Source organism: Bufo bufo, chromosome 8 (genome assembly GCF_905171765.1).
Source record: "Bufo bufo chromosome 8, aBufBuf1.1, whole genome shotgun sequence".
Lineage (NCBI taxonomy): Eukaryota > Metazoa > Chordata > Amphibia > Anura > Bufonidae > Bufo > Bufo bufo.
Window position 1 is genome coordinate 202999202 of NC_053396.1, and position 72089 is coordinate 203071290.

General features: G+C 42.9%; 1 long non-coding RNA gene across 1 annotated transcript; it reads right to left on the reverse strand.

Annotated features, from left to right (window-relative positions):
• Positions 1–24300: 24300 nt before the first annotated feature.
• On the reverse strand, positions 24301–28656 carry LOC120977575. Its single transcript, XR_005773924.1, has 4 exons — positions 28533–28656; positions 27125–27170; positions 26041–26123; positions 24301–24504 (listed from the first exon to the last, which is right to left on the reverse strand). It is a non-coding gene; the product is annotated as an uncharacterized LOC120977575 (long non-coding RNA).
• Positions 28657–72089: the final 43433 nt, after the last annotated feature.

Here is a 72089-nt window from a genome sequence, read left to right on the forward strand (position 1 = left end):
TCAATTAAAGTGGGTGTAGACAGAAATGCAGGCTCACTCACCAAACCCTGTAGAATCCTCTCCTCATCAGCCCTGGTGTATGTGAAGACGTCAGGGGTATCCATAGCGTAAAAAAGGTGAACAAATGAATAACGGTGCAAGCTGGAAAAGTCCAATATAGACAGAAACCAAAAACAAAGCTCAGCAGCACAAGACCAAAAACAGTGGGTGCAAGTCCTCTCAGCCGCAGGCTAAGACGGCTCTGAATAAGTATAGTTTCCAAAGATGAGGCAGCACTCCAATAGACGTAAAAAGTGGATCCTTTATTCCCCTCTGTGCAACGTTTCAACCGTCTCAATGCGGTCTTTCTCAAGCATAAGCGGTTCGGAGACAGCTATCTGGCAGCAACTATTCACTATCTTGTCAGGATTTTTTTGTCCAGCTATTGGATTTGATTTTGAGGAACAACTATTTCCTTTTCATGGATAGCTTCTATCTCCAGTTACGAGGGACCGCCATGGGGTCTAATGTGGCACCGACTTATGCCAATGTCTTCATGGCGGCCCTCGAGGAGGACCTTATCTATGTGTCCCACCACTTCAGCCATGTGCTGGGGTGGTGGCGATACATAGATGACGTCTTCCTCATCTGGTCTGGTGACTCTCTCTCTCTCGGGAGCTTTCATGATTTTTTGAACCGCATGGACCCAAATATCAGGTTTACCCTTGTACACTCGAGTTCACATGTCCAATTTCTAGACATGACAGTTACCATAGTGGGTGACCATTTATCCACTGACATCTTCACGAAGCCCACCGATTGTAATACATTGCTGCATTATGGCAGCTGTCACCCAAGATCTATCATTAATTCTGTACCCTACAGTCAACTACTCAGGGTTAAGAGGGTGGTGCAGGATCCAGATTTACTCCCGACTCGTTTCTCTCAGATGATGCACAAGTTTAGGGAACGTGGTTACCCTACTCGGGTGATCAACAAACACCTTAATAAAGTGAAAAATCCACAGATATCTCTAGGTGCTACACAAAATAAAGTTGAGAGGATACCTTTTATATCAACCTATTCGGAACAAAGTGTTCAGATTGCTCAGATTGTCCGTAAGCACTGGGCAATACTTAAGAGCAATTTTTCTAATGTTATGCCTTTGACAGTGCCACCTCTGCTTTCCTACAGACGTCCTGCCAACTTCCGGGACAAGTTGGTCCGAGCGGACATTCCTGCCAAGACTTTAGTACAGTCTCATATTGGCCCTCGTAGGGTAGGTTCCTATCCCTGCCTTGGCTGCGTCAATTGCGCTTATATGACCAAGGGGGAGAAGTTTACTCATCCTATTACGGGGACCCAGTATGGGATTGGACATTTCTTGACATGCAATAGTTCATATGTGATCTACGTGCTCTCCTGTCCTTGTGGCCTCCTCTATGTTGGGGAGACCACTTGTGACATGAAGGCACGTTTGAACAATCATCGTTTTTCCATCAGACAAAAAAGAAAAGATCTGCCCGTGCCTAACCACTTTGTCGAGGCCAATCACAGGGAGAAGGATTTGAAATTTATGTTAGTGGACCATATTACTCTGTCTAGAAGGGGAGGAGACAGGACATTGGCTCTCAAACAACGTGAGCTTAGATGGATCCATCGTCTCAACACACTGAGACCTCATGGTCTCAATGTTGATTTTAAGTGGAGTGTAGTATAGGATGGGGCCTTTTGCTATTCCCTGTTGTCCCTCTTTATGTCATGTCCTGGTGTATGTGAATTCTATATTGGTGTCATTTTATATATTACCAATTTGTTACATACAGATGTATAGTTCTCTGTCTTATTGCTTATATTCTACTCTTTTTCTTTCTTTAGATCATTGGTGCTCCGCTGGTGGTTTTTGCGGACGGTATGTGCCTTCTTCTGCTTCTCCATGTTGGGATTATGATGATGGGAGAGATCCCTGGACGCATCTATATTGGCTTTGCTATGTAATGTGTGGGTTTACTATAATCATGTTGTCTACCTGGAGTGGTGGTCTGTTTATCTTATCTTGGACTGAAGGGTCGGTGTTTGGGTTTGGGACCTGTGGCATGGACGTGTCTCTGATCCCTTGCCCTCCATGGACCGGGGTTTCTGCCGTGACAACGGCGGGACCTTTTGGTCCCCGGCCTGTTGTCCTATTATGGAAGTATGGCACAGGTTATTCTTTCCAGTGCTGATATACTTTATGCAAGCCACGTTCACTTTGGTTTATATATATATATACAAATTACAGTGACCTTTTTTGGTCCTTCTACCCACATAGCTCATTGTTGCGATGCCAGTGTCCCTTTTCTCTCCTCTCGTCTGTTATTTCCCCCTCTTCTGCCGTTTTTGTGCCCGGGTGCCTGTACCTGTCATGTGACCTGTGGGTGGACCGCGATGCACATTGCGTGACTGCTGGTGCCAGGGGAGCAGTGGTTCACTGTTGCCTGGCGACGCGGGTCCGGCCTTGTGGGCGTGGTTCTACCCGGCGCGCCCTCCTGAGGAGTCACGAGTCTATCGCTCTGGTCATGTGTTTACACGTTTCCATGGTGATGACGCCTGGCTCCTCGGCTTGGGGCGTCTTTCTGGTGACGCGGCAGGGATTTTGGACATGCGCACTTTGACGGTGAGGACGCGGAAGTTTGGCGCGCCGACCCATACGATCCGGTGTGAGTTTGTTTTTAAACTATATGCACTTATTTATATGCACAGGTGATGTTACACTTTTTTGATGAATTGGATATTGGTCAATTAACTTATCTGATTGTTATCAGAATGATCAAATGTGTTTGTACACTATATTGTACTATGATAAATATTATGCAATATAGATCACTTGGCTACACAACATGTGGGGTTTTTTACACTATGTAATGTACTGTTTATGCTATATTGTCTTAAGATTGTATAATTGTCACATTTATTATTTGCAATGTATTGTGGGTATATATACCCCCTGATGACACCATTTTGTTATGCTTGAGAAAGACCGCATTGAGACGGTTGAAACGTTGCACAGAGGGGAATAAAGGATCCACTTTTTACGTCTATTGGAGTGCTGCCTCATCTTTGGAAACTATACTTATTCAGAGCCGTCTTAGCCTGCGGCTGAGAGGACTTGCACCCACAGTTTTTGGTCTTGTGCTGCTGAGCTTTGTTTTTGGTTTCTGTCTATATTGGACTTTTCCAGCTTGCACCGTTATTCATTTGTTCACCTTTTTTACGCTATGGATACCCCTGACGTCTTCACATACACCAGGGCTGATGAGGAGAGGATTCTACAGGGTTTGGTGAGTGAGCCTGCATTTCTGTCTACACCCACTTTAATTGACCTGAAAAGAAACTTCGAGGCAGATGCCAAGAAAATAGCGTCCACTGACCTTCATATGATGACCCTCGGTCAATATTTCAAGGAGCACAGAATTCCTAGGGGGATTCGGTCACAGCTTAAACCAAATCTCTTTCCTAGTGACTCTTCATATGCACAGAAATTTACTCAAATATCAAATAAATATGCATATGATATTATTCTTTTGAATTTGGAGTATTTGCAACAGGAACTGGCTGACAGCAGAACACGGCAGGACCAGACTAAGATCGCTTTGGAAGCGATGTTGGGACCAGATGAATTTCTTAAATATAATGATAACTGCATGGAACACTTGTCCAAATTCATCAAGGATCAGGAGTCAACTAAAAGGAAGAAATGGCAGCGGGACGCCGATGATTATGCTAAAGGCAAAATCTATACATGGCAAAATGATACACCTCAGAGACAGTTTCCTCCACACCGTCCGAATAACAAAAAACACCTCCAGTCGGGACAGCCTGGGCCAGTGGCCACCAACAATCCGGTATCTACTAAGTCTTTTTTAGGGATAGGCCCTGTGACAGTCAGAGAACCAGACGGGGTGGCAGAAGACACCACAGATGGCGGAAATCCCAGGTCTCCAAAAGTGACCAAACCTATGGCACTGCGCAGAAAGGGGAATCAGGCCCTATGATGAATAGTAATGTTTCTACTGTGGTAAATATTTCTTCTGTACCTTTATCTGATGTGCAAATTAATGTACTGTCCAAGGGCCTTTCATTTTGTCCATCTACCAAGGTTGACTGGTTCCACCTGGAGGTCGACCTGCAGCGCCTATACAGGAACATCGAACTTAAGGTATGGTTTGCAGGTCGCCCTCCAGTGGAGCAGTCGACTGTAGGATCTATTGACACTGAATTGAGACTTAAAGCTTTTGGGCTTTTTAATAGGAGTGATTTTTCACCTCATAATAATTCATCTGCATTGGACACATTTAGGAAGGCTGTCTCCATTGATATAGCCGCCCTACGTGATAAGGTTACCAATGTGCCCCTTAGACATCCTAACATGACTACTTCTGAGATGGTTACTTTGGAGGGTTTGTGCCATGACAGCAGCCTCACCATCAAACCGGCGGATAAGGGTGGTGCGGTTGTTGTCATGGACACCCCCAAATACATTCAGGAGATTAGAAGACAATTGGGCGATTCGAGTGTATACAGGGTATTAACTGGGGATCCTAGGTTTGATATAGTTAGACGCATCAAGGGTGTCCTTGACACAGCTTTGAGTCGGGACATTATTGATGGTGAGCTCTATTCCTTCCTAACTGTATCTCAGCCACGCACACCAGTCATATATGTTCTTCCCAAAATTCACAAGTCATTGCTGGACCCACCAGGTCGCCCCATTGTTGCGGGCACCAGATCCATTTTCTCTAACATCTCAATTTTCTTAGATCGAGTACTTCGACACTATGCGATAAGCGCCAGGTCCTACATTAGGGACACTGGCGACTTTTTGGACAGGATCTCTGACATTGTGCTGCCAGATGGTTGTCTCCTGGCATCCTTTGATGTCACTAGCCTATATACCTCCATTGACCATGACAGGGGGTTGGCTGCGGTTCGGAGACAGCTATCTGGCAGCAACTATTCACTATCTTGTCAGGATTTTTTTGTCCAGCTATTGGATTTGATTTTGAGGAACAACTATTTCCTTTTCATGGATAGCTTCTATCTCCAGTTACGAGGGACCGCCATGGGGTCTAATGTGGCACCGACTTATGCCAATGTCTTCATGGCGGCCCTCGAGGAGGACCTTATCTATGTGTCCCACCACTTCAGCCATGTGCTGGGGTGGTGGCGATACATAGATGACGTCTTCCTCATCTGGTCTGGTGACTCTCTCTCTCTCGGGAGCTTTCATGATTTTTTGAACCGCATGGACCCAAATATCAGGTTTACCCTTGTACACTCGAGTTCACATGTCCGATTTCTAGACATGACAGTTACCATAGTGGGTGACCATTTATCCACTGACATCTTCACGAAGCCCACCGATTGTAATACATTGCTGCATTATGGCAGCTGTCACCCAAGATCTATCATTAATTCTGTACCCTACAGTCAACTACTCAGGGTTAAGAGGGTGGTGCAGGATCCAGATTTACTCCCGACTCGTTTCTCTCAGATGATGCACAAGTTTAGGGAACGTGGTTACCCTACTCGGGTGATCAACAAACACCTTAATAAAGTGAAAAATCCACAGATATCTCTAGGTGCTACACAAAATAAAGTTGAGAGGATACCTTTTATATCAACCTATTCGGAACAAAGTGTTCAGATTGCTCAGATTGTCCGTAAGCACTGGGCAATACTTAAGAGCAATTTATCTAATGTTATGCCTTTGACAGTGCCACCTCTGCTTTCCTACAGACGTCCTGCCAACTTCCGGGACAAGTTGGTCCGAGCGAACATTCCTGCCAAGACTTTAGTACAGTCTCATATTGGCCCTCGTAGGGTAGGTTCCTATCCCTGCCTTAGCTGCGTCAATTGCGCTTATATGACCAAGGGGGAGAAGTTTACTCATCCTATTACGGGGACCTAGTATGGGATTGGACATTTCTTGACATGCAATAGTTCATATGTGATCTACGTGCTCTCCTGTCCTTGTGGCCTCCTCTATGTTGGGGAGACCACTTGTGACATGAAGGCACGTTTGAACAATCATCGTTTTTCCATCAGACAAAAAAGAAAAGATCTGCCCGTGCCTAAACACTTTGTCGAGGCCAATCACAGGGAGAAGGATTTGAAATTTATGTTAGTGGACCATATTACTCTGTCTAGAAGGGGAGGAGACAGGACATTGGCTCTCAAACAACGTGAGCTTAGATGGATCCATCGTCTCAACACACTGAGACCTCATGGTCTCAATGTTGATTTTAAGTGGAGTGTAGTATAGGATGGGGCCTTTTGCTATTCCCTGTTATCCCTCTTTATGTCATGTCCTGGTGTATGTGAATTCTATATTGGTGTCATTTAATATATAACCAATTTGTTACATACAGATGTATAGTTCTCTGTCTTATTGCTTATATTCTACTCTTTTTCTTTCTTTAGATCATTGGTGCTCCGCTGGTGGTTTTTGCGGACGGTATGCGCCTTCTTCTGCTTCTCCATGTTGGGATTATGATGATGGGAGAGATCCCTGGACGCATCTATATTGGCTTTGCTATGTAATGTGTGGGTTTACTATAATCATGTTGTCTACCTGGAGTGGTGGTCTGTTTATCTTATCTTGGACTGAAGGGTCGGTGTTTGGGTTTGGGACCTGTGGCATGGACGTGTCTCTGATCCCTTGCCCTCCATGGACCGGGGTTTCTGCCGTGACAACGGCGGGACCTTTTGGTCCCCGGCCTGTTGTCCTATTATGGAAGTATGGCACAGGTTATTCTTTCCAGTGCTGATATACTTTATGCAAGCCACGTTCACTTTGGTTTATATATATATATACAAATTACAGTGACCTTTTTTGGTCCTTCTACCCACATAGCTCATTGTTGCGATGCCAGTGTCCCTTTTCTCTCCTCTCATCTGTTATTTCCCCCTCTTCTGCCGTTTTTGTGCCCGGGTGCCTGTACCTGTCATGTGACCTGTGGGTGGACCGCGATGCACATTGCGTGACTGCTGGTGCCAGGGGAGCAGTGGTTCACTGTTGCCTGGCGACGCGGGTCCGGCCTTGTGGGCGTGGTTCTACCCGGCGCGCCCTCCTGAGGAGTCACGAGTCTATCGCTCTGGTCATGTGTTTACACGTTTCCATGGTGATGACGCCTGGCTCCTCGGCTTGGGGCGTCTTTCTGGTGACGCGGCAGGGATTTTGGACATGCGCACTTTGACGGTGAGGACGCGGAAGTTTGGCGCGCCGACCCATACGATCCGGTGTGAGTTTGTTTTTAAACTATATGCACTTATTTATATGCACAGGTGATGTTACACTTTTTTGATGAATTGGATATTGGTCAATTAACTTATCTGATTGTTATCAGAATGATCAAATGTGTTTGTACACTATATTGTACTATGATAAATATTATGCAATATAGATCACTTGGCTACACAACATGTGGGGTTTTTTACACTATGTAATGTACTGTTTATGCTATATTGTCTTAAGATTGTATAATTGTCACATTTATTATTTGCAATGTATTGTGGGTATATATACCCCCTGATGACACCATTTTGTTATGCTTGAGAAAGACCGCATTGAGACGGTTGAAACGTTGCACAGAGGGGAATAAAGGATCCACTTTTTACGTCTATTGGAGTGCTGCCTCATCTTTGGAAACTATATATATATATATATATATTTCAGGAAATACTGCAGCACTTCTCCAAAACAGCAGAATTGCTGTTTTGGAGAAGTGCTGCCCTATTTTCTGAAGTATCTATTCTCCACTGATTGAAGGCTCCGCACTCCAATTCTCAACATGCAAGGTACTGATTTTCAACATATGGACAATGCTGCACATGTCTTCTCGAATACAGGGAGTGCAGAATTATTAGGCAAGTTGTATTTTTGAGGATTAATTTTATTATTGAACAACAACCATGTTCTCAATGAACCCAAAAAACTCATTAATATCAAAGTTGAATATTTTTGGAAGTAGTTTTTAGTTTGTTTTTAGTTTTAGCTATTTTAGGGGGATATCTGTGTGTGCAGGCGACTATTACTGTGCATAATTATTAGGCAACTTAAAAAAAAACCAAAATATACCCATTTCAATTATTTATTTTTACCAGTGAAACCAATATAACATCTCAACATTTACAAATATACATTTCTGACATTCAAAAACAAAACAAAAACAAATCAGTGACCAATATAGCCACCTTTCTTTGCAAGGACACTCAAAAGCCTGCCATCCATGATTCTGTCAGTGTTTTGATCTGTTCACCATCAACATTGCGTGCAGCAGCAACCACAGCCTCCCAGACACTGTTCAGAGAGGTGTACTGTTTTCCCTCCTTGTAAATCTCACATTTGATGATGGACCACAGGTTCTCAATGGGGTTCAGATCAGGTGAACAAGGAGGCCATGTCATTAGATTTTCTTCTTTTATACCCTTTCTTGCCAGCCACGCTGTGGAGTACTTGGACGCGTGTGATGGAGCATTGTCCTGCATGAAAATCATGTTTTTCTTGAAGGATGCAGACTTCTTCCTGTACCACTGCTTGAAGAAGGTGTCTTCCAGAAACTGGCAGTAGGACTGGGAGTTGAGCTTGACTCCATCCTCAACCCGAAAAGGCCCCACAAGCTCATCTTTGATGATACCAGCCAGCCCAAACCAGTACTCCACCTCCACCTTGCTGGCGTCTGAGTCGGACTGGAGCTCTCTGCCCTTTACCAATCCAGCCACGGGCCCATCCATCTTGCCCATCAAGACTCACTCTCATTTCATCAGTCCATAAAACCTTAAAAAAATCAGTCTTGAGATATTTCTTGGCCCAGTCTTGACGTTTCAGCTTGTGTGTCTTGTTCAGTGGTGGTCGTCTTTCAGCCTTTCTTACCTTGGCCATGTCTCTGAGTATTGCACACCTTGTGCTTTTGGGCACTCCAGTGATGTTGCAGCTCTGAAATATGGCCAAACTGGTGGCAAGTGGCATCTTGGCAGCTGTACGCTTGACTTTTCTCAGTTCATGGGCAGTTATTTTGCGCCTTGGTTTTTCCACACGCTTCTTGCAACCCTGTTGACTATTTTGAATGAAACGCTTGATTGTTCGATGATCACGCTTCAGAAGCTTTGCAATTTTAAGAGTGCTGCATCCCTCTGCAAGATATCTCACTATTTTTGACTTTTCTGAGCCTGTCAAGTCCTTCTTTTGACCCATTTTGCCAAAGGAAAGGAAGTTGCCTAATAATTATGCACACCTAATATAGGGTGTTGATGTCATTAGACCACACCCCTTCTCATTACAGAGATGCACATCACCTAATATGCTTAATTGGTGGTAGGCTTTCGAGCCTATACAGCTTGGAGTAAGACAACATGCAAGAAGAGGATGATGTGGTCAAAATACTCATTTGCCTAATAATTCTGCATGCAGTGTAATAACACAGATGTGGAGAGGATAATGGGTAATTTAGATGGGGATGCAACTTTCCTCAGTATACCCTTTGTTATCAACCTTAAAAAGGACTATTAAAAAACATCACCAAAAAGATTTTGTCATTGGAATTGCATTTATTAACATTGGCTCAATACCACAAGTGCAATCGCATACCAAGAGGTATGAGTTCACGTTTGAAACCAAACATGTTCACACAAGATGGTGAATTCAGAGCACGGTTTGAAGCAATATCTAATAAATATGCCTTGGACATTATTTAATTAAATATTGAATTTTTGCAGAGAGAACTGGCCAGCCTTAAATGTAAACGGTTGGAAATAGAGACTCTGGTAAAGTCTATTATGTCCAAAAATGATGTGGATTCTTTTTTTGGAAAGGCAACAGGCATTCTTGGAGAACACATGGGACTCTACACGTACAACTGAGAAAGCACAAATGAAAAACACCCCAAGGAAATTAAAAGATATAAATAGAAAAATGAATCTAAAGGTAAATGGTGAGACAGCATCAACTTCAAGCTCTTTTTTAGAGAATCAGAATCCATCCATACAAGACGACATACAAGAAAAGGAGGCCGTCGGTATAGAAGATTTAGGAAAAACCAGATCACAGAAGACCCTGAGATATTACAATTCCAAAGCACAGAACATCAACAAGAAAAAATAGACTCTAATATGGTGGTAAATATTTCTTCACATGTATTGGATGAACATGAATTGAAAGTGTTAAATAAGGGTTTATCCTTTTGTCCACAGGTGGGGATGGATTGGTTCCAGTTGGAGTTGGACTTGAACCGCCTCTTCAGAAATCTTAAACTTAGGGTGTGGTTCGACTCCAACTCCACTGGTTCTGAGGGTGGAGTGATTTTCCAATCACAGTATTCTGCTCTGACATTGAAACTGTTTGATCTGCATTTGATAAGTGATTTTGTCCCTATGGTGAATTCACATCCTATAGAGGCATTTATTGATGCAGTAAAATTTAATATATTTGCAATGCGTCAGTTGGATCAAGGTAGTAAAATACAGAGACTTAATATTACTACTAGAGAGTTGACTGCTTTGGATGGTTTATCTAATAAACCCGATCTCACCATTAAGCCCGCTGATAATGGTGGTGGAATCGGGGTGATGGATACCCCCAATTATATTGGAGACATCTATAGACAATTGAATGACGGAGAGACTTACGAACGTCTAGATAATGACCCTAGATTTGCTATAGGCAGAAATTTGGATAGGTTGCTAACTAAAGCTGAGGAGCAAAGGATTATAGATAAACAGCTGAAGGAGTTTTGATAATTGGATCCCCAGTGACTCCATTGATATATACAGTCAGGTCCATAAATATTAGGACATCGACACAATTGTAACATTTTTGTCTCTATGCACCACCACAATGGATTTGAAATGAAACGAACAAGATGTTATTTAACTGCAGACTGTCAGCTTTAATTTGAGGGGATTTACATCCAAATCAGGTGAACGGTGCAGGAATTACAACAGTTTGCATATGTGCCTCCCACTTGTTAAGGAACCAAAAGTAATGGGACAGAATAATAATCATAAATCAAACTTTCACTTTTTAATACTTGGTTGCAAATCATTTGCAGTCAATTACACTGAAGTCTGGAACGCATAAACATCACCAGACGCTGGGTTTCATCCCTGGTGATGATCTGCCAGGCCTCTACTGCAACTGTCTTCAGTTCCTGCTTGTTCTTGGGGCATTTTACCTTCAGTTTTGTCTTCAGCAAGTCAAATGCATGCTCAATCGGATTCAGGTGAGGGGATTAACTTGGCCATTGCAGACCATTCCACTTCTTTCCCTTAAAAAACTCTTTGGTTGCTTTTGCAGTATGCTTTGGGTCATTGTCCATCTGCACTGTGAAGCGCCGTCCAAGTTCTGAAGCATTTGGCTGAATATGAGCAGATAATATTGCCTGAAACACTTCAGAATTCATCCTGCTGCTTTTGTCAGCAGTCACATCATCAATAAATACAAGAGAACCAGTTCCATTGGCAGCCATACATGCCCACGCCATGACACTACCACCACCATGCTTCACTGATGAGGTGGTATGCTTAGGATCATGAGCAGTTCCTTTCCTTCTCCATACTCTTCTCTTCCCATCACTCTGGTACGAGTTGATCTTGGTCTCATCTGTCCATAGGATGTTGTTCCAGAACTGTGAAGGATTTTTTAGATGTCGTTTGGCAAACTCTAATCTGGCCTTCCTGTTTTTGAGGCTAACCAATGGTTTACATCTTGTGGTGAACCCTCTGTATTCACTCTGGTGAAGTCTTTTCTTGATTGTTGACTTTGACACACATGCACCTACCTCCTGAAGAGTGTTCTTGATCTGGCCAACTGTTGTGAAGGGTGTTTTCTTCACCAGGGAAATAATTCTTCGGTCATCCACCACAGTTGTTTTCCGTGGTTTTCCGGGTCTTTGTTTTTGCTATCTCTCTGATGGGTTTGTTTTTTCAGCCTAATGATGGCTTGCTTCACTGATAGTGACAGCTCTTTGGATCTCATCTTGAGAGTTGACAGCAACAGATTCCAAAAGCAAATAGCATACTTGAAATGAACTCTGGACCTTTTATCTGCTCATTGTAATTGGGATAATGAGGAAATAACACACACCTGGCCATGGAACAGCTGAGAAGTCAATTGTCCCATTACTTTTGGTCCCTTAACAAGTGGGAGGCACATATGCAAACTGTTGTAATTCCTACACCGTTCACCTGATTTGGATGTAAATACCCTCAAATTAAAGCTGATAGTCTGCAGTTAAAGCACATCTTGTTTGTTTCATTTCAAATCCATTGTGGTGGTGTATAGAGTCAAAAATGTTACAATTGTGGCGATGTCCCAATATTTATGAACCTGGCTGTATATTGCCCAAAATTCACAAAAGGCTGGATGACACTCCGGGGCATCCAATAATATCGGGCAGGAATTCTATCCTGTCTAATGTTGCTATTTTTTTGGATAAGGTGCTACGGCAATATGCTACAGGGGTGATCAGAGACACTGGTGATTTTCTGACAAAAATAAAGGATATTAAATTACCACCGGGGGCTATTTTAGCCTCTTTTTATATTGTGTCGCTATATACATCCATCAACCACAGTAAGGTCTTGCAAGCTGTAGAAAGGGTCCTAGAACAATCTACATATACAAGGGATACTAAAGGATTTATAGTGGATCTTCTCGAGTTGACATTAACTTGTAACTATCTTTCTTTTCAAGGAAAAAATTTTTGGCAGAGGGTGGTCGCGGCAATGGGTTCTAATGTCACGCCCACTTATGCAAATATCTATGTGCGTTCACTTGAGGAGCGCTTCATCTGTGTGCCTCCCCGATTCAGACATGTTTTGACAAGGTGGAGATACATAGACGATGTTTTCCTCATCTGGACTGATACTTTTGGAGACATTAAATTAATTTCACGAGCACTTGAACTCCATTGATGACCAAATCAAATTTACTTTTACGTCCTCAATGGAGAGAGTCCAATTTTTGAATACACAAGTATATATAGACTACTGATTTTAATTTTAATAAAACTGACAAAAATACATTGTTACATTTTACTAATTGTCAACCGAGGAGAATGGTAAATTCATTGTCATTCAACCAGATATTAAGAGTCAGGAGAATTGTTGATGTGAAGGATCATGCAGACAATGCTTTGAAGGAGATGGAAGATTCTTTTGTATCAAGAGGATACCCTAGGAATTTAGTACACAGACAGATGAATAGAGCCAAACAGATCCCAAGGAATAACTTACTAACATCTGGGAATAGAAAGAAAAGTAATAGATTACCATTTGTGACAACATATAACGAGTCGAGTCCATCAATTGAACAAATATTGAGAAAACATTGGGTTACATTGAAGAACAGCTATCCTAAAATAGCTTGCCTTCAAAAATCCCCCATGATGTCATATAGAAGATCGAGAAATATCAAAGATAGGATTGTTAAATCAAATGTACCTAGCGGGGGAGGTATGGTACAAACATTTCTCAAACCCAAACGCGCGGGTTTGAGAAATTTTAGGGTAACAGTTAGTATGATGAGTTAATGTACCCTATACTTAGACCCCAAACATTTCTCCAGCACTGTGTTATTAGAGCTAGTGAATTCTAGTCGATTATTATATGACATTATCTTAAAAAGAAATCATCATGTACGGAATGTACCATATAATATTTTTCTTTATTTGTATTTTTTGTCGCATTGAAGAGTCATATCGTGGAGGAAGGATATCATGGCCTACGTCATCAAAATGATACTTAGCTATACCGTAGATGCAAAAATGTATTATTGGAATGAAAGCCTGAAGGGGTTAAATAATAGAAATGCCAGACAGATTGGTCGATCTCGTTTTGTGATCCTCGATATCTGCATGTGTTTACATGGGGGATCGTGGCACAAACAGGATGGATATGGCTGTCAGGCGGTATAATTTGCCTAGTTATATTCATTAAGGATATATGCGACATATACTGTACATATTTAGTAAACGGATATATGTGGTTGCCCATTCATTTGCCCATAAACAATATGGCGACCGCGAGCGATGAAGGGATGTGGCAATAAGAACTGGAGCATGCACGGTGAATTAGGCTACTTTCACACTGGCGTTCGGTGCGGATCCGTTTGCATTATTCATTTAAAAAAAAGTCTAAGTCCAAACGGATCCGTCTTGACTTACATTGAAAGTTAATAAGGGGCGGATCCGTTTTGTGTCAGTGAAAACTGATCCGTCCCCATTGACTTACGTTGTAAGTCAGGACGGATCCGTTTGGCTCCGCATCGTCAGGCGGACGCCAAAACGCAGCAAGCTGTGTTTTAGTGACCGCCTCAAAAGCGCAACGGAGACCAAACACAGCCAAATTGATGCATTCTGAACGGATGCTTATCCATTCAGAATGCATTGGGGCTGAAGTTGAACTGATCCGTTTTGGACCGGTTGTAAGAGCCCTGAAACGGATCTCACAGGCGGACCCAGAAACGCCAGTGTGAAAGTAGCCTTAAGGACGACTCTGAGGCCTGAGCGCTGCGTCCATGTGCCTGCTCCAGGCGGATAAGGTGATGAATTATTACATAAGACCATGACCTCCTTCCTACTACGATGTACTGTTGTGGCTACGTTTTTTCATTATGATGTATTGATACAGCCAATCGCTTTTTTTTTTACTTTTAAACAGGCACATTATGCACTTTATGGATTTATGAATTGAGCTTTATGTGTAAGGGTAATATAATGAGATGCACATATATTGTAATTTGAGGAACAAATATATGCCCTCTAATTATTGAATTATGTTTATGAGCACTGGAAGTATTCTAATTACGTAAGATTTGTTTTATGGAATTATGCATGTATTTATTGGTCACTAATTGATTAATTGAGAGGGATATAAGTATATGCACTGACACTTTGTGATTCACTTGGCTTGAGAGAGGTTCCTTGAGGGGACCGAAACGTCGCTGCTGCGACATGTGTAAAGACACGTTTTTTTCACTCTCTACAGAGGTGTGCCGTCGATTTTTATAGATATATATACAGTACAGACCAAAAGTTTGGACACACCTTCTCATTCAAAGAGTTTTCTTTATTTTCATGACTATGAAGGCGTCAAAACTATGAATTAACACATGTGGAATTATATACATAACAAACAAGTGTGAAACAACTGAAAATATGTCATATTCTAGGTTCTTCAAAGTAGCCACCTTTTGCTTTGATTACTGCTTTGCACACTCTTGGCATTCTCTTGATGAGCTTCAAGAGGTAGTCCCCTGAAATGGTCTTCCAACAGTCTTGAATGAGTTCCCAGAGATGCTTAGCACTTGTTGGCCCTTTTGCTCTCACTCTGCGGTCCAGCTCACCCCAAACCATCTCGATTGGGTTCAGGTGTGGTGACTGTGGAGGCCAGGTCATCTGGCGCAGCACCCCATCACTCTCCTTCATGTCAAATAGCCCTTACATTTAAAGTTTTCCCAATTTTTCGGCTGACTGACCTTCATTTCTTAAAGTAATCATGGCCACTCGTTTTTCTTTACATAGCTGCATTTTTCTTGCATAATACAAATTCTAACAGTCTATTCAGTAGGACTATCAGCTGTGTATCCACCTGACTTCTCCTCAACGCAACTGATGGTCCCAACCCCATTTATAAGGCAAGACATTCCACTTATTAAACCTGACAGGGCACACCTGTGAAGTGAAAACCATTTCAGGGGACTACCTCTTGAAGCTCATCAAGAGAATGCCAAGAGTGTGCAAAGCAGTAATCAAAGCAAAAGGTGGCTACTTTGAAGAACCTAGAATATGACATATTTTCAGTTGTTTCACACTTGTTTGTTATGTATATAATTCCACATGTGTTAATTCATAGTTTTGATGCCTTCAGTGTGAATCTACAATTTTCATAGTCATAAAAATAAAGAAAACTCTTTGAATGAGAAGGTGTGTCCAAACTTTTGGTCTGTACTGTATATATATATACAGTATTTCCTGCAAGACTCATTTTTTGTGAGTGAAATGGCATTTCATCTTATGAAGTGAATACTAATTAATACTTCCATTATGGAATAGGCCCGAGAAGCGGTGAATATAGTAAGCCTTCTGCTAGCTGTACTCACCAATCTCTGGTGTTCTTTTGCCGGTGCCACACACTGCGCCCCGACATCGCACAATGTTAGCGCGCACGATGACCTGACACAGAAGCAGGCCAGGGAGAGGTGAGTGTGGCAAGAGCATGCTGGATCTGCAAATGGTGTGCTGCCCGGAGCAGGAGAGGTGAGTTCATCTATTTATTTTATGCCTTATCTGAGATCTGATGGAGTAGGTGTGATCTGTGGTCTGATCTGATGCCTGATGGGGGTCTGATCTGATTAGCAATGAGGGTCTGATTTGGGGGATCTGATGGGGGTCCATCTGAGGTCTGATACTTACAGTACCTCCATGTGGCTGTTAGCAATGTGGTGCAGACCTCTTCTGGCCTGTATCCCAAGCTGTATGCTGCCTGGCTCAGGCAGCACAATGATGATGATGTCATCATACTGCCTGCTCCAGCCCCTGATAGGCTACAGGCACTAGGCCTGAGGCCTATCAGAGGGAACAGCTGGCAGGGAGACATTGCTCCCATGCCCCGCTACAGCATTCACCTGCATCACCATCCTGAGAACAGCGATACTGTTAAATGTACAGAAATTAGCACTTCCACAATGGAAGAACTCTTTTCCCATGGCCCTGCTGCCTCCTCCACTTAACTCTGGGTCGCAATTGCCTCACGTCACCTAATTGGTGGTGCGCCCCTGGTCAGAAGGACGTCAAAATTTACACAAGACAATGTTAATTTGACAAACAATAATTTTAGGTGCCCCATGAAAGATGATGTCACCTGGTAAACTGGCTTTTGCTGTTGGATGATCGACAATAGCCTTTCTGCTTCCTAAGGCAAAAAATGAAATGGTGCCCCCCTGCCCCCAATGCCAAATTCTCAACCTAACCTCTTTCCTCTTAAAATTACATACAGCACTACAAAACATACAGGGTAATACAGCGCCACATACCTCATACATCCAGTGACATCTCAACTGATGTAGATGTTCTCTTTCCTCATCTCCATTCAGACCACCATGATGATTTTTTTCGGCCATCTCTTGTCTCTGCAGATTTTGACAAACAGACATCTTACTTTCCTACTTTTCCATCATCCTCCCACCTTCTGAACACTCCATCCTGCTCCCCCCAATACTGTGCCCGCCGTGCTCCCCAATACTATACTGCAGAAACAGTCCACCTGAAAATACAAGTTTCATGCAGATATTGCCTCTCAATAATTATTGGCACGCAGTGCCCTAAAAAAATAACTGTAAATCGGGTCCCTGACACTAATAGTATTGTAAACATAATGTCCCCCGAAAATAATTGTGCTAAGCTGATACTGTGCCAAGCTGCCGACCATAGTAATAGTATTCCTAAAAGTCCCACCAATAGTAATAATTCTCTGCCAGAGTGCACTTAGTAGTAATAGTGCCCCTACAGTGTCCCCAACAGTACTAATGTTCACACAGTGCCCCAGAAGCAATAATGCTCTCATAGTGCCCATACTAGTAATCATGTTCCGCATAGTCCCCCAGTAGTACTAAAGCTCACCATATTGCCCCCCAGTAGTAATCATTTTTATTACCCTCTAATATGCCCTCTAATATGTGCCAGTACAAAAAAGTAATATGCCCTCTAATATGTGCCAGTACAAAAAATGCCTCCTTATAATGTGAACCAGTACAAAAAATACCCAATTTTAATGTGTGCCAGTAAAAAAAAAAATGCTACCTTATAATTTATGCCTGTACAAAAAATGCCCTGTTCTGTGTGCCAGTTTCAAAAAATACCCCCTATTAGTGCCCCAGTAGAGCCAATGTCCCCATAGTGCCCCCATAATGTGTGCAAATGCTCCTTTTTGTGTGTCAGTACAAAAAATACCCCCTCATGCTTCCAGTTGAGCTAATGTCCCCATAGTGCCCCCATAATGTGTTCCAGTATAAAATGCCCTATACAGTGCTCCCAGTAAATGCCCCATAGCGCTCCTCTCCCCTTCCCAACAGTGGCCCCAACTGTTCTCATATTGAATGGCCTTGCCACCAATCGCCTCACCTCAGCTAATTGGGGGTGCACCCCTGATCAGCAGCACCTTTGCATGAGCCAATCATCAGAAAGAGCGTTCATAATAATGTTTGTCTCCAGTGTTCCCCCAGTGTGAAATAGACCTTGCTCTCTAGGCTTGTTCTACTGTTTTTTTCCCACCATCATGCTGTCTGCAGGCAAAAAGTTGCAAATAAATTTGAGATAGTAAAGGCCCCCATACACATTTATGCATTGTCAGATGAACCGTCAGGAGGTATGCCTCCATCAGAAGTGTCTGAAAGCAGCTTTCTCTCCCCATTGACACCACATACCGTAAACACTTATATGTATTGGGATAGTGGGGAGGGATTCGGGGGGGATAGACGTCAGTCAAATGACCATTCAGCCAACAGCTATAAAGTGTGTATGACCACCTTAGGATTGTTTATTATACCATGAAGTATGTTACTTTCCCATATCTTGGGCTTAGATATACAGTATATCTACAGTTGGGTAGATTTGTGTCCCTTCTTCTTTTTTTGAAAGGGTTTGTTGTATTCTTAAATGGCATTTTGGTTTAGAATTTTTGGAGCTGGCTGGCACAGTGTTATGTGGTACGTACTTGGAACTGGCATCCTGTTCAGAGTCATGTTACATGTGCCTAATATATATTTCTGTGCAGGGCCGGTGCAAGGATTTTTGCACACACAAGCGAAGCTACATTTTGCGCCCTACTTCCCACAACTCGGTGGGGGTGATGTAAAAAGGAGGGCGTGATGTGACATGGAGGGCGATGAGAAATGTGACATGGAGGGGAGAGAAATGTGACATGGAGAGGGTTGAAATGTGACATGGAGGGGGATAAGAAATGTGACATGGAGGGGGATGAGAAATGTGACATGGAGGGGGTTGAAATGTGACATGGAGAGGGTTAAAAGGTGACATGGAGGGGGGAGAAATGTGACATGGAGTGGGGAGAAATGTGACATGGAAGGGGGAGAAATGTGACATAGGGGGTGATGTGACATGGAGGGGGAGAAATGTGACATGTCACATTTCTCCTCCCCCCCATGTCACATCACCCCCTGCTTTTTACATCACCCCCTTTGTGTCACATTTCTCCCCCACATCACATTTCTCCCCCTCCATGTCACATTTCAACCCCCTCCATGTCACATTTCTCCCCCTCCGTGGCACATTTCCCCCCCCCATAGCACATTTCCCCCCTCTATTAATGTTGTGTAAAAATAAACATTATGCTCCTCACCTGGGCCTGTTCCCGTCTGCAGCAGCTCCCCTTCTCTTCTGTGTGGTCCCGGTATCTTCTCTCTGTGCTCCCGACAAGACTTTGAGGACCTTTCCCACTCAGCTAATCAGTGGCTACAGCTGTGTCATGTGTCAGACAAGTGATTGGCTCAGCAGGAAATCACTGCCCTGACACGTGACACAGCTGCGGCCACCGATTGGAAAAGGTCCTCAAACAACTTGTCAGGACCCGGAGCCCAGAGGAGAAGATATGAGGACAACCACACAGAGGAGAACAGCCGCAGGAGGCCGGCGGCATGCAAGTGATTAATGAAAAAAAAAAAAAGTTTCATTTTCCCCCCCCCCCCCCCCCCCCCCCTTCTCAGCGTCCTAGGGCAGCCTCTTGGTCTGCCTTATTATAGCACCGGGCCTGTCTCTGTGTTTCTAGTACGGTTTTGAGGGAGGTTGAAAACCTGGTTTTTGATTTCCAATTTCAACCTTTCAGATAATGTATTACTGTGTAATGTACGTGCTAATTGTCACTCAACAGAACATAAATAACTAATAAGATATCAAAGGTTGTCACCTCCTAGAAAGGGCTATTATGCCTCCCTGGAGCCGACTCCATATCCACCCGTGTTATTAATCAAATTTTCTACAAACAGAAAACCTTGGCGTTGTCATGAAGGCAGGTGGAGCACATTCTAAAGACATGACCAGAATGAAGCCCAAAACCTCAGTAATTAAATCAGAAGCGATGAGTAATGTCCACTCCTACTATCAGTCCAGATAATATGTAGGTGACATATATGAGTCTTTTATGGAGACCTAGAGAGAGAGGATACTGCTTTTCTGAGGTCTCTATTGTTATCTGTAGTAATGGAGGTGACTTTGATGTTCCATTTTGCAAAACACGGTCCAGTTCTTCAGATAGAGCATGTCCTGGAAGTGGGACCTGAACCTGTTAGAAATTTATGGAATATTCTACGAGATAGGCCACAAATGTCTAGATGGCAAAAAGTGCTTCTTTTTCTTCCCAGGGTACGGTAATTTGTGTGACTGAAGGTTTTGGAGCCCAGCCTTCTGAGACCTGTACTCAGCTACAGTACTGCTTTTTACTGAGCTGCTCCACTTGTTTTGTTTGTTTTGCATATTTTACACATACTTTTCTTTGAATTTCATTAAAGTAAGGAAACCTTTTCAGAAAGAGAGAAGAACAAGCCCTCAATTTGAATACTATGATACCCAAAACTTATTTCCAGAGGTTCATATTGACAGGATTGGAGATCGCCCAGTAAAGTTTCTTACTGGCACAAAAAAGTTAAGGCTAAATATTCCTTTATCACCTTAACCTTACTGTAGGATGGCAATGAAGCTTTCCCATTATCAAAAGTTTTTCATTTTTGCCTCTTTCTGCAGTGATGAGTAATACTTTAATACTAGACTTAATGTGACATAGCCTTACAGCATAGTACAATGAAAAAAACATCATTATACAAAACCTATATTATGCTGGCATCTTTCTGTGAAAGTTAAATTTACACAGTGATTATAGATAGATAGATAGATAGATAGATAGATAGATAGATAGATAGATACAGTTGTGTTCAAAATTATTCAACCCCCAATGCTGTAAATGGTTTTAGGGAATTTAGTGTACGTTTGTAATTGTGTTCAGAATGAAATCTTACAAGGACTTTTTAAAGAACCAAATGCAACAAAAATGACATCAATTGTTTTTGTAATACAGTATTAAATGTTTTTTTGTGATTTCTTCATTGACACAATTATTCAACCCCTTAAAGACTACCACTCTTAAGAACAGAGGTTCATTCAAGTGTTTTCGATCAGGTTTTAAAAACACCTGTGGATGTCAAGGAGCAGCAATCAAGCATAATAAGCACTAATTAGGCAGATTTGAAAGGACTGTGATACTCAGCTCCTTCTAGACATTTACTGGTGTGTTTACAAACATGGTGAAGTCAAGAGAATGGTCCAGGAAGACAAGAGAAGAGGTGATTTCTCTTCACAGGAAGGGCAATGGCTATAAGAAGATTGCAAAGATGTTAAACATACCAAGAGACACCATAGGAAGCATCATTCGCAAATTCAAGGCAAAGGGCACTGTTGAAACGCTACCTGGTCGTGGCAGAAAGAAGATAATGACTTTGACTGCTGAAACGCTACCTGGTCATGGCAGAAAGAAGATGCTGACTTCGACTGCTGTTCGCTACCTGAAGCGCAAAGTGGAGAAAAGTCCCCATGTGACTGCTGGGGAACTGAAAAAAGATTTGTCAGATGTGGGTACTGAAGTTTCAGCTCAGACAATAAGGCGCACACTGCGTAATGAAGGCCTCCATGCCAGAACTCCCAGACGCACCCCCTTGCTGTCTCCAAAGAATAAGAAGAGTTGACTGCAGTATGCCAAAAGTCATGTGGACAAACCACAAAAGTGTTCTGTGGACTGATGAAACAAAATTAGAACTGTTTGGGCCCATGGATCAACGCTATGTTTGGAGGAGGAAGAACAAGGCCTATGAAGAAAAGAACACCTTGCCTACTGTGAAGCATGGTGGGGGGTCAATCATGCTTTGGGGCTGTTTTGCTTCTACAGGTACAGGGAAGCTTCAGCGTGTGCAAGGTACCATGAATTCTCTTCAGTACCAGGAGATATTGGATGAAAATGTGATGCAGTCCGTCACAAACCTGAGGCTTGGGAGACGTTGGACCTTTCAACAGGACAATTATCCCAAGCATACCTCCAAGTCCACTAGAGCATGGTTGCAGATTAAAGGCTGGAACATTTTGAAGTGGCCATCACAGTCACCAGACTTAAATCCGATTGAGAACCTCTGGTGGACTTAAAGAAAGCAGTTGCAGCTCGCAAGCCTAAGAATGTGACTGAACTGGAGGCTTTTGCCCATGAAGAATGGGCGAAGATACCCATAGATCGCTGCAAGACACTTGTGTCAAGCTATGCTTCATGTTTAAAAGCTGTTATAACTGGAAAAGGATGTTGTACTAAGTACTAAGATTGAATGTCACTTGGGGGTTGAATAAAACTGATAATGATGTGAGCACAGAAAAGACATTTGTGGTTATTTCATTATAAATGTTATGTTATATTTGTCTGATTTATAAGTGTCTCTTTGATTTAATTGTAAACAAGATGACTGAAATGATCAAAACCAATGTCAAACTGGCCAAACACTCAATTTCAGTGGGGGTTGAATAATTTTGAACACAACTGTAGATAGATAGATAATATAATAATTGATAGATAGATAATTAAACAGTGAAAGATAGCAGATTGATAGATAGATAGATAGATAGATAGATAGATATACAGATAGATAGATAGATAGATAGATAGATATGAGATAGATAGATAGATAGATAGATAGATAGATAGATAGTAGATTAATTAATAGATAGTGAAATAAAGACAGTGATAGATAGATAGATAGATAGATAGATAGATAGATAGATATACAGCGAGCCTCTGAGGAGCCAGTGCAGAGATGGGAGTGCTAGTGGCCCTTATGATCATGTGTCAGGCCGTGGGGTACGGTGCAGTAATAAAAAGTGGTGTGAAAGGACCAGACAGATCTAGAAAAACAACAAACGTTTTTCTTTACTGAGTGCAAAGAATGAATTACAGTTCATCCACCTGTCGTCTGTATAAGGTGCAAAGTCTCTATCCTCAGATGACGAGGTATAGTGGCAGGCAAGATGTCAGATAATAGCACTATTGAGTAGTCCTTCCCTCTCTCTTGAGTTCCTTTTGCTAACAGCAATAAGCTGACAATTGTGGCTATAACTGTCCACTTGGGATGGGTGTCTTAACTTGTAATCCCCTCACCTGCAGCAGAGTCTATATACCTGTGACTACTGACTTTGTACACTGCAGCTTACAGTTCTTCGGGTGGTCTTGAACCCTGCAGTTTCCCTGGAGTAGTGGTCCTCACAGATGAGCCTTTTTTTGTAGTCCAGGGCCCGTGGAATAGGAGCAGATGTTTGTGTCCCTCACTCCAGGCATGCAAAGCAAACTTTCTGGAGAAATCTCTAGATATTCCCCTCCTGACAGGAAGTAAAACCAGTTCACTACCACCAAGAGGACAGGGAAGGAAAGTTCCATTCCTAATGACAACTATACCTTATCATTCCTGAAGCATACAGCAGATACATAACATAAGGCATTACAATATATAATAAACATTTGAAGATACCCTATCTGGGGTACTGCAGATAGGTAGATCGATAGAAGACCAAGGGCAATATCTACATGAAGTTTGCATGTTCTCCTTAAGTTTGTGTTTGGTTTTCTACCACACTACGCTATATATGTGTATATATATTATATATATATATATAATATATAGTAGACTGTCTCTGTACAGCGCTTCAGAATATGCAAGCACTATGCACTATATAAACAATCAAATAAATAAATGTGAAATCTTACAACTCTTCCTGTCAATCATGTCTGACCCTCATACACAAAATAAACATAACTACTTTAATAATCCAGTGATAATTAAACGTTGAGTCCATGCTGTAAGTATTTATTTTGTTCACTTCTAAATTGTCTTGCTGTCAAAAACTCAGCCTTATCCTCAGGCCACCCCACCCTTGATAAATGATGGCTCTGATGCAGCAGATGTTGGGGACACTGCCTAGGAACAGAAATATAAAGAGAAGCTGCAGACACAATAAAAAAAAGTTGAGTGAGGCCAATGTAAACGGGGGGTACCTGGCCTTCATAGCAAAAAGTGCAGATGTGTAGCTTGGGTCCAATGCCCAAATTAACAAGGCCCCCAATGATTACAAGTTATTCATAGTACTGGTGCTCCTAAATGGTTCGTAAGACCATAAGATCCAGAAGCAGATGAAAAGAGAGGAATTGACACTGAATTTACAATTTTTTTATTTTTTTATAATTATGTATGTAAAGGCTTCCCATAATTTAAATATAATAATTTATTAGATCAAAGAGCACAGCTACGAGATCCAGAAGATATTGCAGAGCCAGGGTTATCGATGTGGTGTTATGTCTCCTGGTGATGTGGATCCAAAGGTCTCAAGGTTACTTTCCAAATGAGATTCCGCCCTGGCAGCCATCGTCTCGTTGGCACATACCACTGCACAGGGGCTAAAAGCAATAATAACAGAAAATAAATATTAGAATTTAGTGAAAGGGTGACCACTACAAAATAGAATGGTGTTAGATTTGCCCTTTATTCCCTTTCATTACCAGTGAAACTTTTGCCCCATATTCCTGCTTTGCATGTCAGCACTGTCCTTCCTTTGGCCTATTACTGGATCCTGGGTGGATGGATGTAGACATCCAGAACTTCCTGATTCCCTCAGCTTACTGTTGTGTTTTCTAACCAATTCCAGTATGTTTTGCACTGTAATAATTCACACGGCTTGCTCCACCTAGCTAGCATGGAGAGGGGATGACCATTGCAGAGGGAGCTTTGTGGGAGGTGGAACAAGCCGTGTGAAGCATTACAGAACAAAACATGCTGGGTTTGGTTATAAAGTCCATCAGGAAGCTGATGAAAACAGGAAGTTGTGCATGTAAACATTCTGCTAGTATGCAGTAATGCTGGAAGAAGGGGAGGAAAAGTCCTGACTAAACAGGTATATGTGGTAAATATATTCCATGTTTAGGGTACTCTGGGAAGATAAAAATGTAATTATGAAACTAGAGAGCCCATTTAAGAATGCAATTTCGGAGAAGGGCGTCCGATATAGCTTCTTGCCAACTGGTAGCAAAGAGGAACATACTAACCAGGAGTGGGTCCCCTCTGCCCAAGGGCCATGTATCATCCATATACTTTGTTCCTATGGCTATATGCACTCTTGGCATGCTTGGAGATCTAATTTTGCAATAACTGGAAAGCCAAGGGTTGGAGACTACATGGTCACTTGGATAACAGTGCATGTGTCTCTTCCTATACGTTGGCCACTTTCATGTTCATAGGCTGCATTTATATACAGATGTAGCAGGGTTAGCACTTCAGCTCTTAACTCAAATTTCTTAACTCATCGTGTTATCTTGAAACAAAAGCCATTGAAAATCTATTGAAGGTGTTTGCTTAACGGATTTAGGTTAGATAACACATCTCATAAAGCATGAGTGTTAACTTTACTACATCTGTATTTGCAAAATGATGTGATAATTGTAGTTCTAGTACCTATTGACTTTTATATATCAAGTGGAGGTTTCTTGCTTAAAGGGTTTGTCTTGAACTTTAACAGGAATGACACATCGGTGGCACATGAACTGATCAACAATTTAAATGGGATGCTACAATTGGGTGAACGCTGCACCATCTTCATTATATGTCACAGTGACACACATCCCATACTGGCTGTGCATGGTACTACATGTAGTTCTGTTTCATTATTGAAGGGGAAAGAGTTGCAGTTCCATGGTAGCCAATATAGAATGTATGGCACTGCGGCTGGTAAACAATGAAGAGACTTCAGCACTCGCCTGAGTGCCATGACCCTTTTAAATAGATGATCATGGCTGCTAGGATTTGGACCCCCAACTGATCTGATAATGTTGGCTTATCTTAAGAATAATCAATGCTAAAGAGTCAGATTAACTTCAAGTCAATAGATAGATAATTTTAAGGTTCAATTCAAGCCTACAATTTTTATATCGAATACTTACCACAAGGCAGCAACTTAAAAGTAGTCCGGCTAGAAGGATGGCCAACATAACAATTACAGCGATAGCCCAATCAGGTGTACCTCCTGAGGGAATAAGGAGAATAACTAGGGGGATCCAAAACTTCTTGCAAGAATACAGTCATAACTAATCACAGTTTAGGAGGTAATATTGCCCTAGGTACACATACTAGCACGACAGAGTCTAACTCTGTAGGACCTCTACATATTTCTAAATACTAAAAATTAACCACCAGTCCACCACCTCATTCAGATAGACATTAGGCAATTGCTGTTTAGCATCAGTATGATGACCACAAGACTGGGACTTCCTGCTGTTTAAGTGAACCAATCTTAAATAACCGTAGAACTCTGGACTGAAGAATATTTTATATATGAGGAAGCAGGCAGGAGAATATTTCATGTATATAGAACTAGGCTGGAGAATATTTTATGTATGGAATACCAGGCTATAGAAAATGTTATGCATGGAGGAGCCAGGCTGGAGAGTTCTTCATGGATGGAGTACCAGGCTGAAGAATATTTCATGTATGGACGAGGCAGGCTTAAGACTACATAATGTATTGAGTATCAGGCTGGAGAATGTCATATATGGAGGAGACAAGCTGAATACCATATGATGTATGGAGAACAAGACTGGAGAATATTTAATGTATGGAGTACTAGTCCAGAGAACATTTCATGTAGGGAGTACCAGCCTGGAGCACATGTCATGTATGGAGTATCAGGCTGGAGAACATTTTAAGTATGGAGCACCAGGCTGGAAAATATTTAAAATATGGCATACCAGGCTGGAGAGTATTCAATATATGGAGTGCAAGGATGGAGAACATTTCGTGTATGGAATCCCAGCTTGGAGAATATTTCTTATATGGAAAACTAGGCTGGAGTACATCGTGAACCTCCATTTTATAAACCTCTTAATTTTATTTCATTATGAACCTTGTTTCACAGTGTAAATGTAATCTTGTAAAAAGTAAGATTCCATTCATTAAGGCCCCTTTATACTACCCAATGTTAGTGATCTAAAGAAATAATCAAAGCTATATAGTTTATCTAATACATACCATGATAATTATTATCATTATAAGTTACAATTACCGGTATTCGCCCCTGGAAGAGAATAATAAGCAGATATTACAAACATGTTTGGAGAATAGACATAGCAAAGAAATGTTATAGCTACATTAAAAATACAAAAGCCCCTTTCAGTTTGCCCTAAAAAGACATATGAATTGGGGACTCACAACTCTTCTGTTAGTCAAAGAGAAGCTCATGTTTTGGTGAACATGACTGATCCTTGTATTATATGGCCACCATACATTTCCCTATTACTATATTTCCCTGAATTGAGGAAATATATAGCAGTCACAACTGATATCTGCTGTGTAGTAGCCTGACTTCATTTGAAACTATAAAATTACCCCTTCATTATCTAGATTTTAGAAGATCTTGTAGATGTACTTCATTGGGAACCATTCAGTATTTTCAACAGAAGGTGGAATAATATCTGATCTTTGTGATCAAGCTTGCTGTAGGTCAGTAGTGTTACTTTTGAACCTTCCTAGTAACTGAGTAGTAACTCACGATAGTCTGTAACGTTACTTATGTCTTTGAAATCAGAAAATAGAATCCAAGGCAGTTGTTGAGCTGAGATCACTTTCTAGAACCATTCAACCATGAAAAACTATCAAATTCGCTTTTTCTTCACTGAGGATTGCCCTATGTAGACTGGCATTACGTCAACTGAAAATCACAACTGCCATGGCTAGTATTCATAGGTGTCTCAGCTCAAGGACTTCCAAAGAGGATAGCCTCTTCCATGTATCAAACATACGTCAGAAGTAAAGTTGAACATGGACTTTCAAATGCCCAAATGATGGCATGTAAGGAAAACAAAAAGAGTCATTGCTAACAAGATGTTTTTCATATAAATCAGTTTCAAAGACATGAGCATTTTGTGATGAAAATAAAGCAATTATCATCCTTGTCTCAATGGTGAAGCTCTTGTTGCATTTGTTTCGACATATCTCAATATGATGTGTCAAGACTACTGTAACTGAGAAATTCTGGTGGACGTCTTACCATACATTTTGGTTAATACTTCTGCTTCAAATAAAGTATCAGAGGCAAATATTGCCTCTATAGCGGGAAAAATGTTTACATCAAGTAAAGTAATCAAGTAACTAATAAAATATGTCATTAAGTAGGTGAATGGTTCCTCTAAGTCAGGATGCTCAACCTGAGGTCCTCCGGCTGTTGCAAAACTACAACTCCCACCATGTCCTGCTGTAGGCTGATAGCTGTAGGCCGTCCGGGCATGCTAGGATTTGCAGGTTGGGCATCCCTGCTCTAAATGAACTTTGATATCTTTCACAAAGTCTTCCGGTGACAAGGAGAACCTTGGCTTATATCACCCTATGAGTAGCTGGGTCCGATAAAAGCTGACTAACCAAGAAAATACAAATGTCTTACCTGCCCCCTGTAGACTTAGTAAGGCACACAGGGCCAGAGTCAAGAGTCCAGACTTTCCCATAAAACGTTCAGCTGCCATGTTCCTCCTTAGGTCCTTTTAGAGACAAGTAGTATCTTCAAGATAATTCCCAAATCTTTGATGGCCTTTCTCTAGTAGCATCCACTTTTTATAGTCTGAACCCAGCTGTGACGCATGGCTCACTGTGTGTACCCAACACATTCCCAAATACATGAGTGTAGAGTTTATAATGGAATAATTGTAGCGCACGGTAGGCTGGCAATTATTTTAAAGTTTATTGCTCAGAGTCTGCCATTCCTGGTGGAGCAATCATTTTATAACAGAGGTCAAGACAATTGTCTCACATTAGATGTTTATGAGTTATGAGTTAATTTACTGCTAACAGGTTACCAGTATTCAGCCCCAAAATACCATAGCAATCTCTGGAGAATCTTTACTTGTCCCCATCAAGTGTTTCCCACCTAATTTGAGTCTGCATCCATGTTTTGAATTAATAGTATTTTATAGCTCTCGTAAATTAGGACATTCCTTTACATGTATGATACTACGAATAAAAATTCCTGTATTGCCAGTCACTGGACCAGTTCCATGAGATCTTTACTCTGACTGATAATTCTCAGTCAGGTCAAGATGAAATAACCATAATAAGCGATGTTTTTCAAATCTATAAGAGCAAGGGCACAATTAAAGGGGTTGTCACAATAAAGTAATCTGTGGGGGTCTAACCTTTAGGTTATCTGAAGAAGGTAGAGGAGACAAGCATGCACATTGCCACCCACTGATGCTCTGTGGGACCGAGTACACCACTTGGCTATCTCTGGCAGTCCTGTAAAAAATCAATGGAGTAACTGCATGAATGCTTGACTGCCCCTCTATTCATCTAGGGTACTCAAGACCCCACTTCTCAAGAACATTGGGGACCTCAGAGGTTGGACCCCCCACTGATCAGTTATCCCTTACCCTGTCATCCCAAGTTTATACCTTGAGATAACCCCTTTAAAGGAGAAGTTCTAAAAGTTATCCCCACATGATAGAAGATAACAGTCTTGGTCTGGCCACTAAGAACACCACGGTCACAATAATAGGCCTTCAGTTCCACAAATGAATAGAACAAAAGGTTGTTATGGGGCTGCTAGTCTCTATGGAATAGATAGATAGATAGATAGATAGATAGATAGATAGATAGATAGATAGATAGATAGATAGATAGATAGATAGATAGATAGATAGATAGATAGATAGATATGATATAGATTGATTGATAGATAGATAGATAGATAGATAGATAGATAGATAGATAGATAGATAGATAGATAATAGATAGATAGATAGATAGACATGATATAGATAGATAGAGAGTAGATACAGTGCCTTGCAATAGTATTCACCCCCCTTGATTTTTTTGTATTTTGGTGCCTCACAACCTGGAATTAACATGGATTATTTGAGGATTTGCATAATTTATTTACAGAACATGTCCACAACTTTGAAGATGTTTGTTTGTTTTTTTATTGTGAAGCAATCATCAAATAGGACAAAATAACAAAAAAGGTCAATGTGCATAACTATTCACCCCCCTAAAGTCAATGCTTTGTAGAGCCACCTTTTGCGGCAATCACAGCTCCAAGTCGCTTTGGATAAGTCTCTATGAGCTTGCCACATCTTACCACTGGGATTTTTGCCCATTCCTGTATGGGTGTATTTAGCACCATCCATCTTTCCCTCTGACCAGTTTCCCAGTCCCATCCCCCCAGTATGATGCTGCCACCACCATGTCTCACTGTGGCGATGGTGTTCTTTGAGTGATGAGATGTGTTGGGTTTGCACCAGACATAGCGTTTTCTTTGATGGCCAAAAAGTTCCATTATAGTCTCCTCAGACCAGAGCACCTTCCTCCATACATTTTGGGAGTCTCCCACATACCTTTTCGCAAACTCACAATGCGTCTTTTTGTTTTTAGCTGAAAAGTAATGGCTTTCTTCTAGACACTCTGCAATAAAGCCCAACTCTATGGAGCGTACGGCTTATTGTCGTCCTATGTACAGATCCTCCAGTCTCTGCTGTGGAACTCTGCAGCTCCTCCAGGGTTACCTTAGGTCTCTGTGCTGCCTCTCTGATTAATGCCCTCCTTGCCCGGTCCGTGAGTTTTGGTGGGCGGCCGTCTCTTGGCAGGTTTGGCTATTGTGCCATGTTCCTTCCATTTGGTTATGATAGATTTGATGGTGCTCCTGGGGATCATCAAAGATTTGGATATTTTTTAGTAACCTAACCCTGACTTCTCAACGACATTGTCCCTTACTTGTTTGGAGAGTTCCTGGTCTTCATGGCAGTGTTTGGTTAGTGATGCCTCTTGCTTAGGTGTTGCAGCTCTAGGGCCTTTCAAAAAGGGTGTGTATATGTATGACAGATCATGTGACACTTAGATTGCACACAGGTGGACATCATTTCACTATTATGTGACTTCTAAAGGTAATTGGTTGCACCAGAGCTTTTTATGGGCTTCCTAACAAAGGGGGTGAATACATACGCACATGGCAATTTTTTGTTTTCTATTTCTAAACAATGGTTTTATTTATATATTTTTCTCATTTCACTTCACCAACTTAGGGTACTTTCACACTAGCGGCAGGACGGATCCAACAGGCTGTTCACCCTGTCGGATCCGTCCTGCCGCTAAACCGCTGCTCCATCCCCCATTGACTATAATAGGGACGGGGGTGGAGCTCTGGCGCAGCACGGCAGTTCGCAGTGAGAGGACGCCGACTAAAAAGTCGGACATGTAGTACTTTAGTCGTGCGGCCTTTCGCCGTGCACTGCCGTGCTGCACCGGAGCTCTGCCTGTCCCCATTATAGTCAATGGGGACAGAGCGGCGGTCCGGCGGCACGGCGAAATAGCGGCAGGGACAGATCCGACAGGGTGAACAGCCTGTTGGATACGTCCTGCCGCTAGTGTCAAAATAGCCTTAGACTATTGTGTTCTGATCCATCACATAAAATTCAGATTAACAAAACATTGAACTTAGGGCTGTAATATAACAAAATACGAAAAAGTCAAGGGGGGTAAATACTTTTGCAAGGCACTGTAGATATGAGCTAGATGTACTCATTGTCCCAACCACCTACATCATTACCAGCAGCTCAAAGCGGACAATTGGTTTTGTGGTTTTGCAAAAACTTTTGAGCATAGCATTGATAGTTTTAGTCCATACAGTACAATGTGCCGTCCATATTTTGTAGCCGCCTGAACAGCTCTTTTAGTGGCGGGACATTGTACAATACAACAGCATGTGCACCGCGGGCCATGTGTCATATTTTTTTTATTTCTTTTTTTATAGGAAATCTTTAAGCTCCGTATTACTTTTATAAGACTGTTACACATTCCTTCATATGTTTGGTAGGAGATTTTCTGCTCTGTCATTAGGCATTTTTCTGCTCAGTGCTGTGACTCACTTTACTACCACGTAGCAGGCAGAAGATTCTTGTACCTTCATGGAATTTCATAAATCAGTGGTTATTGTAATGGTGGACCTACATCATGCACCACCAGTGCTGTAGATAGATAGATAGATAGATAGATTAATATGCTGCTGTGCAGAGCCCATCTGCACAGGGCGGTCTTTAACAAGGGGCAAAAGGGGGCAGCTTCCCCTAGCCCAGTTGCTCCTGGGGGGCCCAAGACAGCTGCCTCTTGAGCCCTGCTAGCCACTGCCCCGGGTGTCAAGCTGTCAGCTACACAGTGGGTGCTGCCATGCCATGCCTGCCGGCACTCCAGGCAGCGTACTGTGAAAGCTGTGATTCTCTAGGACCTTAGATGACATCATCACCATGTGACCAGTAACCTAGCAATATTACTGGTCACATGGAATGAGGTCATCAAGGTCCTTTCTACTAGGAGGTGTTGCTGTAGAAGTTTGCCTTAACTGTGGAGCTTTTTTTGTGAAGATTACATCTGAAAAAGGTGACAGGGGCTGTTATGCTAATATACCTGGTCACTGCTTGAGAAAGATCCCAGGAAGTGGATTGAAACGTTGCGGGTCTGGTGAATAAAGTTTTCTACTATTTTACGCCTTGGAGGTGCCGTGGAATTTTTTCGCTTATTATTTGGAGGGGGATCGCCTTCACAGCCGCTGGCACTCCGCCTGTACCTGACATACTGCTATGCTGCCCAACTCTTTTATTTCTGATAGATAGATAGATAGATAGATAGATAGATAGATAGATAGATAGATAGATAATAGATAGATAGATGATAGATAGATAGATAGATAGATAGATAGATAGATAGATAATAGATAGATAGATAGATAGATAGATAGATAGATAGATAGATAGATAGATAGATAGATATGAGACCAGATTATAAATAGATAGATATGAGATAGATAGTACATGCAACATTTTGTGATGTTTTATTAGTATTTCAGGAGGTCTACAAGTGATCTTATTGTGTCATGTCATCTCAAAGTTTACAAAAGAATTGTTAAATGACAGATCCAGTTCTGCTTCTTAGTTGTTCCGGATGCTTAGGTTTTTGGAATTATCCTGCGATGGCAATTGGTAAATCTGTGAGGTGACTCATCAGCAGAGGTAAGTACATGATGGTTTTTACAAGCGTTTATCTTCTTGTCATTGTTTTGGTGTGAAGTTGACTTATTTCGCTCGTTGCTGTGTAATTAGAAGCTCGTTCCACTGTTCTGACTAACGCTGTAAGTTGGATTTCACTAATATCTGTCACATTTTCCATTGTAGGTGGCAATTCTCTTCAATATGTGGGTGGTCACTGCACGTCAGGGTGTTCTGTAGAGAATACGTCTGAAGTAAACCTTTATTATCACTAGATAAAAGTCATGTTATTTACCATTATGCTTATTATATCGTTTCCGACAAAGTACTGGAGTAAAATGGTTACCATACAGCAGAAGGATCCGGCTCTCCTGGTGGACAGGTCACATCTTCAACACTTCATTTTCTGAATACAAACATGCATAAAACACGTCACTCATGCGTTTTGACCAAACATGGTCTTAAAGTAAATGTGTCACCAAAAATGTTATCTGCCAGTTAAAGCCTGACAGTGACACATCTGTTTTTTTCTAACCTATTTTTATTTTCTGATTACAGAATTTTTTTATTCTATTTACTGAACATGATTATGGGGGCGGACATGTTGCCTGAGCTGTTCTTAACCACCTCCTGTCCGCCCATAGGATATAAACGTCCGGGAGGTGGTTCTCTATTTCTGAATGGACGTTTCAGAATGTCCGTTCAGAAACTGCAGCTGCACGCTAATCGTGCAGCTGCTGATCGGGTTGCCAGTTGTCAGTGACAGCAGGGCAACCCTTAGAGAAGGCAGGGACAGTGCCCAGGTGTCCCTGACTTCTGGATCGCTGCCTACACAGCGCTCGCCGAGCGCTGTGTATACAGAGCAGGAAGCGCTATGAGCTTCCTGTTCCGGCCCGGCGGTCATGTGATCGCCGGGAACGGAGAGTGCAGGAGCTGTGTGAGGTCTTTCACAGACTTCGATCAGCCCTGTATTGCGCTGTACAGACTCTCTGGGGGGGGGTGTATTTCTCCTGTAACTGGGGCTACTATATCAGCCCCAGTTACAGGAGAAATCAACAGTGAAAAAAAAATGAAAAAGTGAAGTAAATGTCCCCCAGAGGTCTTGTATGACCTTATGGGGGACGAAAAGTGTAAAATAAAAAATAAAAAAATAAAGTGTTAAAAAAATAAAATAAAAAAAAAGGTTTCACATGTAAAAAAAAAAAATTCCCCAAGTTAGGAATAAAAAATAAAAATTTTAAAATAGAAAAAATAAAATAAAATAGAAATGGTATTGCCGCGTCCGTGACGGTTGGCTCTATAAATATATCACATAATCGACCCAGTCCAATAAACGCCATTTTTGTCACCTTACATCACAAAAAGTGCAACACCAAGTGATCAAAAAGGCGTATGTCCCACAAAATGGTACCAATAAAACCGTCACCTCATCCCGCAAAAAATGAGCCCCTACATAACAAAATATCTCAAAAAATAAAAAAAAACTATAGCTCTTAGAACATGGAGACACTAAAACATCATTTTATTGGTTTCAAAAATGCTATTATTGTGTTAAAGTGAAATAAATAAAAAAAGTATACATATTAGGTATTTCCGCGTCCGTAAAAACCAGCTCTATAAAAATATCACATAACCTAAACCCTCGGATGAACACCGTAAAAAAAAAAAAAAAAAACTTTGTAAAAACAAGCAATTTTTTTTCACCTTACATCACAAAAAGTGATCAAAAACACCAAGTGATCAAAAATGCGTATGTCCCACAAAATGGTACCAATAAAACCATCACCTCATCCCGCAAAAAATTAGCCCCTACATAAGAAAATCTCTCAAAAAAGTCTCAAAAAATAAAAAAAAATATAGCTCTCAGAACATGGACACATTAAAACATAGTTTTTTTGTTTCAAAAGTGCTATTATTGTGTAAAACTTTAATAAATAAAAAAAGTATACATATTAGGTATCGCCACGTCCATAACAATCTGCTCTATAAAATTGTCACTTGACTGAACCCCTCAGATTAACGCTGTAAAAATAAATAAATAAAAACTGTGCTAAAACAACCAATTTTTGGGTCACCTTGCCCCATAAAGTGTTATAATGAATGATCAAAAAATCATATGTACCCAAAAATAGTACCAATAAAACTGGCACCTTATCCCCTAGTTTCCAAAATGGGATCACTTCTTGGGAGTTTCTGTAAGGGTGCATCAGGGGGGCTTCAAATGGGACATGGCATCTAAAAACCATGTGGAGTTCCTTTTCTTCTGTGCCCTGCCGTGTGCCCATACAGCAGTTTATGACCACATGTGGGATGTTTCTGTAAACCGCAGAATCTGGGTAATAAATTTTGAGGTTTTTTTGGCTGTTAACCATCAATGTGTTAAAGAAAAAATTGGATTAAAAAGGAAAATCTGCCAAAAAAGTTAAATTTTAAAATTTGATCTCCATTTTCCTTTAATTCTTGTGGAACGCCTAAAGGGTTAACAAAGTTTGTAAAATCGGTTTTAAGTAACTTAAGGGGTGTAGTTTCTACAATGGGGTCATTTATGGGGGTATCCACTATGTAGGCCCCACAAAGTGACTTCAGACCTGAGTTTTGGCAATTTTCTTAAAATTTGAAGAATTGCTTCTAAACTTCTAAGCCTTCTAACATCCTAAAAAAAAAAAAATACATTTCCAAAATGATGCCAACATAAAGTAGACATATGGGGAATGTTAAGTAATAAATATTTTATGAGGTATCACTTTCTGTTTTAAAAGCAGAGAAATTGAAATTTAGAAAAAATTGGGGATTTTTTCATAAATAAAGGTGAGATATATTTACTCAAATTTATGACTATCATGAAGTACAATGTGTCACGAGAAAACAATCTCTGAATGACTTGGATAAGTAAAGGCGTTCCAAAGTTATTACCACATAAAGTGAGATATGTCAGTTTTGCAAAATTAGGCCTGGTCAGGAAGGGGGCAAATGGCCCAGATGGCAAATGGTTAAAGGGGTTGTCTCATCACAGACAATGGGAGCATATGGCTAGGATATGCCCCCCATTGTCTTATAGGTATGGGTCCCACTGCGGGGACCCCACCTAAATCGAAAACGGAGCCCCGCAAAGTGGTGGCTGGAGGACTCCATTCCGGCCACACCAAGCGCTCTCCCCACAGATGGGAATAATAGCGCACCACGCATGACTGTCCACCTCTCCCATTCACTTCTATGAACTCGATGGAAATAGCCGAGCCACCCCTCGGCTATTTTCGGGGTTCCAGCAAAAATCAATGGAGGGCCGCTGCGAATGCGCAGTGCGCCCTCCACCACTATCGGGCTCTATTCTCGATTTAGGTGCGGGTCCCAGCGGTGGGGCCTGCACCTATCAGAGAATGGGGGCATATTCTAGCGATATGACCCCATTGTCTAAAATGAGACAACCCCTTTGACAGCATTTACAAGGCATTAAGAAAATTGCTTTACGGCAGCCCCATGGGCCATAGACACAATGGTCTGAAGGGGACCCTATTGACTTCTATGGGAGAGTTTTCTAGGCATGCTATGTGACCTGTGCAGAGGTCATTGTACAAGAAAAGAATAGATAAGACTTGACAATTACCAATTGTGAATGGTGGATCCTGTGTTATCTATACACTGAGGTGATATCATTACAGGCAGGATTAGAATGACAGATAGGCAGATAACTGCAGTAAAGTGATCTGTACAGATCAAGAAGTGACGCCTGTTATTAGGCTTAGTAGCCAGTGGGAAAACTGCAGGATTTTATGGCTTTTGTTTACACATAGATATTGATGTCAAAAATTGCAAACATCATCAAAAATTCTTTAAAAATATGTTAAACAATCAGTCATTTTTTGATGACACATTCCTTTTAACCTTAGCTTTTTAGAAACTGAATACAAATGCATATAATACATCCATTTTCTGCCTGTGGTGGGTTGGCTATAAACCCTACAGGGAAATTTCCCAGTAGGCCAATGTCTATTGGGACACCCAAACCCTTATTTCTGCTGTTGGCCATCTAGAGGATGATCTGATGGCTCCCTACCCTGCTGTTTACCCTCATACGCCATAGGCCAGTATATTGGGCAGTGTAATAGAAGAGGCCTGTGACTTGCATTGGAGATGGTGGCTTGGGATGGGATTCAGGTATTTTATTTTTCTTCTTTTCTTGACAATTTGGGGAGCATACTACTGGGGGCACCGTAGGGGTCATTATTATGGAAAGGAAGTCCAGGCAGCATGTGAAGGTAGGGCAGGCTTGGTGCTATGGCTCACATCCCACCTCCTAAGACCCCTGCTCCATATCCTAAAGACTGTGGCAGCTATTGATGGCCACCACAGAGGGTCAGCTTCTGGGGAGGCATTTTATGCTGCACATTGGTTTTTGGCTCTGCTGGGATGATATTTTGAGCCAAAACGTGGTATTTCTGACCTCCCCTACTTGTATTGACCCCATCTACTTGTGTCAGTTTGGACCCATCTACAACATGGGCCACTTTTAGTTTTTTTAGGGCCCTTTAAGTTCCCAGTGCGCCCCTGTTTTCTACTGGCCAGTCATTGATATAGACAAGTGCATGTGCACTACATAGTTACACAGTTACATAGTTGATACGGTTGAAAAAATACAAAAGTCCATCAAGTTCAACCAAGGGATAGGTGGGGACGCGAATACCAGAAGGAAGTGAGACTCAGATTTCTACAGATTTTTATAAGCATTAATGTTGTTTACTTTTAAGCATTCATCTAAACCCTTTTAAAACTGTCCACTGTTCCTGCTGTGACCACGTCCTGAGGAAGTCTATTCCACAGATTCACAGAACCTACGGTAAAGAAGCTTTGACTCTTCTGGAGACTGAACTTTTCTTCTCCAGTCGGAGGCAGCGCCCCTTGTCTTTTGAGGGAATTTTACATGGAACAGTTTTTCATTGCATTTTTTGTATGGGTCAATTATATATTTGTACTAGCAGAAGGACCCGGCTTCGCACGGGTATATTTCATCTGTTTAATTTAATGTTTCTGTGTGTCGTTAAAAGATATCGACAGTATCCCCTTAACAGTGACTTCCACGGTTCCCGCCCCTTTAAGTGACCTCCACAGTGCCCTCCCCTTTAAGTGACCTCCACAGTGCCTGCCCCTTTAACAGTGACCTACACGGTGCCTGCCCCTATAACAGTGACCTCAACAGTGCCTTCCTCTTTAACAGTAACCTCCACAGTGCCCGCCCCTTAACACTGACTTCCACAATGCCCGCCACTTTAAGAGTGACCTCCACAGTGCCCACCCATTTAACAGTGACCTCCACGGTGCCTGCCCCTTTAACAGTGACCTCCACTGTGCCTGCCCCTTTAAGTGACCTTCACAGTGCCCGCCCCTTTAAGTGACCTCCACAGTGCCTGCCCATTCAAGTGATCTCCATGGTGCCCGCCCCTTTAACAGTGACCTCTGCAGTGCCCGCCTCTTTAACAGTGACCTCCACAGTGCCCGCCACTTTAAGTGACCTCCACAGTTCCCGCCACTATAAGTGACCTCTACAGTTCCCACCCCTTTAACAGTGACCTCCACAGTGCCCACCTGTTTAACAGTGACCTTCATAGTGCCCGCCCATTTAACAGTGACCTACACGGTGCCCGCCCCTTTAACAGTGAGCTCCACAGTGCCCGGCCCTTTAAGTAACCTCCACAGTGCCCACCCCTTTAACAGTGACCTCCGCAGTGCCCGTCTCTTTAACAGTGACCTCCACAGTGCACACCCATTTAACAGTGACCTCCACAGTGCCTGCCCCTTTAACAGTGACCTTCACGGTGCCTGCCCCTTTATCAGTGACCTCCACAGTGCCTGCCCCTTTAAGTGACCTTCACAGTGCCCGCCCCTTTAAGTGACCTCCATGGTGCCTGCCCCTTTAACAGTGACCTCCGCAGTGCCCGCCTCTTTAACAGTGACCTCCACAGTGCCCGCCCCTTTAAGTGACCTCCACAGTTCCCGCCACTATAAGTGACCTCCACAGTTCCCACCCCTTTAACAGTGACCTCCACAGTGCCCACCCGTTTAACAGTGACCTTCACAGTGCCCGCCTATTTAACAGTGACCTACACGGTGCCCGCCACTTTTACAGTGACCTCCACAGAGCCCGCCCCTTTAAGTGACCTCCACAGTGCCCGCCCCTTTAACAGTGACCTCTGCAGTGCCCGTCTCTTTAACAGTGACCTCCACAGTGCCCGCCTCTTTAACAGTGACCTACACGGTGCCCACCCCTTTAACAGTGACCTCCACAGTTCCCACCCCTTTAGGTGACCTCCACAGTGTCCAACCCTTTAACAGTGACCTCCACAGTGCATTCCCCTTTTAACAGTGATCTGTACAGTGCCTTCCCTTTTAACAGTGACCTCCACAGCAGCTGCCCCTTTAACAGTGGCTCCTTCCCCCTTAAAAGTGACCTCCACAGGGCCCTGCCCCTTTAAGATAGGACTACATTGTCACACCAATGTTGCTCAACAATTTTTATAATGATAGGCTATGGTGTCACACTGCGACATGCTGCGACTGCGACACGACAGTCGCAAAAATTCCATCCAAGATGGATGCAGGCACATGCAAAGCTTCGGCCTTAATGAGCAGCTAGCGTTTGAGTAGACACAGAAGTGGGATGGTGGCGCTGATAATAGCGTTATCGCTGCTCACCATCTATGTTGATTCCTCAAAGTTTCTTAAAACCTCACAGCGGTCAGACATCGATGCCCACTCCTTGCTTGTAAAGAGTGGAAGATGACTGGAAAGGTGACGACCATATTGCAGCTGGTATTCCACTATTGCCCTCTACTGCTCACAAAGCCTGGCCAACATGTGGAACGTCGAGTTCCAGCGCATGCTCACGTGGCACAACAGTCGGTGAGCTGGCATATGTAAGCGCTGCTGCAGCGTTGACAGACCGGCGGAAGCTGTCAATGACTTGTGGAAATGGGCACACACGCGGCACACCTTCACCAGTAGCTCAGGCAAATTGTGGTAGGTTTTGAGAAACCACTGAACCACTAAGTTAAAGACGTGGGCTAGGCATGGGATGTGTGAGAGCTTGCCGAGCTCCAAAGCCTGTTTTTTGTACTCAGCGATCTACAGCAAAAGTGTTTTGTGGGTGCAGTGCACAATTTTTTTAAGCCTGCCCTGAGCCAACTACTGCTGAAAACTAACTTTTTTTTCTTCAGTTCGTCAATATCAATACATGATCGGCAGCCATTTAATGCAACGATAGTGCACCAGCACAGGCTATCTGCATGTCTGCAAGTCCAGAAATATATCTTTTTGCTTACTGGGGTGAAAAAACCCTCTGATATACTGCACATCTGGGATTAGACAAGCATAAGTGACTGTCACATTTAGGACAGAAATAAAGCTTTTTGGTTAGGGTGAAAAAACCCTCTAATATACTGCACATCTGGGATTACACGTGCATAAGTGACTGTCACATTTAGGACAGAAATACAGCTTTGTGGTTAGGGTGAAAAAACCCTCTAATATACTGCACATCTGGGATTAGACAAGCATAAGTGACTGTCACATTTAGGCCAAAAATACGGCTTTTTGGTTACTGGGGTGAAAAAAACCTCTAATATACTGCACATCTGGGATTAGACAAGCATAAGTGACTGTCACATTTAGGACAGAAATACAGCTTTTTGGTTAGGGTGTAAAAACCCTCTAATATACTGCACATCTGGGATTACACATGCATACGTGACTCTCACATTTAGGCCACAAATAAGGCTTATAGGATACTGTGGTGAAAAATCCCTCTGATATACTGCACATCTGGGATTACACTTGCATAGGTGACTGTCACATTTAGGCCACAAATACGGCTATTAGGTTACTGTTGTTAAAAAAAAACCTTTTTTTCATATACTGCACATCTGTGATTACACGTGCATAGGTGACTGTCACATTTAGGCCACAAATAAGGCTTTTAGGATACTGTGGTGAAAAATCCCTCTGATATACTGCACATCTGGGATTACACTTGCATAGGTGACTGTCACATTTAGGCTACATTCACACGTCCGTGGTGTGTTGCGGACCCGCAAATTGCGGGTCCGCAACACACCAGCCCGTCACCCCCATAGAAATGCCTATTCTTGTCCGCAAGCTGCGGACAAGAATAGGACATGCTCTATCTTTTTGCGGAGCTGCGGACCCAAAATCTGGGCCGCGCTCCGCAATTGCGGCTGCAGACAGCACACTGTGTGCTGTCCGCATCCATTCCGTCCCCATAGAGAATAAATGGGTCCGCACCCTTTCCGCAAAATTACCACCTCAGCACGTCTCTGATGATGACGAAACACAGGTGCCAACTGCTGCGTCTTTCTGCAGTGTGCAGACCAAAAAGGAGGTCAGGGAGGAAGACTGGGTGGAAGACGATGCAGGGGACGATGAGGTCCTAGACCCCACATGAAATGAAGGTCGTGCCACTGACTTTCAGAGTTCGGAGGAAGAGGCAGTGGTGAGACCGAACCAACAGCGTAGCAAAAGCGCGAGCAGGGTGCAAAAGCAGAGCAGCCGTTGCCAAAACTGTTCGCCTGCTACTGGCCACCATCAACAGGGACCGAGCACACCAAAGGCAGCTTCAAGGAGTTCCCTGGCATGGCACTTCTTCACACACTGTGCTGACAACAAGACCCAAGTGGTTTGCACGCTGTGCCATCAGACCCTGAAGCGAGGCATTAACGTTCTGAACCTTAGCACAACCTGCATGACCAGGCATCTACATGCGAGACACGGGCTGCAGTGGAGTAAGCACCTTCAAAACCAAGAAAGGGCTCAGGCCCCCCTGCTCCCTCTTCTGCTGCTGTCTCGGCCTCTTCCTTCGCCTCTGGAGGAACATTGGCACCTGCCGCCCAGCAAACAGAGGATGTGCCACCAACAACACCACCTCCGTCACCAAGCATCTCCACCATGTCACACGGAAGCGTTCAGCTCTCCATCTCACAAACCTTTGAGAGAAAGCGTAAATTCCCACCTAGCCACCCTCGATCCCTGGCCCTGAATGCCAGCATTTCTAAACTGCTGGCCTTTGAAATGCTGTCATTCAGGCTGGTGGAGACGGACAGCTTCAAACAGCTCATGTCGCTTGCTGTCCCACAGTACGTCGTTCCCAGCCGCCACTACTTCTCAAGGAGAGCCGTGCCCTCCCTGCACAACCAAGTATCGGATAAAATCAAGTGTGCACTGCGCAACGCCATCTATGGCAAGGTCCACCTAACCACAGATACGTGGACCAGTAAGCACGGCCAGGGACGCTATATCTCCCTAACTGCACACTGGGTAAATGTAGTGGCGGCTGAGCCCCAGGCAGAGAGCTGTTTGGCGCACGTCCTTCCGCCGCCAAGGATCGCAGGGCATCATTCTTTGCCTCCTGTTGCCTCCTCTTCCTACTCGGCTTCCTCCTCCTCTACTACCACCTCCTCATCCGGTCAGTGACAGACCTTCACCACCAACTTCATCACAGCCAGGGGTAAACGTCAGCAGGCCATTCTGAAACTGATGTGTTTGGGGGACAGGCTGCACACCGCGCAGGACTTGTGGCGGGGTATAGAACAACAGACCGACGAGTGGTTGCTGCCAGTGGGCCTCAAGCCCGGCCTGGTGGTGTGCGATAATGGTCGAAATCTCGTTGCAGCTCTGGGACTAGCCGGTTTGATGCACATCCCTTTCCTGGCGCATGTACTGAATTTGGTGGTGCAGAAATTCATTCACAACTACCCCGATATGTCAGAGCTGCTGCATGAAGTGCGGGCCGTCTGTGCGCGCTTCCGGCGTTCTCATCCTGCCGCTGCTCGGCTGTCTGCTCTACAGCGTAACTTCGGCCTTTCCACTCACCGCCTTATATGCGACGTGCCCACCAGGTGGAACTCCACACTTGCTGGAGAGACTGTGCGAGCAGCAGCAGGCCATAGTGGAGTTTCAGCTGCAGCATGCACGGGTGAGTCGCACTGCGGAACAGCACCACTTCACCACCAATGACTGGGCCTCCATGCAAGACCTGTGTGCCCTGTTGCGCTGTTTCGAGTACTCCACCAACATGGCCAGTGGCGATGACGCCGTTATCAGCGTTACAATACCACTTCTATGTCTCCTTGAGAAACCACTTATGGCGATGATGGAAGAGGATGTGGCCCAGGATGAGGAGGAGGAAGAGGGGTCATCTTTAACACTTTCAGGCCAGTCTTTTAGAAGTGTCTCAGAAAGAGGATTTTTGCAACAGCAGAGGCCAGGTACAAATTTGGCCAGCCGGGGCCTACTACTGGAGGACGAGGAGGAGGAGGATGAGGAGGAGGATAGGGATGAAGCATGTTCACAGCGGGGTGGTATCCAACGCTGCTCGGGCCCATCACTGGTGCGTGGCTGGGGGGATACGGAGGACACAGACGATACGCCTCCCACAGAGGACAGCTTGTCCTTACCTCTGGGCAGCCTGGCACACATGAGCGACTACATGCTGCAGAGCCTGCGCAACGACTGCAGAGTTGCCCACATTTTAACGTGTGCTGACTACTGGGTGGCCACCATGCTGGATCCCCATTACAAAGACAATGTGCCGTCCTTAATTCCCTCACTGGAGCATGATCGGAAGATGCGCGACTACAGGCGCACGCTGGTAGACGCGCTCCTGAGAGCATTCCCGACTGACGCCGGGGGACAAGTGGAAGCACAAGGCGAAGGCAGGGGAGGAGGAAGAGGTCGCCAATGCAGCTGTGTCACGGCCAGCAGCTCAGAAGGCAGGGTTAGCATGGCCAACATGTGGAAAAGCTTTGTCACCTCGCCGCAACAACCGTCCCCAACTGCTGATATGGAGCGTGTTAGCAGTATCTCAGCAGAACCGCACACAACTTTTGCACAATACAAATGCACTATATAGAAAGTATACTATACGTAGGCATATCACACCTCTGCCTCAATCAGTTTTTTTGGGGGGCAACTGGTATATCACACCAGTTCCAATAAGTTGTTCCAATAGCGTTTGTCCCTCTGTATAGTTGCGGTATCGCAGCAGAACCACACACAACTGCTGCACAATACACATGCACTGTATAGAAAGTATATTATAGGCATATCACACCCCTGCCTCAATCAGTTTTTTTGGGGGGCAACTGGTATATCACTCCAGTTGCAATTAGTTTTTCCAATAGCATTTGTCCCTCTGTAAAGCTGCGGTATCTCAGCAGAACCGCACATAACTGCTGCACAATACAAATGCACTGTATAGAAAGTATATTATAGGTATATCACACCCCTGCCTCAATCAGTTTTTTTGGGGGGCAATTGGTGTCACTACCAGAGCTTTGATACGTTCTCACAGCTCTGTTTCTCCACCCCTGTGATGATGTCACTACTAGAGCTTGGAGGAGTTCTCACTGCTCTGTTTCTCCGCCCCTGTGATGAGGTTTTTACTTTCTGTTTCCTTCCTCCCAGCTGTTTCTCCTGCGTTTGATTCCCCTGCCTTTAAATCACCCCTCCTCCTTTTGTAGGGTGTGGATTATATTTCTCATTTGGGTTGTAGCTCTTGCTTGAGTATCTTCACTTGTAAGCTATCATTTCAATGGACCTGTGTTCTGCTGCAGCAAGTACTCCGGATATTGCCAGCTGTCTTTGGATCCGTCTTCTCTGCTGCTGCAGCTCCTTCAGCTAAGTGTGCAGACATTGTAGTGTATCTGTTTATTTTCTGACTGGATCTGAGGCGACCACGGTTCCCTCCATATACTGAGCAGGGCACCGGTGGCCGTGCCCCTTCCACTATTGTAGGGGTTACAGTGGTCATCAGTCTTAGGTACGCGGGCATGCCTCGTTCCACCATTTGGATCTGGGCATGTGCTTTAGTAGCATAGGGAGAGCTTTGAGGGTCTGACAGGGGTCACCCTTTATCCTCCCTAGTTTGGGTCCGGTCAGTAGCTCTATTTTACTGTGTATGCTCTTGTTGCTCACATACAGCCGTGACAATTGGTATATCACACCAGTTGCAATTAGTTGTTCCAATAGCGTTTGTCCCTCTGTATAGCTGCAGTATCGCAGCAGAACCGCACATAACTGCTGCACAATACAAATGCACTATAATATACTTTCTATGTTAGAAAGTATATTACAAGTGTATCCCACCCCTCAGTAAGTCACACCCATCGATAGCACACCTATACCAGTCCTTAAAAGGACTTTTGCGGCCCTATTAGCTAGCGTTTGGTGTCCATAACAGTCTGTCCCTGCTCCACACAGCAACCTCTCCCTATACTAGCAAAAGACTGATTGTAAAATGGCGGCCAGATCGGGTTTATTTATAGGGTAGGGGGTGTGTACATGTGCTGAAATGTCTCAATTGGCTGTCCTATCCCACCTGATGGATGTGTCATGGGTCAAAGTTTGGCACTATCCAAAAAGATATGGCGCGTGCGAATATCACCATACAGTTGCAAGAAAAAGTATGTGAACCCATTGGAATTATATGGATTTCTGCACAAATTGGTCATAAAATGTGATCTGATCTTCATCTAAGTCACAACAATAGACAATCACAGTCTGCTTAAACTAATAACACACAAAGAATTAAATGTTACCTTGTTTTTATTGAACCCACCATGTAAACATTCACAGTGCAGGTGGAAAAAGTATGTGAATCCTTGGACTAATGACATCTCCAAGAGCTAATTGGAGTGAGGTGTCAGCCAACAGGAGTCCAATCAATGAGATGAGATTGGAGGTGTTGGTTACAGCTGCCCAGCTCTATAAAAAAACACACACCAGTTCTGGGTTTGCTTTTCACAAGAAGCACTGCCTGATGTGAATGATGCCTCACACAAAAGAGCTCTCAGAAGACCTACGATTAAGAATTGTTGACTTGCATAAAGCTGGAAAGGGTTATAGAAGTATCTCCAAAGCCTTGCTGTTTATCAGTCCACGGTAAGACAAATTGTATATAAATGGAGAAAGTTCAGTACGGCTGCTACTCTCCCTAGGAGTGGCCGTCCTGTAAAGATGACTGCAAGAGCACAGTGCAGACTGCTCAATGAGGTGAAGAAGAATCCTATAGTGTCAGCTAAAGACTTACAAAAGTCTCTGGTATATGCTAACATCCCTGTTAGCGAATGTACGATACGTAAAACACTAAACAAGAATGGATTTCATGAGATTTTACCACAGAGGAAGCCACTGCTGTCCAAAAAAACCATTGCTGCACGTCTACAGTTTGCACAAGAGCACCTGGATGTTCCACAGCAGTACTGGCAAAATATTCTGTGGACAGATGAAATCAAAGTTGAGTTGTTTGGAAGAAACACACAACACATATGTGTGGAGAAAAAGAGGCACCGCACACAAACATCAAAACATCATCCCAACTGTGAAGTATGGTGGTGGGGGCATCATGGTTTAGGGCTGCTTTGCTGCGTCAGGGCCTGGACGGATTGCTATAATCGAAGGAAAAATGAATTCTCAAGTTTATCAAGACATTTTGCAGGAGAACTTAAGGCCATCTGTCCACCAGCTGAAGCTCAACAGAAGATGGGTGTTGCAACAGGACAACGACCCAAAGCATAGAAGTAAATCAACAACAGAATGGCTTAAACAGAAGAAAATACACCTTCTGGAGTGGCCCAGTCAGAGTCCTGACCTCAACCAGATTGAGATGCTGTGACATGACCTCAAGAAAGCGATTCACACCAGACATCCCAAGAATATTGCTGAACTGAAACAGTTCTGTAAAGAGGAATGGTTAAGAATTACTCCTCACAGTTGTGCTCATCTGATCTGCAACTACAGGAAACGTTTGGTTGAAGTTATTGCTGCCAATGGAGGTTCAACAAGTTATTAAATCCAAGGGTTCACATACTTTTTCCACCTGCACTGTGAATGTTTACATGGTGTGTTCAATAAAAACATGGTAACATTTAATTATTTGTGTGTTATTAGTTTAAGCAGACTGTGATTGTCTACTGTTGTGACTTAGATGAAGATCAGATCACATTTTATGACCAATTTGTGCAGAAATCCATATCATTCCAAAGGGTTCACATACTTTTTCTTGCAACTGTATGTTTGCATGTTCGGCGAATCGAGAACGAGCAAAGTTCACCGCGACACAACCGCCCGGCGAACCGCAAGGCCATCTCTAATTATCAGACACAGCCATGCCTGGTTGTAGGTTGAGTAGCGAGAGCCACATCTCAGTCTGGTCTCTTATCCCCTGCCACAACTCTGCAGCGGTGTGCTATTTGTCACCTAAGCAGATCAGCTTAAGCATGGCCTGTTGACGATTCCCCACTGCAGTGCTACACTGCTTCCAGCTACTGACTGACGGCTGACTGGTGCTGCAAGGGGATAATTCTGAGGTGGAAGTGGAGAAGAAGGCGAGGAGAGGAGCAGATGTGGGGGTTGGAGCCACTAACGTAGGTGGTGGCGGAAACCCTGATGGAATTAGGGCCCGCAATCCTCGGCATCCGTAGCACCTGTGCCATTCCAGGGTACAACTCGCTCCCGGTCTCCACAACGTTCACCCAGTGGGAAATGTAGCGTCCTTGGCCAAAAGCACTTGTCCATGTGTCAGTGGTTAAGTGGACCTTCCCAGTAACTGCGTTGGTCAGGGCACGGGTGATGTTACGGGACACATACTGGTGTAAGACGGGCACGGCACACCGTGAAAAAAGTGGCGGCTGGGGACTGTGTAACGAGGGACATCAGGCTGCGGAAGGCCTCAGTGTCCACAAGCCTAAATGGCAACATTTCCAGGGCCAGTAATTTGGAAAGTTGCTCATTTAGTGCTATGGCCTGTGGGTGGGTGGGTGGGAATTTGCACTTGCGTTCAAATGCCTGGGGTATGGACATCTGTATGCTGTCTTGGGACACAGAAGTGGATGTGGTCGCTGATGGTGGTTGCGAAGGTCCAGGTGCATGGCGGGAGGCATTCGGGCCTGCGTCTTGGACGGGGGATTGGCCAGCACGTAATACAGGGGAAGAGGAGGCAGTGGTATGACCCGCAGACACAGATTGTGGACCCAGGCGTTCGGCCCACCTATTATGGTGCTTTAATGCCATGTGGCGGATCATGCTGGTCGTGATGAGGTTGCTAGTAGGGTTGAGCGAACCCGAACTGTAAAGTTCGGGTTTGTACCGAACTTTATGATTTTTGGACCCTGGATCCGAACATTTCCGTAAAAGTTTGAGTTCGGTGTTCGGCGCTTTCTTGGCGCTTTTTGAAAGGCTGCAAAGCAGCCAGTCAACAAGTGTCATACTACTTGCCCCAAGAGGCCATCACAGCCATGCCTACTAATGGCATGGCTGTGATTGGCCAGAGCAGCATGTGACCCAGGCTCTATATAAGCTTGAGTCATGTAGCGCTGCACGTCACTCTGCTGTTACAAGTGTAGGGAGAGGATGCTGCTGGACTTGTGATTTCTAGGAGAGAATCTAACTCAGCGATCTACCTAGAAATAGTTGTGTGGGTGCAGGACACAATCGTTTTACCCTGCCCTGGGGCCATTGACCAAAAAAAAAATAACTTTTATAATTCTGTTAGTTAGGTGGGTGCCAGGGGCGGCGGCCATTTTATGCATGCTCAGTTCACCAGCACTGCATTTGAGCTTTTGGGACATTGCAAATCACCATTTTTTGGGGGCAAACTACAACATCTGGATTAGTCAGTGTGCAATTTAAGGTAGAAATATACCCATCATTTTCTGGGGTATGAAAAACACACTTTTCTTTTCAAAAAACTGTATTTTCTAGATCTGCAAGTGTTAAATTCAAGTTTAATATATACAGCATTCATATTCTGTTAGCAAAAAAAGACTTTTTGGGCAATCTACAACATCTGTATTAGTCAGTGTGCAATTTAAGGTAAAAATAAACCCATCATTTTCTGGGGTTTGAAAAACACACTTTTTTTTCTTCAAAAAACAGTATTTTCCAGATCTGCAAGTGTTAAATTCAAGTTTAATATATACAGCTTTCATATTCTGTTATCAAAAAAAGACTTTTTTGGCAATCTACAACATCTGTATTAGTCAGTGTGCAATTTAAGCTAGAAATACACCCATCATTTTCTGGGGTTTGAAAAACACACATTTTTTTTAAAAAAAACAGTATTTTCCAGATCTGCAAGTGTTAAATTCAAGTTTAATATATACAGCTTTCATATTCTGTTAGCAAAAAAAGACTTTTTTGGCAATCTTTTAATTTTTTTAAATTTTTTTTATATAACTTTTTTATTTCGATTTCATAGAAACATACACATCTACACACGAAACACATCAACTTTAACAATAGAAAAATTCCAAATTGACCATTAAAGTTACAAAATTACAGAAGAAATATATTTTTCTCCCCTATTGAATACCCACCCACCACCCTAGAGGGAGAAAGAGGGGGACAAAAAAAAAATTCTCTAACACGTACCCAGCCCTATAATAACCAATTTTTCCATAATTCGTCAAGATTTTTTAATTTTCGACCGTGGCCTTCCATCACCCGCTCTTCCTTGATCAAATTATCGATTGCTTTTCTCCACTGAGCCGCTGTCGGGGGATCTTCTTTTACCCATTTCCTAAGTATGAGGAGTCTAGCTTGAAATAGTACTTTACTAAGGACCAATCTTCTCTTTTTATTTAACTTCAAGTGTTCGCTTGCCCCTAATATACAGGTTACTGGATCTTCAGATATTTGAACCTTCAGAATTGAAAATACAGTCTCTGCTATTTCTGTCCAGTATCTGAACAGTCTGGGGCATCTCCAGAAACAGTGTATTAAGTCTGATCTATCTCCCCTACATTTTAGACACTTATCTGAGGTACTCACACCCATTCTATTCAACATCGACGGGGATCTATGTAATCTATGAACTATAAAAAAACTGTGAAATCTTATGTGAGCCCCTATCCGAAACCCTAGCATAACTTCTAAGGGCGTCTTTCCATTTCTCTTCCGTAAAAGATTCTAATTCACTCTCCCATTTTTTCCCGGCAAGCATTATGATTTGTTTACTCTTTGCCTCCATCAAAATCTTATATCTCCTTGCAGTTATTCCTCCTCTTTCCCCTCCATTGGTAAATTTGTACAACTTATCTTATTTTTCCCTTCTGTACTTATCCAACTGCTCCACTGTCCGCAGCGCATTGCTGAGCTGAAAGTATTTATACATATCCTTTTGGGGGATCCCAAACTCCCTCACCAGTGTATTGAAATCTTTCAACTTATCCTCCTCAAATATCTGATCTAGATATTTCATTACCTTTTTTTCCCAATCTATATAAATCTTAATCGTTTGTAGTTCCTTTAAATTAAAGTTTTTCAAAATAGGTGTATAGTGCAAAAACCCTTTAATCTCTAATCTTTTTTTAATTTCCAGCCATATATACTCCAGTAAATTTAATATTCTATTACCTGTATTATTTTTCCCCAATGTGCCTGATTCCAACACCTCTAAATTATTCCATTCCTCTTTCCACCCAAATTTATTTACTTCCTGCTTACCCACTAAAGTATTTGACTACCTTTTATGTGACCATATTGTGTTATTAAATAATTAAAAAAACAATTCGGAACCGCTAGTCCTCCCTCTCGTACTGGAAGCTGAAGCACTTCTTTTTTTATCCAAGGAATAGCACCTTTCCAAATAAAGTCCCCCATTAGGTTATTGAATAGCTTAAAAATATTCTGCGGTAATCTCAATGGGGCATTTTGTAGAACGTAGAGTATTTTTGGGAGGAAAACCATTTTTATTAGATTTACCCGTCCGTGTATTGACATTGGTAATCTTTTCCAAATGTGTATTTTGATTCTAAGTTCTTTTATTAAGGGGAGTACATTTAATTTTTCATAATCTTCTATGTTCCCGGAGATTTGTATACCTAAATATTTGAAATTCTCATGTTTTTCAAGGACATGAACCCTTGAATCTCCCTGTGATTGTCCCTTTCCTAATGACAACATATGTGATTTCCCCCAGTTAATATTTAAACCAGAAAAAAGACCAAACTTATCAATTATTTCTATTACTCTATTAAACTGATCCCCAGTATTGTGCAAAAACAATAAAATATCGTCCGCGTACATTAATAATTTTTCTTCTCCACCCACATATTGAAACCCTTTAATCTCCCTATCATCTCTTATTATACTTGCCAGAGGTTCAATTGCAATAGCAAATAGTAATGGGGAGAGAGGGCATCCCTGCCTAGTGCCACGGTGAAGGGCAAATGGCAGGGACAAGCTCCCATCCACCATCACTCTAGCCCTTGGATTGGAATATATAAGCTGAATCCATCTTATAAATCCCTCCCCTATACCAATCCTTTTTAGTACTGCCCATAAGTACTCCCATTCAATACAATCAAATGCTTTTTGGGCATCTAGTGAAAGTACCGCTTTTTCCCCTGCTTCTAATCTGTTGGCTTCAATATTGAGTTCTACCGGGTATAAAACCGGTCTGATCTTCATTTATTATCACTTTAATAACCTTCGACAACCTATCCGCCAGGACCTTTGCCAAAATTTTAGCATCTGTGTTTAGGATCTGCAAGTGTTAAATTCAAGTTTAATATATACAGCTTTCATATTCTGTTAGCAAAAAAAAACTTTTTGGGCAATCTACAACATCTGTATTAGTCAGTGTGCAATTTAAGATAGAAATACACCCATCATTTTCTGGGGTCTGAAAAACACACTTTTTTTTTCTTCAAAAAACAGTATTTTCCAGATCTGCAAGTGTTAAATTCAAGTTTAATATATACATCTTTCATATTCTGTTACCACAAAATACTTTTTTGGCAATCTACAACATCTGTATTAGTCAGTGTGCAATTTAAGGTAGAAATACACCCATCATTTTCTGGGGTTTGAAAAACACACTTTTTTGACAAAAAACACTATTTTCAGGCCTTGCAGCATCAGCACGTGTGAGATTACAGGCTTATATACTGCTGTCAAATTCAGTTATTAAACAAACACTCGTTTGGGCACCAAAAAATTTAGTTGGCAGCCTTTAATGCAGATGTCATTGTGAGATACCCCCTTAATACATTTGGGTTACATTCAGAGATTTTAAATACCGCAATTTGGTGCACCAATATTGAATTCAGGCCTACACTGGATCAGGCCCTGTGAGATACACCCTCTACATACAGGGGTTTGAATCAGGGATTTGAAATACAGCCATTTGAAATACATCCATTTTGTGCAAAGATATATTTACTTCAGGCCTACAGTGGTTCAGGCCCTGTAAGATACCCCCTCTACATACAGGGGTTTGATTCAGCCATTTGAAATACAGCCATTTTGTGCAAAGAATTCTTTAATTCAGGCCTACACTGATTCAGGGCGTGTAAGATCCCCCCTATACATACAGGGGTTTGATTCAGCCATTTGAAATACAGGCATTTGAAATATAGCCATTTTGTGCAAAGATATATTTACTTCAGGCCTACAGTGGTTCAGACTGTGTGAGATACCCCCTATACATACAGGGGTTTGATTCAGCCATTTGAAATACAGCCATTTGAAATACAGCCATTTGAAATACAGTCATTTTGTGCAAAGATATATTTACTTCAGGCCTACACTGGTTCTGACCGTGTGAGATACCCCCCTACATACAGGGGTTTGAATCAGGCATTTGAAATACAGCCATTTGAAATACAGCCATTTTGTGCAAAGAAATCTTTAATGCAGGGCTTCACTGATTCAGGGCGTGTGAGATCCCCCCTATACATACAGGGGTTTGATTCAGCCATTTGAAATACAGCCATTTGAAATACAGCCATTTGAAATACAGCCATTTTGTGCAAAGAAATCTTTAATTGAGGCCTAGTCTGGTTCAGACCGTGTGAGATACACCCTTTACATACTGCCGTTCTTTTCTACTATTAATTAAACACCTATTTAGGGCAAGATCCTAAATTCAAAAAATATGAGGAGAGCGTCAAATAAGGGACGTGGCCCAGGTCGTGGTGCTGCTGGTGAAGCTCCTGTTGCAGGGAGAGGACGTGGTCGATCTGTGCCAGCTACACGCATAAGTGAAACCCCTTCCTCAGGTGCGAGTAGGCGACAAAACCTGCAGCGGTATTTGGTCTAGCCTAATGCTGCTCTACGAATGGTGAGGCCTGAACAAGTACAGACAATAGTAGATTGGGTTGCTGACAGTGGATCCAGTTCCTTCACATTGTCTTCCACCCAGTCTCCTGCTGAAAGACCACAGTTGGCACCTGCAGCCGATGTCCATCAGTTTTTCACCTCACCCCCTTGCAAATCAGCCTGAGCCCCAAGTCATGCAGCAGTCTCTTCTGCTTTTTGATGACTCTGTTAGCAGGGTTTCCCAGGGCCATCCACCTAGCCCTGCCCCAGAAGTGGAAGAGATTGAGTGCACCGATGCCCAACCACTTATTTTTTAAGATGATTACATGGGAGGACCATCGCAGCACGTCTCGGATGATGACGAAACACAAGTGACAACTGCTGGAGCTTTCGAAAGTGTGCAGACCGACAAGGAAGGCAGGGGTGAAGACTGGGTGGAAGATGATGTGGAGGACGATGAGGTCCTCGACCCCACATGGAATCAAGGTCATGCGAGTGACCGATGCAGTTCGGAGCAAGAGGCAGTGGTCGCACAGAGTTACCAGCATAGCAGAAGAGGGAGCAGGGTGCAAAAGTGGAGCGGCCGTCCTCTAGACAGTACACCTCCTACTGCCCACCACAGCAAGGGACCGAGCGCACCAAAGCCAGCTCCAAGGAGTTCTCTGGCGTGGCAGTTCTTCAGACAATGTGCTGACGACAAGACATGAGCCTGAAGGGAGGTATAAACGTTCTCAACCTGAGCACAACCTGCATGACCAGGCATTTAATTGCAAAGCACGAGTTGCAGTTGAGTAGACACCTCAAAAACCAAGAAAGGTCTCTGGCTCCTCCTGCTTCCTCTTCTGCTGCAGTCGCGGCCTCTTCATCCACCTCTGGAGTGACAGTGCCACCTGGCACTCTGCAAATAGAGGATCTGCCAGCAACACCAACACCTGGGTCACCAAGCATCTCCACAATGTCCCACGCAAGCGTTCAGCTCTCCATATACCAAACGAGAGGAAGAGGAAGTGCCGCCCTACCCACCCGCGATCCCTAGCCCTGAATGTCAGCATTTCTAAATTACTTGCCTTTGAAATGCTGTCCGTGGAGACGGATAGTTTCAAAGGCCTTATGGCGGTGGCTGTCCCACAGTACGTCGTGCCCAGCCGCCACTACTTTTCAAGGCGAGCCATCACTTCCCTGCACAACCAAGTAGGGGACAAAATCAGGTGTGCACTGCGCAACGCCATCTGTGGCAAGGTGCACCTGACTATGGATACGTGGACCAGTAAGCACGGTCAGGGCCGTTATATCTCCATAACAGCACACTGGGTAAATGCAGTGGCGGCTGGGCCTGAGGCGGATAGCAGTTTGGCGCATGTCCTTTCACCACCGAGGATAGCAGGGCGCTTCAGTTTGCCTCCTGTTGCTTCCTCATCCTACTCTGCTTCCTCATCCTCTACCAGCTCCTCATCCGGTCAGCGTAACACCTTCACCACCAACTTCAGCACAGCCAGTGGTAAACGACAGCAGGCAGTTTTAAAACGTATCTGTTTGGGGGTCAAACCCCACACTGCGCAGGAGCTGTGGATGGGCCTTGAACAACATACCGATGAGTTGTTGGTGCCAGTGAGCCTCAAGCCCGGCCTGGTGGTGTGCGATAATCGGCAAAATCCCTCAGCAGCTCTGGGACTAGCCGGTTTGACGCACATCCCTTGCCTGGTGCATGTGCTGAATTTGGTGGTGCAGAGATTCCTTAAATATTACCCCGACATGTCAGAGCTGCTGCATAAAGTGCGGGCCGTCTGTGCGCACTTTCGGCGTTCTCACCCTGCTGCTGCTCGCCTGTCAGCGCTGCAGCGTAACTTCGGCCTTCCCGCTCACCGCCTCATATGCGACGTGCCCAAAAGGTGGAACTCCACCTTGCACATGCTAGCCAGACTGAGCGAGCAGAAGCAGGCGATAGTGGAGTTTCAGCTGCAGCACGCACGGGTGAGTCGCTCGGCGGAACAGCACCACTTCACCACCAATGACTGGGCCTCCATGCGAGACCTGTGTTCCTTGTTGCGCTGTTTCGAGTACTCCACCAGCATGGCCAGTGCCGATAACGCCATTCTCAGCGTTACTATCCCACTTCTATGCCTCCTTGAAAAAAACGCTCCTAGCGATGATGGAAGAGGATGTGGCACAGGAGGAGGAAGATCATTTCGTAGGGTTTCCAGCCAGTCATTCCCAAGTGGCTCCGAGGGTGGGTTCCTGCACCCACAAACCCAAGGTACACAATTGTCCAGCCAGGCCACAGTTCTGGAGGATGAGGAGGTGGAGGATGAGGAGGAGGAACTATGTTCACAGCACGGTGGCACCCAGACCAGATCATGGCCATCACTGGTGCGTGGATGGGGGGATACAGAGGACACAGACGATACACCTGCCACAGAGGACAGCTTTTCGTTGCCTCTGGGCAGCCTGGCACACATGAGCGATTACATGCTGCAGTGTCTCCGCAACGACCGCTGAGTTGCCCACATTCTAACTTGTGCTGATTACTGGGTGGCCATGCTGCTGGATCCCCGTTACAAGGACAACGTACCGTCCTTAATTCCGCCACTGGAACGTGATCGTAAGATGCGCGAGTACAAGCGCGCGCTGGTAGACGCTCTGCTAGTGGCATTCCTACCTGACAGCGGGGGCACAGTGGAAGCACAAGGCGAAGGCAGAGGACGAGGAAGAGGTCGCCAACGCAGCTGTGGCACCGCCAGCACCTCAGAAGGCAGGGTTAGCATGGCCGAAATGTGGAAAAGCTTTGTCAGCACGCCACAACAACCAGCACCATCAGCTGATATGGAACGTCTTAGCAGGAGGCAGCATTTCACCAACATGGTGGAGCAGTATGTGTGCACACGTCTACACGTACTGAATGACAGGTCTGCCCCCTTCAACTTCTGGGTCTCCAAATTGGGCACATAGCCTGAGCTTGCCCTTTACACCTTGGAGGTGCCAGTGTATTATCTGAACGTGTGTTTAGCACGGCAGGGGGCGTCATCACAGACAAGTGCAGCCGCCTGTCCACAGCCAATGTGGACAAGCTCACGTTCATTAAAATGAACCAGGCATGGATCCCTCAGGACTTGTCCGTACCTTGTACAGAATAGACATGTATACTGGCACTAAGCAGCCATTGTTATACTGCAGCGCAATTGCTCATGTTTGTATTTTGGATATTTCACACACTTTTGGAGTGTACCTTAATTTTACAAAATTAAATTAAAACCAAAAACCTGTGTTTGCTATCTCGTCCTCCTCCACCGCCGCTTCCACCTACTCCGCTACGTCCAGCGCCTCCTCAAACTCCTACTCAATATGGAACTCCACCTCATAAATCAAATTTTTTTTTTTTGTACATGTTTTATTTTATATCATTTCACTACTTTGTCATTTACATTTTCTGGTGAAATTCACCAATTTTTTGGTGTATAGTACCACTGCTATACCTAGTAGGCCGGTTAAAAAAATAAAAATAAATTGTCATTAACATTTTCTGGTGAAATTAACCAATTTCTGGGTGTATAGTACCACTGCTATACCTAGTAGGCCGGTTAAAAAAAATTAAAATTGTCATTTACATTTTCTGGTGAAATTAATCAATTTTTGGGTGTATAGTACCACTGCTATACCGAGTAGGCCGGTTAAAAAAAATAAAAAATTGTCATTAACATTTTCTGGAGAAATTAACCAGCTTTTGGGTGTATAGTACCACTGCTATACCTAGTAGGCAGGTTAAAATTAAAAAACAAAATTGTCATTAACATTTTCGGGTGAAATTCACCAATTTTTGGGTGTATAGTATCACTGCTATACGTAGTATGCCGGTTAAAAAAAAATAAAAAATTGTCATTAACATTTTCTGGTGAAATTAACCAATTTTTGGGTGTATAGTACCACTGCTATACCTAGTAGGCCGGTTAACAAAAAAAATATATTTGTCAGTTACATTTTCACTGGAAATTCAACAATTTTTGGGTGTGAAGTACCACTGCTATACCTAGTAGGCTGGTTAAACAATAAAAAAAAATTGTCAGTTACATTTTATGGTGAAATTCAGCAATTTTTTGGTGTGAAGTACCACTGCTATACCTAGTAGACCGGTAAAAAATAAATAAATTGGCAGTTACATTTTCTGGTGAAATTCAGCAATTTTTTGGTGTGATGTACCACTGCTATACCTATTAGACCGGTAAAAAAATAAATAACATTTGTCAGTTACATTTTAGGGTCAAATTCACAAATTTTTGGGTGTAATATACTCCTCCTCTACCTTGTTGACAGCTTAATAAATTTCAATAATTTTTCTTTTACATTTTCGGGTGACAATAAACAATTGTTTTCTGTCATAGACCCCTGCTCTACCAAGTAGACAGGTTAATTAATTTCTGTAATTTTTCTGTTACATTCTTGGGTTGACATTATACAATTTTAGACGTCAATAAACCCCTGCTCTGCATAGGTGACAGGGAATAAAATTTATGAAATGCTGGGGCAGTAAGTGTGCACACGCCTACACGAACTGACTGACAGGGGTCAGCCCCTGCAACTTCTGGGTCTCCAAATTGGGCATATGGCCTGAGCTTGCCCTTTACCCCTTGGAGGTGCTGGCCTGCCCTGCAGCCAGTGTATTGTCTGAACGTGTGTTTAGCACGACTGGAGGGGGTTATCACAGGTTATATTTCCCAATGTTTTGGGGTGTACCCTAATTTAAAAAATAAAATTTAAAACCAAAAGCCAGTTTAGCCTACCTCCTCCTCCATCGCCGCTTCCACTGACACCACCACATCCACCGCCTCCTCAACCTCCTACTCCATATGGACCTGGTCCTCCTAGATCAAGATTATAATTTTTTATTTTTACGTATTTTATGTTATTTAAAGTAATTTCCCTATCCACATTTGTTTGCAGAGCACTTGCCATGCTCTTAACCACATTTTGACGCCATTTGCAGCCCTCTAGCCCAGGGATGGCCAACCTGAGACTCTCCAGCTGTTGCAAAACTACAACTCCCAGCATGCCCAGGCTACCTACAGCTATCAGCCTACAGCAGGGCATGGTGGGAGTTGTAGTTTTACAACAGATGGAGGGCCTCAGGTTGGCCATGCCTGCTCTAGCCCTTTCCATGACATTTGTACAGCCATTTTAGTGCTCAAAGGTTCAGGTCCCCATTGACTTCAATGGGGTTCGGGTTCGGGGTCAAGTTCGGGTCAAGTTCGGGTCCCGAACTCGAACTTTTTTCCGAAGTTCGGCCGAACCCGTCGAACCCGAACATCCAGGTGTCCGCTCAACTCTAGTTGCTAGTGTTCACGCCCCTGGTCATTTTTGTATGGCACAGGTTGCAAATTACAATTCTTTTATCGTCTGCACTTTCCTCAAAAAAGCGCCAAACTGCGGAACACCTACCCCTTGGCAAGGGAGATTTCCGCAAGGGTGTGCTCCGGGGAACAGTTGCAGGCCTGTTTGGTGTGGCCCGCCTTCTTCCTTTTGCCACCCCCCTGCCTCTTCCAGCCTGTTGCGGTGCTGCGGATCCCTCCCCCCTGTACTGCTGTCCTCGCTCGGCTTGCCACCTTGCCAGGTTGGGTCAGTGACTTTATCGTCCACCACCTCCTCTTCCACTTCCTCACTCTGCTGATCCTCCTGACTTGTTGACCTAACAACAACCTCAGTTATTGACAACTGTGTCTCATCCTCATCATCAACCTCTTGAGACATTAATTGCCGTTGACTTATTGGCAACCGTGTCTCATCATCATCATCCACCTCGTGAAACAGTAATTGCCGTTCCCCACCGTCATCTTCTTGTGACTGTGGATGATCAAGAGTTTGGGAATCAGGGCACAAGATCTGTCCCTCTTCAAGCGTGCTTGGCGAGACGGCCAAATCGAGGAATGGCGATGAAAAGAAGTCCTTAGAATATCCGAGTGTGGGATCACTTGTTTGGCAAGATTCTCCATGGTGGGAGGAAGTAGGATCAGGGTGAGGATTGTGTTGACCAGACTCTTGGCTACTGAGACTGGACTTGGTGTAAGACAGGGTGGTGCTTTACCGACTGGAAGCATTATCTGCTGCAATCAAACCAACCACCTGGTCGCACTGGTCTGACTTCACGAGCATTGCCCTGCGCAGCCCTGAAAACTGGAACATGAAGCTAGGTATCATGGATGATTGTTTTTCTTGTGCTCTGGCAGCAGGCCCAGGGCTATGGCCTATTCGTGCACCATCAGCATCACGGCCACTTCCCTGTCCCTTACTGCTTGCCTTCTTCATATTAAATGTTATATATGCTTGAAAGTATGTCACACGTACAATAGCGTAGGATTTGTAAGTGTATGCACAAAAAAATTAAAAAAGGTATTTGGGATGTGGAAACGTCACACAGGAGAAATACCGCAGATAATGTCGCTGATGTCAGCAGCGGCAAATATAAAATTACAGGGAATGTCACAGGTATTTGGGATGTGGAAACGTTACACAGGAGATGTAGCGCAGCTAATGTCACTCTCCGCAGCTGACACCATCTCTGAAAAAAGTACACTGGAAGTCACTGATATTTTTGGGATGTGCACACGTTACACAGGAGATGTAGTGCAGATAATATCACTGTCTGCAGCGGCCTAACTATTGCATGCTATTTATCGCAGGATGCGCTAAAAATCAATATTGCTGCCACACACAATAGTCCTTAAAACGACTTTTGGGTCTGTAAAGTTTTAGCAATTTAGCGCAGGTTGCGCAAAAAATATATATTGCTGCTGCCACACACAACAATAGTCCTTAAAAGGACTTTTGGGTCAATGAAAAGTGTTTCAACTGAAAAAAAAACTAATTTCACTCCCTACACTATCTTTCTCTTCTTCAGCACAGCTCTCCCTGACTAACACTGAGCCAAACACGTGTCATCGGGTGCTATATAGCACCCGATGACGCGTTCCGGACAGCCAATCACTGTAATGCCAGCAGCCAACATGGCTGCGGCATTACAGTGAAGGGCAGTACTTACCTGCACGTTTATTGGCTGAGTAGCAGGCAACAAATGTGCTGGGAGAAGACTCGAGCAACTTCAGCCGAATACCGCCATGTGCCGAGCATCGAGATGCTCGAGCCGAACTGGTGTTTGGCCGGGCATGCTCGATTAACACTAGAAATTACCAGATCCAACAGAGCATTGACCCTAGTGGGAGTTTCTACAAACTGGCCCATAAAGTGGCCCTGCAGCAAGTTGAGAAATTTTCTCCCCTTTGCAGTTGAGGCAGAACCATGACCCCAGTCAATGTCCGGGAAGTTAAAATCTCCCATTATGACCACTGTACCAGCCTGTGCAGCCCGCTCTATTTGGTTATACAGTTGCATTTCTATCTCCTCTGTGATGTTACGGGGTCTATAGATTACACCAAGTATTATTTTTTCAGTGTTTATATCCCTTTGAACTTCCACCCATAAGGTTTCCACATCCTCACCATCCTCCCCCACAATTGCCTCTTTTCACACTTGTCTTCAGATCACTCCTCACATACAGGCATACACCACCACCTTTTCTATTGACCCTGTCTTTCCAAATTAGTGTAAAACCCTTAATATTTACAGCCTAGTCATGTGAAGAATCCAACCATGTCTCAGCCACACCAACTACATCTATGTGTTCTTCTAGTACCATAGCCTCCAGCTCCCCCATTTTGCTTGCTAGACTTCTGGCATTTGTGAAAATACATTTTAAATGACAATTACCTGTAAAGTGAATATCTGGGATTTTTGGGTTACCTTGGTTGATGTTTGTATGTATCAGGTTCTTGTTACCAGCAGTTCTATTTTTCATCGGTGTACAATTCTGCCCAGTCTTCTCCCTACTTTCCTCACTAACCCCAGCCCCCCCTAAATCCCCACTGTCCCCTCCTATATCCCCCTATCTACCGCCTTATTAGCGACCCCCCAGATCCTAGTTTAAAAGCTCTTCCAGCCGTCTAACCATTTTTTCCCCCGGGGCAGTTGCACCCTCTCCATTAAGGTGCAGCCCATCCCTACAGTAGAGCCTGTAACCGACAAGTAGGCCCAGTTCTCCATGAACATAGATGGAAACCACAAAAAATACATAAAAAACTTAATTTGTCATGCCTAATACATGTAGTAAAGCAACTGGCTATAGACACTCGCATAATAAATCATACTAAAAATAATGTTAGATAAGCCTATGACTTAAACTCGCAGGATATTTATGGCAAATATCCAAAAGGCTTCACAGCACAGATGTTTCTTTCTGTGATCTCCACTAGTGATAAGCAAAGTATTCAAAAATTCAGTTTTGGCTGCTTAAACGAATTTTACAAAAAAATCTACTTTGTCATGAATAACTTTGTCATAAAGCGCATTTCTGGTAAGTCGTGGGTGCAATGACAGGGAGCTGTCATACATCACTGCGCACGAGATTTCGGCCGAGATCTTCAAGCAATTTGGATCGAAGTCCACTGATCTCCACCCTTACTTAGTATATTCACATCTTTCAAAGCCAATACATTTAAATTCACGGACACCTCCATCATGATATAAAAAATAGTACTTTGAAACCGCTGACGGATAACTAGCGTTGCCATTCACACTGTCGGATAAATGCTTCCAAATTCCTTCTTTTTAGGTGCAAATAGCACATAATACATATCGAACATTGCTTTTGATACATGTAATTAAATAACCAACATAAGTTTTATGTATTACAGTTAAAGGGGTTATGGCTGGGTTGATGTAAAAAAAAAATCTGACATCATATAGTACATGACAATCTCTTTCTAACAAAGCTATAGGCTGCCCTGTACCTCACAGGGATCCAGAGATCTCCTCTTTCATTGCTCTAATTGTTCCGCTGTATTTTATTTCTAGCTGGCAGCTCAGGGCCTGTCCCTATAACTGCCACAGCCTCTAACAGAAGATATAACTGGTGACAGTTGAAGATTTAAACTGAGCATGTACGACCACCTCAGTGAGGTGGACAAGAAATACGGAAAAGAACAAACAGCAGGTGGTGCTATACAGATAAATGTTATTGAATAGTTCAGGCCAGCCTCAGGCCACCCCACCCTTCGTGGACAAATGATGGCTCTGATGCAGCAGATGTTGGGAAGCTGCCTAGGAACAGAAAAAAATTAAGAAAAGCTGCAGACACAATAAAAAAGTTGAGTGAGGCTAATGTAAACGGGGTACCTGGCCTTCATAGCAAAAAGTGCAGATGTGAAGCTTGAAGTCCCCGGGTCCAATTCCCAAATTAACAAGGCCCCCAATTATTACAAGTTATTTATGGTACTGGTGCTTCTAAATGGTTCATAAGACCATGAGCTCCAGAAGAAGATGAAAAGAGAGAAATTGACACAGAATTTACATTTCTTTTTTTTTTTTCTAATTATGTATGTAAAGGCTTCCCATAATTTAGATATAATAATTTATTAGATCAAAGAGCACAGCTACGAGATCCAGAAGATATTGCAGAGCCAGGGTTATCGATGTGGTGTCATGTCTCCTGGTGCTGTGGATCCAAAGGCCTCAAGGTTACTTTCCAAATGAGATTCCGCCCTGGCAGCCATCGTCTCGTCGGCACATACCACTGCACAGGGGCTAAAAGCAATAATAACAGAAAATCAATGTTAGCTAATAATGTTGCATTGGATTTAGTGAAAGGATGACCACTACAAAATAGAATGGTGTTAGATGTGCCCTTTATTCCCTTTTCATTACCCAGTGAAACTTTTGCCCCATATTCCTGCTTTGCATGTCAGCACTGTCCTTCCTTTGGTCTATTACTGGATCCTTGGTGGATGGATGTAGACAACCAGAACTTCCTGATTCCCTCAGCTTACTGTTGTGTTTTCTAACCAATCCCAGTATGTTTTGCACTGTAATAATTCACACGGCTTGCTCCACCTAGCTAGCATGGAGAGGGGACCATTGCAGAGGGAGCTTTGTGGGAGGTGGAACAAGCCGTGTGAAGCATTACAGAACAAAACATGCTCGGTTTGGTTATAAAGTCCATCAAGAAGCTGATGAAAACAGGAAGTTGTGCATGTAAACATTCCTGTTGTATGCAGTGACACTTGGAAAAGGGGAGCAAAAGACATGACTAAACAGGTATATGTGGTAAATATATTCCAGGTTTAGGGTACTCTGGAAATTTAATTATGCAACTAGAGAGCCCATTTAAGAATGCAATTTCGGAGAAGGGCGTCCGACATAGCTTCTTGCCAACCGGTAGCAAAGAGGAACATACTAACCAGGAGTGGGTCCCCTCTGCCCAAGGGCCATGTATCATCCATATACTTTGTTCCTATGGCTATATACACTCTTGGCATGCTTGGAGATCTAATTTTGCAATAACTGGAAAGCCAAGGGTTGGAGACTACATGGTCAATTGGATAACAGTGCATGTGTCTCTTCCTACACATTGGCCACTTTCATGTTCATAGGCTGCATTTATAGATTTGCAAAATGATGTGATGATTGTAGCTCTAGTACCTATTGACTTTTATATATCAAGTGGAGGTGTCTTGCTTAAAGGGTTTGTCTTAAACTTTAACATGGATGACCCATCCCATTGGTGGCACATGCACTGATCAACTATTTAAAGGGGTTCTGCAGTTTTTTTAAACTGCCGATCAGCTGTATGAGAAGGCAGCAGCGCTTAGCCCCGCCCAGGCCATTGATACTAGTCATGACGTCACTGGGCCTGCGGCAAACAGCGAGAAGGCCGCAGCGCTACTACCGCCACCGCTGTCTTCTCGAACAGCTGATCGGCAGGGGTCCCGGGTGTGGGACCCCCGCCGATCAGATGCTGATGATCTATCCAGAGGATAGATCATCAGTTCAAAAAAACTGCAGAACCCCTTTAAATGGGATGCTACAATTGGGTGAAAGCTGCAACATCTTCATTATATGTCACAGTGACACACATCCCATACTGGCTGTGCATGGTACTACATGTAGTTCTGTTTCATTCTTGAAGGGGAAAGAGTTGCAGTTCCATGGTAGCCAATATAGAATGTATGGCACTGCGGCTGGTAAACAATGAAGAGACTTCAGCACTCGCCTGAGTGCCAGGACCCCTTTAAATAGATGATCATGGCTGCTAGGATTTGGACCCCCAACTGATCTGATAGTGCTGGCTTATCTTAAGAATAATCAATGCTAAAGAGTCAGATTAACTTCAAGTCAATAGATAGATAATTTTAAGGTTCAATTCAAGCCTACAATTATTATATCGAATACTTACCACAAGGCAGCAACTTAAAAGTAGTCCGGCTAGAAGGATGGCCAACATAACAATTACAGCGATAGCCCAATCAGGTGTACCTCCTGAGGGAATAAACAAAATAACTAGGGGGATCCAAAACTTCTTGCAAGAATACAGTCATAACTAATCACAGCTTAGGGTAATTTCACACTAGCGTTATAGGAATCCGGCAGGCAGTTCCGGAACTTCCGTTGCCGTTACTGCCTGCCGGATACAGAAATCCATGTGCAAACAGATACCATTTGTTTCCGGATCCTGATCCGTTTGACAGATGAATTGAAATACCGGATCCGTCTCTCTGGTGTCATCCAAAAAAATGGATCCAGTATCCTTTTTTTCACGGTCTGCACATGCACAGACCGGGAAATCGGATCCGTTTTTCCGGAACATTTGGTACCGGATCCAGCATTAATACATTTCAAAGGAAATGAATGCCGGATCCGGCAGTCCGGCAAGTGTTCCTGAATTTTGGCCGGAGAAAATACAGCAGCATGCTGCGGTATTTTTCTGGCCATATACCGTAAACGTGACTGAACTGAAGACATCCTGATGCATACTGAACAAAATGCTTTCCATTCAGAATGCATTAAGATAAAACTGAAGTTTTTTTTTCCTCAATTGAGCCCCTAGGCCAGAACTCAATACTGTAAAACTTTAACGCTAGTGTGAAAGTACTCTTAGGAGGTAATATTGCCCTGGGTACACATACTAGCATGACAGAGAGTCTAACTCTGTAGTACCTCTACATATTTCTAAATACTAAAAGTTAACCACCACCACATTCAGATAGACATAAGGCAATTGCAGTTTAGCATCCGTATGATAACCACAGGACTGGGACTTCCTGCTGTTTAAATGAACCAACCTTAGATAACCATAGAACTCTAGACTGAAGAATATTTCATATACTGTATGAGGAACCAGGCAGGAGAATATTTCATGTATATAGAACTAGGCTGGAGAATATCTAATGTTTGGAGTACCAGGCTAAAGAAAATGTTATGCATAGAGGAGCCAGGCTGGAGAGTTCTTCATGGATGAAGTACTAGGCTGGAGAATATTTCATGTATGGACAAGCCAGGCTTGAGACAACTTAATGTATTGAGTTTTAGGCTGGAGAATGTCATGAATGGAGGAGACAAGCTGAATACCATATGATGTATGGAGAACTAGACTGGAGAATATTTAATGTATGGAGTACTAGTCCAGAGAACATTTCATGTGGGAGTACCAGACTGGAGCACATGTCATGTATGGAGTATCAGGCTGGAGAACATTTCAAGTATGGAGCACCAGGATGGAAGAGATTTCAAATATGGCATACCAGGCTGGAGAGTATTCAATATATGGAGTACAAGGATGGAGAACATTTCATGTATGGAATACCAGGTTGGAGAATATTTCTTTTATGGAAAACTAGGCTGAAGAATATTTATTGCATCGGAAACTAGGCTGGAGTTCATCGTGAACCTCCATTTTATAAACCTCTTAATTTTATTTTATTGGGAACCTTATTTTGCAATGTAAATGTAATCTTGCAAAAAGTAAAATTCCATTCATTAAGGCCCTTTTATACTACCCAATGTTAGAGATCTAAAGAGATAATAAAAGGTATATAGTTTATCTAATACATACCATGATATGTATTATCATTATAAGTACAATTATTCGCCCCTGGAAGAGAATAATAAGCATATATTACAGACATGTTTGGAGAATGGACATAGCAAAGAAATGTTATAGCTACATTAAAAATAACAAAAGCCCCTTTCAGTTTGCCCTATTAAGACATACTGTATGAATTGGGGGACTCACAACTCTTCTGTTAGTCAAAGAGAAGCTCCTGCTTTGGTGAACATGACTGATCCTCGTATTATAAGGCCACCCATACATTTCCCTATTACTATATTTCCCTGAATTGTGGAAATATATAGCAGTCACAACTGATATCTGCTGTGTAGTAGCCTGACTTCATTTGAAACAATACAATTACCCCTTCATTATCTAGATTTTAGAAGATCTTGTAGATGGACTTCATTGGGAACCATGCAGTATTTTCAACAGAAGGTGGAATAATATCTGATCTTTGTGATCAAGCTTGCTGTAGGTCAGTAGTGTTACTTTTGAACCTTCCTAGGTAACTGAGTAGTAACTCACGATAGTCTGTAACATTTACTTATGTCTTTCAAGTCAGAAAATAGAATCCAAGGCAGTTGTTGAGCTGAGATGACCACCACTTTCTAGAACCATGCAACCATGAAAAACTATCAAATTCGCTTTTTCTTCACTGAGGATTGCCCTATGTAGACTGGCATTACGTCAACTGAAAATCACAACTGCCATGGCTAGTATTCATAGGTGTCTCAGCTCATGGACTTCCAAAGAGGATATCCTCTTCCATGTATCAATCATACGTCAGAAGTAAAGTTGAACATGGACTTTCAAATGCCCAAATGATGGCATGTAAGGAAAACAAAAAGAGTCATTGCTAACAAGATGTTTTTGATATAAATCAGTTTTAAAAAAAACATGAGCATTTTGTGATAAAAATAAAGCCATTATCATCCTTGTCTCAATGGTGAAGCTCTTGCAGCACATGTTTTGACACACCTTATCTCAATATGATATGTCAAGACTACTGTAACTGAGAAATTCTGGTGGACATCTTACCATACATTTTGGCTAATACTTCTGCTTCAAATAAAGTATCAGAGGCAAAATATTGCCTTTATAGCGGGCAAAATGTTTACATCAAGTAAAGTAATCAAGTAACTAATAAAATATGTCATTAAGTAGGTTGAATGGTTCCTCTAAGTCAGGGATTCTCAACCTGAGGTCCTCCGGCTGTTGCAAAACTATAACTCCCACCATGTACTGCAGTAGGCTGATAGCTGTAGGCCGTCCGGGCATGCTGGGATTTGTAGGTTGGGCATCCCTGCTCTAAATGAACTTTGATATCTTTCACAAAGTCTTCCGGTGACAAGGAGAACCTTGACTAATATCACCCTATAAGTAGCTGGGTCCGATAAAAGCTGACTAACCAAGAAAATACAAATTTCTTACCTGCCCCCTGTAGACTTAGTAAGGCACACAGGGCCAGAGTCAAGAGTCCAGACTTTCCCACAAAACGTTCAGCTGCCATGTTCCTCCTTAGGTCCTTTTGGAGACAAGTAGTATCTTCAAAATAATTCCCAAATCTTTGATGGCCTTTCTCTAGTGGCATCCACTTTTTATAGTCTGAACCCAGCGGTGAAGCATGGCTCACTGTGTGTACCCAACACATTCCCAAATACATGAGTGTAGAGATTATAATAGAATAATTGTAGCGCACGGTAGGCTGGCAATTTATTTTAAAGTTTATTGCTCAGAGTCTGCCATTCCTGGTGGAGCAATCATTTTATAACAGAGGTCAAGACAATTGTCTCACATTAGATGTTTATGAGTTATGAGTTAATTTCCTGCTAACAAGGTTACCAGTATTCAGCCCCAAAATACCATAGCAATCTCTGGAGAATCTTTACTTGTCCCCATCAAGTGTTTCCCACCTAATTTGAGTCTGCATCCATGTTTTGAGTTAATAGTATTTTATAGCTCTCGTAAATTAGACATTCCTTTTCATGGTATGATACTACAAATAAAAATTCCTGTATTGCCAGTCACTGGATCAGTTCCATGAGATCTTTACTCTGACTGATAATTCTCAGTCAGGTCAAGATGCAAATAACTATAATAAGCGATGTTTTTCAAATCTATAAGAGCAAGGGCACAATTTAACCACTTGCCATCTGGGCCATTTGCCCCCTTCCTGACCAGGCCTAATTTTGCAAAACTGACATATCTCACTTTATGTGGTAACAACTTTGGAACGCCTTTACTTATCCAAGTCATTCAGAGATTGTTTTCTCGTGACACATTGTACTTCATGATAGTCATAAATTTGAGTCAAAATATTTCACCTTTATTTATGAAAAAATCCCAAATTTACCAAAAATTTTAAAAAATTAGCAATTTTCTAAATTTCAATTTCTCTGCTTTTAAAACAGAAAGTGATACCTCATAAAATATTTATTACTTAACATTCCCCATATGTCTACTTTATGTTGGCATCATTTTGGAAATGTCATTTTATTTTTTTAGGATGTTAGAAAAAGTTTAGAAGCAATTCTTCAAATTTTAAGGAAATTGCAAAAAACCCACTTTTTAAGGAACAGTTCAGGTCTGAAGTCACTTTGTGGGGCCTACATAGTGGATAGCCCCATAAATGACCCCATTGTAGAAAATACACCGCTCAAGTTACTTAAAACCGATTTTACAAACTTTGTTAACCCTTTAGGCGTTCCACAAGAATTAAAGGAAAATGGAGATCAAATTTTTACATTTCACTTTTTGGGCAGATTTTCCATTTTAATCAAATTTTGGTTAACAGCCAAACAAAACTCAATATTTATTACCCAGATTCTGTGGTTTACAGAAACACCCCACATGTGGTCATAAACTGCTGTATGGGCACACGGCAGGGCGCAGAAGAAAAGAAACTCCACATGGTTTTTTGGAAACTAGGGGATAAGGGGTCAGTTTTATTGGTACTATTTTTGGGTACATATGATTTTTTGATCATTCATTATAACACTTTATGGGGCAAGGTGACCAAAAAAATTGGTTGTTTTAGCACAGTTTCTATTAATTTATTTTTACAGCGTTCACCTGAGGGGTTCAGTCAAGTGACATTTTTATAGAGCAGATTGTTACGGACGTGGCGATACCTAATATGTATATTTTTTCTTATTTATTAAAGTTTTACACAATAATAGCATTTTTGAAACAAAAAAATTATGTTTTAATGTGTCCATGTTCTGAGAGCTATAGTTTTTTTTTTAATTACGGTGTTCACCTGAAGGGTTAGGTCATGTGATATTTTTATAGAGCTGGTTTTTACGGACGCGGCAATACCTAATATGTATACTTTTTTTTATTTGTTTCACTTTAACACAATAATAGCATTTTTGAAACCAAAAAAATGATGTTTTAGTGTCTCAATGTTCTAAGAGCTATAGTTTTTTTATTTTTTGAGAGATTTTCTTATGTAGGGGCTAATTTTTTGCGGGATGAGGTGACGGTTTTATTGGTACCATTTTGTGGGACATACGCGTTTTTGATCACTTGGTGTTGCCATTTTTGTGATGTAAGGTGACAAAAATTGCTTGTTTTGACACAGTTTTTTTTTTTTTTTTACGGTGTTCACCCGAGGGGTTAGGTCATGTGATATTTTTATAGATCTGTTTTTTACGGACGCGTCAATACCTAATATGCATACTTTTTTTTATTTGTTTCAGTTTAACACAATAATAGCATTTTTGAAACCAGAAAAATGATGTTTTAGTGTCTCCATGTTCTAAGAGCTATCATTTTTTTATTTTTTGAGAGATTTTCTTATGTAGGGGCTCATTTTTTGCGGGATGAGGTGATGCTTTTATTGGTACCATTTTGTGGGACATACGCGTTTTTGATCACTTGGTGTTGCAGTTTTTGTGATGTAAGGTGACAAAAATTGCTTGTTTTGACACAGTTTTTTTATTAATTTTTTTGCGGTGTTCACTCGAGGGGTTAGGTCATGTGATATTTTTATAGAGCTGGTTTTTAAGGATGCGGCAATACCAAATATGTCTATTTTATTTTATTTTTTCTATTTCTTCTATTATTTTTTTTATTCCTTACTTGGGGAATTTTTTACACTTTTCATCCCCCATAAGGCCATACTAGACCTCTGGGGGACATTTACTTCACTTTTTCTTTTTTTTTTCACTGTTGATTTCTCCTGTAACTGGGGCTGACATAGTAGCCCCAGTTACAGGAGAAATACACCCCCCAGAGAGGCTGTACAGCATAATTCAGCGCTGTACAGCCTCAGTGCAGGGCTGATCGAGGTCTCTGAAAGACCTCACACAGCTCCTGCACTCTCCGGTCACGGCGGTCACATGACGGCCGGGCCGGAACAGGAAGCGCATAGCGCTTCCTGCTCTGCATACACAGCGCTCGGTGAGCGCTGTGTATGCAGCGATCTAGAAGGCAGGGACACCTGGGCACTGTCCCTGCCTTCTCTCTGGGTTGCCCAGCTGTCACTGACAGCAGGCAACCCGATCAGCAGCTGCACGATTAGCGTGCAGCTGCAGTTTCTGAACGGACGTTCAGGAACGTCCATTCAGAAATAGAGAACCACCTCCCGGACGTTTATATCCTATGGGCGGACGGGAGGTGGTTAAAGGGGTTGTCCCAATAAAGTATCTGGTGGGGGTCTAACCTCTGGGTTCTCTGAATAAAGCTAGAGGAGAACAAGCATGCACATTGCCACCCACTGATGCTCTGTGGGGCCGAGTACACCACTTGGCTATCACTGGCAGTCATGTAAAAAAATCAATGGAGCAACTGCATGGATGCTTGACTGCCCCTCTATTCATCTAGTGTACTCAAGACCCCACTTCTCAAGAACATTCGGGGCCTCAGAGGTTGGACCCCCCACTGATCAGTTATCCCGTACCCTGTCATCCCAAGTTTATATCTTAAGATAACCCCTTTAACCCCTTCTACCCCAGGCCAGTCTTCACCTTCCTGCCCGGGCCATTTTTTGCAAATCTGACATGTGTCATTTTATGTGGCATTACATTTTGCGTCTGTTCACAAAGGGGATACCTCTGCGTTTTCTGTGCAGGGTATTGAAAGAGTATCTATGCCGATTAGGGGTGGAGATCGCAGACAGAAACTCTTCAGCAGGGAAACCTACTTTGTGTTCAATTTGGGAACATGTATACCGAATGGATTAAATAAAAAACATGATCTAACGTTACAATATGAATAAAATCCCTCATGTGTATCGGGACTGAATTCTCCTCCCCCTGTTAAACCCTACTCATCGATGGTGTGGGTTTCCGGTGGGGATGATTATTCAATCAGGTGGGAGTGTCATGTTAGTGTATATATCTTTGGTTTTAAGTTTGTTTGTATGTCTTGATGAAGAGCTAAAGATATTATTACCCGAAACGAGTCACAGCAAATTTTGTCCATTTTTGATGTCTGGATTTTAATGGAAGACGATTAAAGTTTATTGTACGTGGAGCTGGATTCTCCTTTTTTTTTCATTGAACTTTGCATCTGACTGTGTCCAGGTCTGATTTTCCGTGCTCCATTGGGAGCTGCAGTGATTTTCTTGCACTTAATACAACAACATGTGCACCGCGAGCCACGTGTCACATTTTATTTTTTTATAGGAGATCTTTAAGCTCTGTATTACTTTTATAAGACTGTTACACATTCCTTCATATGTTTGGTAGGAGATTTTCTGCTCTGTCATTAGGCATTTTTCTTCTCAGTGCTGTGACTCACTTTACTACCACGTAGCAGGCAGAAGATTCTTGTACCTTCATGGAATTTCATAAATCAGTGGTTATTGTAATGCTGGACCTACAGTACAGACCAAAAGTTTGGACACACTTTCTCATTCAAAGAGTTTTCTTTATTTTCATGACTATGAAGGCATCAAAACTATGAATTAACACATGTGGAATTATATACATAACAAACAAGT